Source organism: Drosophila ficusphila, unplaced genomic scaffold (genome assembly GCF_018152265.1).
Source record: "Drosophila ficusphila isolate 14025-0441.05 unplaced genomic scaffold, ASM1815226v1 contig_412, whole genome shotgun sequence".
NCBI classification, from domain to species: Eukaryota; Metazoa; Arthropoda; class Insecta; order Diptera; family Drosophilidae; genus Drosophila; species Drosophila ficusphila.
In genome coordinates, this window is record NW_025064326.1 from 2727651 (window position 1) to 2781045 (window position 53395).

Here is a 53395-nt window from a genome sequence, read left to right on the forward strand (position 1 = left end):
GTTTTTGTTCTGCCGAGGGTGCTGGGAGAAGGGGCACTTGAAAATTGTGCCACAGACCCGTTGAGTTCGAGTTGACCCTCATCAAAAGCTAACTAAAAACTTTTCGTTTTACTTTAGTTTTTATTCCGATTCCCCTTCCCATTGCCCTCCCGCATAGAGAGATATATCTATGGTACGATATGTACGGGTATCTCCGTGTGTGCTGGATTTTGTTGTTTTTGTCTCTCGGCCAAAGTGGAAAATAAATGGTTCCACAGGATGACCATTTGCGTGGAGTGCCTGCACGTATGTGTAAAGGTACAGTCAAGGTGAAAATATTACTATAATAATAGATCAAAATAATAATAACATTAACCGTAATAATATTGATATTAATACATTAATAAAAAGTTTGATGGTTAGGATTAAGTTTGATTGCAATTAGAACTGACTGCTAAAAAAGCGTATCTGCATCTAAATAAACTATAGCTTCAATTAGAACTTTCAAAAGTTAAAACTGACTTATACTAAGGGTTCGAAATATTTTATTTAGTATTATATTTATCAACTTAGATAACTACTAGTATCCTGGTCGCTTCTGTTTGTGTCCTGTGTTCGCATAAGCTTCTCTTCTATCCTCTATGGTCAAAAAGTTGAAAGCCGAGCGTCACTTTTTGTCCAATCCGAAACAACAACAATAACAACAACATCTGTGGCCAAAACAAAAGTCAAAAGGAAAGTCCAAACAAAAAATCCAATAGAAATTTAAACAGTTTGACGCATTAAATACTCATTGGGCAAGTTGCCGACTTGGATTTTGGCACCCGGGTGGCATTTTGGTTGGTTTTTCCGTTGGGTTGGGTGCCACTGTACCAGAACCCACTAACGACCAAGGGAAAATTGTGACAGCCATATGGAGCTGGTTATGCTTTTTGTGTACGGAATAGTCACGTCTGTAAGTTTTGCCATATTTGACTATAAAACTTAATTGCAACAGCATTGCCATGGCTATTGATGTGGATTTTTTGAGGCTTTTGGGTAAATACGAAATGTTTTTAATTAAAAGTTACATGACTGTTCGTCAGAACAAGTGTGCAACGCATGCCTTCCAACAATTTCATAAATATTTTATTGTTAGCCAGTTTTTGCTTAAATGAAGGTTTCAAATTGTAAAGCATACATTTTTTAATCTGTTTTAATTAGTTTTAAAGTTTTGCAAATCTTTGACCACCGTCACTTTGTAACCCTCTCCTTTTCCACCCAAAATAAGACGCACAAATCTGTTGAATGTCAAAGGGCTCAGGTGGTTAAGTTTGAATCTCTCGAATCCATATTTAATTATGGAATTGTGGACCCTCGCCCACTTCTCAGGGCGTTTAACCCCTTACCGGGCTGCTTAGACTTAATTAGGATTCCGTGCTCATCCCGATCATAGTCATAGTCATCGCAATCATCGGAGCTCTGTGTTTGGGGCACGGGGTGCTAGAAGTGCCACTTCATCAGTCGCTATTGAGGCTGCCGAGGCGCCACAGCCAGCGGCAACTTGTCCGCGCCAACTGTTTTCCAACTAACCGCCCATCGATACACTCGAAAGAACTTTTGATCTATTGCTATAAATTAATCCATTAACATATTTAATATGCCAAGAATTTTGGTAACTTGCTTGTAAATTAAGAATACTAAAATATCAAAATTATTATCACTGAAACTTGCAGATGAAAGTCGTTTAAATAATTGTTGATTATTGTATATTAACTATGATATATATATATGGTATGAGCTTGCATCATTCTCTGTTCTCAGTGCAGTTTATTGAAGGGCTGCCCAGCGATGGGGCGCAGTCGGTTATGTTTCTGGGATTGGGGGCGTGGCTGGAGTTTGTGTGTGTTTTGGGGCTATTCCCCATTGTTTGCACTCCCGACTGACGAGGGCCCAAAGGAGCTCCCCAGATTTAGCCGGCCGTGTGTGTGTTGGTGTGTGTGAGTGTGATGGTGTGTGTGTGTGGTTTTTGGTGGATTTACTCGAGGGGCATCTGCTCGGCTTAGCGCTAAAATGTGTGTCTACCTGGACCCCATACTCACCCGTACACCTGTCATATCTGGGAGCCATAGTCCTGTGTTTGCTGCTGATGGAATTTTAATTAAATACCCGGGTGTCTATGTTAATTTATATGCGCATATGCTTAGCCGGAAAGTCTGGGTCTGGCCAATTCCATTCCGCTTTTCCGTTCTGTGTTTTCCGTTCTGCGTTTTCCACATTGATATGACGAGAGGACTCACCTTTGAAGTGGCGGCGCATGTTTGTGATTAAGAGCTTTTTCGGGGCCCGCTGCTCCTCAACTCAGTTTCATTGTTTAAAATTTAATTATAATTTAATGCTTAGTAAGCACTATTTCTCGCATGAAGCCCCCAGCCTCCGAAGCCCCTTTCACCCCCTTCTCCCCTTTTTGGTTTCTGTGGTTTTCCTTTTGGCCCGAGCCACTTGATATTATCACTTTGTCGTCTGTCTGTCTGACTGACTCACCCACTCAACCACCCAACCACCCACAGGTTTTCACTCGGAGACCTTTGACTTTGTCTGCGCCCCTGTTTTCGATTCGCCCAAGTTCTTTGGTTTCGCCAGGCTTTTGTCTGCGTTTTGGCCCCGTCACCTGGCTCGGTTTCCCCAGATGAAACCCACAGCCACTTGATATGGAAATAATTTGCCGCGGGGGTTTGGCTTTCAGGAATTTGCCCCGGCAACAGATTGGCATTTTCACATAATGCTGGCTTAACTAATTGTGGTCGAGAGGAATGCACTTTGAAATGCTGCATTTAGTTCGAAATATTAGGGAATCTGGTGTGTAATTTGATAAACATGTAAGTAAGAATGCAAAAATCAATAAACTTGTTTTAATATTCTTCATTATTTATTATTAAAAATATATGTCAATCATTTGTATAGCGCTCTCTTCTATCTACAATTTATTTAAGCCTACGATTCCAACAGCTATATATTCTTTTCACCATTATTCATTGGTATCCTTGTGCAGATTCATCTTGGCCAGATTCGCCCTGCTGATGGCGTGTCCTGGCTGCAGTTCCAAGGCCCTTTGATAGCACTCCACTGCATCCTTTCGGAGTCCTCGCATCTGCAGGATGGCTCCCAGATTGGCATGGGCATGGGCAGCCATTGGTTGCAGGGTAACAGCCTTTCGGTACCACAACTCCGCTTCTGCCAGGCGATTCAGCAGACGCAGTGCATCCGCCACACAGGATTGCAGGGTGTAATCGTTGGGTGCCAAGGCGGCAGCTCGTAAACGAAGACTAAGAGCCTCCTGATGGCGCTCCTGCTGCTCCAGGAAGTCAGCTGGAATAGTATAAATGGTTAACTAATTATTAGTAAACAGATATAGAATACATTATTTTATTATTATTATAATTTTAGGAATTTCCCTAAATATTCATATTTTATTATTGCATATTTATGCCAAATAGTAACAGAAAAATATTAACTATTTTTTATCTTACCATAATGGTGATGAGAACTGGCCTCCAAAGGAGCCAGCTGCAGGGCCCTTTTGAACCAAGATTCTGCTTCAGCAAGTCGACTTCCCTGCGGGTTCAATAGAATATTATTACCTAATCACAATTGGATATCCTCAACTTACATTTCTGGCCAGAGTTTGGCCATAGGTGACGTAGGCCGCTCCCTTTTCCGGCTGAAGTTGCAGGGCCAATCTCTGCTGATGCTCAGCCTCATCCCAATCCTGCAGCTCCGCGAGGATTTCCCCGAGACGCAGGTGCAGCACGGCCCTCTGCTTCTGAGGCAGCAAAGCCAGAGCTTTTAGGGATTCCCTCAGCGAGGATGCAGCCTCCTGAAGTCTTCCTTCGGCGCGGAGAAGGACACTCAGTTGCAGGTAGCAGGTGCAGCGTGCCTCCTCGTGGGCTCCTCGGTCCCGAACCCCGTTGCCCTCCAGACGAGCTCCTGTCCGCAGCACCGAGATGGCTTCTCGCCGATGGTCGCCCAGGGAGATCAGGGAGATGCCCAGATTCAAGTACGCCACCGAAAGTTGGGGACGCAGTTCGATGGCCCTGCGAAAGCTTGGAACTGCCGAACTAAAGTTGAGCTGCTTCTGGTGAACCACGCCCCTAAAAAAATATTAAAAAATTATTATACATATTAAATTAGACTAAATAATTTTAAATAATATTATGCAGGTAACATTAAATATTTATTCTTCTTATAACTAACTTTAACTGCGAAGAAATGTTAAAGTTCTCTTCTCTTATTTAAGATTTTCCTTGCCACCCAAGAACGCACTTGAATATCTGAGGAATTGCACTTTTGGCAGCAACTTTCATAGTTTTTTGCCCTTTACTCAGTGGGAGGAATTGGAGGAAAAAATTGTTTAAAAAATATGCAAGAGAAAAGCATAAAAAAACCAAGAAAGCGAAGTTACTTAAGAACCGGACTGCAGCCTCTAAAGGAGTTGGGAGTAAATTAACTTTCAGTTTGCTTTGCTGCGGTTTCCACTGGTTAATTGGAGTTTGCTGACCTTCAAGCTGACTCTCGCCGGATTCATTTAATCAACGGGCAGCTCTTTAAGGCAGTTAAATAAATGTACAGCCGCTTGTCAAGCAAATATTCTGCATATATGCATACGTTTGTCAGTCGTCGCATGGTAGTTATCCATTCAAGCCCGGATGTCTGAGGCCCCCAATGTAAACAGAAACAGAAAGTTTCCCCGGATCGTATGCATGGGTAAGTGATTCTAAATAAAGGCAGCGTTTTGATTCCGGAGGAATGTAACGATACGATACGGAGCGGTGCAAAATAAACCCCAGCCCAGATTGCTCCTGCAAACCAGCCACATCTGCAGCGGCAACAAAACAACAAAATAATTCAAACAAAACTGCGCGCTCTGAAATTTGTGTTGAGTAGCGACAAGGCTATAAAACCAACAAGAGGGCGGATTGTGAAGAGTCTGGCTTTTGACAACAGGCTGCTTATATCTTTAAGTATATCAAATATATCTTTAAAATAAAAAAAAGTATATTTATATGTTTGAGAATGTAAAATCTGGAACAGGGATTTGTGTAATCATTATAAATTCAAAGTGTATCGGCAAATATTTGCATTGCTGCTCAGAAAAAGTATTTTTAGACTTTCCGCATTTATTGATATTTATATTATTCACTTATTTACCTTTCCAAAAAATAATCCCAAAAAGAAACAAGAGGCCTATAAATATTGCTCCCCTGAGATGACTTTTAATATATAAACATTTTTCCACAAGCTAAACCCTAAACCCTATTTTACTCAACAATTTGCATACCGGACCCCTCGGATTCACCGATTAGCTTTTCCAACAGACACTGGACTCTGGAGAGGGTGTGTGTAGTGTGTAAACTTTTCAATAAACACTCGCATATGCCGCCGCATGCAGAGCTGAATTTGTTTAAATTTTATTTTCGAATGAGCAGCCATTCGACGTTCCATGTTGAAAATCCCTCGTTGCCCACAATTTCACTCCCGAATCGTATCCCCCAGTACCGAATTTGTATGCTGCATTTGGGGGTGCAACCCAACAACCAAAAAAAAAAAAGAAGGAAAACCGAGAAAAAAGAGTGGAAAACAACCGAAAAAGGAGCCAAGTGAATGCATGCGAATTGCAACCGAACAACGCATGGATTTGCTCAACTGAATATTGAGTATTCTATTTTATACTATATTCCAGTCGGGCCAAAAGAAAAACAAACCATGTTGTTCTCTATTTATTCGGTTGTTCCACCCTATAGTATTTTTTCCCTTTTTCTTTGTGCAGGTAAGCAAACAGCAACAGAACGAAAATAAAACGAGCAGAAAGAGTGAAAACGAGAAATCGAATTATACAGCTCAGTGATTTTTTGGTTTTGGTGTTTGGCTGCCTGTTACTTTGACTTCCCGCCATCCACCCACCACTAAGCACCCACCATCTACCACCCACCACCCACTAGCCATCAGCCAGCACTCAACTTATCCTTTGCTGTGGCATTTTGCAGCTAAAAATCAGAGCAGCCTCGCCAGGCACAGCAACAAACACACGGCACAGCAAATCCCTGACAGTTGACTGGCGCAGCAAGGAGCGGCTGTGGCAGTGGCAGTGGCAAGGAGCAACAGGACCTGCTGCTGCTGCTACTGCTGCAGGACGGATAGATGGATGCTTTATGTTCCGGCAGGCGGCACGTGGCGGGATCTGGGCTCTGGGTTCTGGGGATCCGTTGCCGCAGGGCGCAAGGTGCCGGCTAGAGATATCCCGGCTATTGATGGCTTACGAGTAAATAATGTACAAACAGCTGCTTATCCGCGACGCACTGGCACCCCGGAGCTCCAATTTTGGCTTAAAGGGTGGTTGGGGGATTGCTAGATTGCTAGATTGGTGAATTGGGGGGTTAACTCAGGGGTCGAAGGGCACCTGCCATTGATTTTCGATTAGAAAACGGAAGGCTCTGGCTCCCCACGTAGCCATCAAAATTTCACAGCTTGGCAAACTCTTAAAGCTTTCATAATGTAAATGTTTCAATCTCCTCCTCTGACTTTTAGATTAGCAACTGTGCACTACGGGAAAATTAAGGCACTTATTTACATACAGAACTAATTATAAATAATACAAATAATGTAAAAGAGTTTACAATACTAATTGCATGCTTATAATAGTCTTTTACTTTATTTAATTATTTTAAGGGTACCATATAAAATTATTTGAGTATTCCAAACTCCATCTGATTCCGATTTTTGCATAGTGTAACTAAGTCGGAGGCCATGGAAAAGAGGCTGCCTCCGTTGCATTCTGCAAGTGGACAGGGCAAAAATTCAATCAGACAACTTTTCGATAAGCTGCAAAGGCAACTTGGGCTGCCAAAGTGGGTGAAAGTGGGTGGGAAAAGCGTTTTAAACTTTCAGAGCACTAAAATGAAATCTCCGCCTGGGCTTCCCGCCACTTTGGACTTGGTCAGAGGCCAATGTGCCAACGGCTAGGGATCCGGGTTCGGATCCGGAGCCATTCTCCATTCTCCATTCGCCATTCAACCACCCATTTTCCCAGCGGCTCGTGTATCGTTTTGAGCCAAGTTAATAACCTGCAGGCGAGCGAAGCCCTAGCAGTTATGAAGTTCGCGCTTTGCTTTTATGTCATTGACATTATTTGAAATTTTATCTAAGCCGTCAACAGTTGTATTTTCTTTCAGCTCCTTTCTTGGCTTTCTCTCGGTTTTTACAAGCGACTTTCCCGAGGATTATGAAAGATATTGCGGCGCGGCTGTATATTTTGCCCCAGGGACTTGTTACCCAATTAGAGTGGCTAAGTAAATGGAGAAAAGTCTGGTTAATAAATGCGATCAAGAAAGGCCGGGATACTTTGACATTATCTAATGATTGTTGGACAACCTATCATGTTTTTAGAATTTGTATTTATTAAAAATAATGTTAATGGTTCCGATTTAAGTTTAAAGCTTTTTAAATAATCTGTTGGATTTTAAAGAAGAATTTTTCGTATTTTCTTTTCCATTAGCAGTACATGTATTTTTCACGTTTCGTTGAGCAACAAATATAACATTTTTCAATATTTTTTTAAGCCACAGTCACTTATTATTAGAAATGCAAAAAGAGACCACGAAAATTCTTGTAAAAAATAATCGTCAATACGAGCATTAATGTAACAGTCTCCCATAAGCCGATAATCCGCTCATATATAAACACAGCCGCACAAATAAGCAGTTTAAAGAGGCTTTTTCATCGCAGAGTAACGAGTAAAACAAAACGCTCTGGCCGAGTATTTATTTAAATGAGGAAAACGGAATTACAGCATATTGGGCTTCCATGGAAACAGAGCGCTTAATACACTCACGGGGTTAAATGCCCCACTGCAGCGACGCTTTTCCCCTGCCAGTTTCCCGGTTTTCCATAGTTTTAGCCTTTACTTTTCCGGAGAAACGAAGGCAATTCGGCGTAGAACGATTACGCCATTCACGGATGAGGTGGAAGATTCCGTTCCGTTTCCCCAGCTGCTGCCATTGTCCGTAGCTCCCGGGAGTTCTCAGCAATTATTTGTATTGGGCTGCTCCTCGGAGAGCTTTTTTTTTTTCGTCTCCCCAGCGGGAAGCTGGAAAAATGACTTGGCAAGCGAGCGAAGGGGGATTTACCTACAATTTGCCAAGGAAGCAAAGCGAAAGGATTTATTCGGTGCGTCTTTTGCTCTCCTTTTTTGGAGCGTAAAGCCTATTATGTCAAACACAATAATCAACAACAAGCGGCAAGGCGACGGCAGCAGTGGCAGTAGCAGCAACGAGCGAAAGCAGCAACAATAGTGACAACTGGGCGTATGAGCAACGCTGCCAGCGAGTCCCTGCAAGGACATGCGGCGATTTGGGGCGACTATGGGTTGCTAGAGGAGCGGCCGGCAGTGGAAATGACGTCCTGCATATTCAAAGGGAGTGCTGCAGTCAGCACGGCAAATCAACAGTGGTTTAAAAAGAATATTTTTCAAAATATTTCACCAAAGATAACTATTTATGTAAACTATAATTTTTCTAATCCTTAGTGAATTGATTCAAAAATGGAATAAATATTAAGTTTTTTTCTCAGACAGCAAGCTACGTAAATATGTAAAGCTTTAAAAGTTATCTTACTATATTATTGATATATATTCAATATCGAATGATAATAAAATGTGTTTATTTGAGAGGAATGTTGAACAAAATAAGTAGAAAATGCTTTTGTTATCCCATCCATATTTATGTACGCAGAATCTCTGTCAACTAGATTGGTTGTCATAGTTCTCTCCTCATTGATTGCGAAATTAATTGAGTTCTCCATTAGCTCCCGTTTTTTGGACAGGCATTTCCGCTTTTCCGCTTTTCCACTTTTCCACCCAGGGTGCCTTTCCAAGGGGCGTCGAGTGCTATTCGTTAAGCGTTGGCATGTTTGCGCTTCTCTCGTAATGCATAGTAACTGCCCTGGGTTTTTCGTGCTCTCCTACAGGCAAACTGCTACCCAAATCCCCGGGGACACTGGGCCATTTTCCGGGATGGGAAAGTCTGCGCCCAGCGTTCTCAGTTGGCGGTCGCCGTTAGCGTCGATGCAACGAGTAAATTGCTCTACGACCATCCGAAGCTGGCTGCGAGTGTGCCTGCTATGCGATGTGTGTCCAAAGGAGCAGTGTCATTGGCCCCGGGAAATCGCTGGATGGAGAGGGAGAAGCGGGAAAAGCGGCTGGGAAAAGCGGGGGGATAAGCAGGATGCCGACGTCATGCGTCAGCAGTTTTATTTTCTCATATTGTTGCATCAAGTGCAGCTTGTAAGCAGAAATGCCAATTTCCCCTTTGTTGTTACTGTTTTTCATTCTGATTCCCATAACAATCGCAGATACTCGTATGTTATTGTTGATTTGCTTGTCTAGGACATTTTCTATGTATAGTATGTCGGGGCTTCTGTTTATTTATTGCGTTAGACAGCGAAATAGTTGCAGAATGCCGAAGAATGCAATTTCGCAGCTGATGCGTGATGTACGTGTGCGACTTTATGGGGAACGGATCGCAGACAAAATAGATTACATAAATCTGGATATAAACTGGGATGCTTAGGGACTTCTGAGTCTGCATTGCTTTATTGTGAGTTTTAAGGATTTACGAACGAAGGCTAAGCCGTTGTTTGTGCTCTGAAAACCCTTTGCTCTTCCCTAGAAATTCTAGTTCTAATGTTTGCGAATATTACGGCTAGCCACTCTGAACTTCCTCGGTTCCCATTTGTGTGGAGCACGAGCCCCCTTGCAAATTAGAACTCCATGTGTACTTAGCAACTGGCCAGTAATCCCGGCTATCTCGAAGAATCTGAGGCCCACTCGAAAACCCATTCAGTTTTGGCCTAATTAACAGCATATCTGCAGGGGATTAGGCTGCGCAATGGTTCTCGCATTCATTTCGCTCGTATTGTTTCAAAGGTTCCGCTGCCGTTGCCCCCACAAAGGTACAAAAGGAGTACAATAGAAGGGATAGAAGGGGGCGTGGCCGTGGGCGGTGGAGCGGGGAAAAAATGGAAACCAGCAGCTATTTGCTGTTGATGGCTGCCGAGTGCATGCAAATTGCCATCCAAAAGATGCAAAACATGTGCCCCCTGCGCCGGAGCTAAAGTTTCTGACCGAGTTGATTTGTATGCGCGATGCATCTGGACAGTCTTAACCACCCACCGAACCACCCATCCAAGCCACCCAAACGCCCACTTCCCCTCTTTTTGTCGCTTTTTTCTCAGATGTTGTCCGAACGTTTTTGCCGGCAAACGGAAGAGGCAACAGAGCAGCGACTACAGAGGCATCTGCCATTTGGAACTGAGAGCAAGCCACCCACTACCCACCCAACCACTGCACCACCCAATGCCCAAGGTCGCGACTGCCATTCACTTTGAGCTTTTGAATTTTGAAAGGGCCGCGCGGGCAAAAACTGACATCATTTTGTGTGTTCAGGCTTCGTGTTGCGCGAGCTCCGCTTCGAATTGCAAAGGGTTTTCGGGGGCCACCACATGGTCGCCTCCGTTTACTCACAGATTAAAGTGAGCATCCGCCATGGAGGGCCGGTGTCCAAGGGCCGTCCTCAGGGCCAATTCGGCCTCCTCGTATCTGCCTTGGGCGCTCAAAACGCTTCCCAGGTTGGCCAGAGCTGGAAAATAGAAGAAAATACAAAGTTGGAATAACTAACATGCACATACAATCCATAAGGTCATATAAAAATATATGATAGTATCAGGAATATTAAAAATAAGTATTCTTAACATCTATAATATATATATAATAGCAACTCATAGCAAATAAATATTGTCTCATGAATCTACTGAAAGAAAACCAATAAATATTAATCATACGACCTGTAGGCCAAACTCCGTGGCTGATAAAACGTAGCTGTTTACAGGAAAGAAATAAAGATGGAGCAGTATAAACTACACTCACCTTTTGGTGGATTAACCCTAATGGCACTTCGGAATAGCTGCTCCTCATCGCGCCAGTCCAAGTTGCGTCGAAAGGTGCGAAGTCCGTGGACTCCGAGGAGCAGCCCCAGGGCGCAGAGAAGCATCATCTTGGAGCGCCTGCAGCTATTGACCCTCTGCCAGAGATGGCCGAAACCGAGTCCGAAGAGCAGACAATAGCCCACACTCGGCAGATAGAGCACCCTTTCGGCCATAACCAATCCCACGTAGAAGAGCAGATTGCTGGCGGGCAGAAAGGGCAACACAATGAAGGCGACACCCATGAAGGATCCCGGCCAGAAGGAGCTTTTCGAGCAGGTGGCTGGCGCAGAACGATGGCTGGGAGCGGCCAGCTGGTGGTGGCACTCGCAGGTGAGTCCCAGCCAATTGTGGCAGCTGTTGCCGCCCAATCTCCTTAAAAGCGGCAGCGAAATGTGCGCCACTTCCGCAAAGTCCATCGACGCGGTAGATCGACTTAGTCCGGATCTCCTCCACAGCACGGTAAACAGGGATCCGTAGAAACCAACACTCAGGATATTTCGGGGATCCCAAAGTGTCCGGATCCGCGGAATAGCCTCCATTCCCCAGTCGAAACTCAGCTCCTGTGGCCACAAAAGCAGGCGAAAGTTGGCCACTGGCAGGTACAAAAAAGTGAGTGTCCGTGTCCAAAAGCAGGTTTCATGGGCCGCTGGATTGTCGGCCGCCGAAAAGGCGGTAGAGGGGCGTGGCAGCAGGCTTAATCGACAGTAGGCGGCACTCAATAGGGTTATGGTCAGAATGGAGAGCGATCGGAAGCGGTGCTAAAGATTAAAACAAGTATTGATTTATTAGGAACAAATAGTTAAGGATAATAATGCAGATAAATATTAGCTATTGAGTATTTATTATATATGTATTTAAATTAAATCTCACCTTATCACTACTTTCCCTGTTGACAGCGAAGAGGACATCGCAGAGTCCGCACAAAAGGAGCGCCGTGATGGCGGTCTCCTTGCAGAGAAGAGCAGCCAGCGCGAGGATAATGGTGAGGACCAGGGAACCCCACTCCCGATTCAGCATGTGCCGTCGATAGGAGAGGTAGGAGAGCAGGTAGCAGATGCAGGCAGCCAAATCGGCCCTGCCCACCAGTCCGGCCACCGCCTCCGAGTGGGCGGGATGGGCGGCGAAGAGGGCGCCGGCGGCCAGGACTCCGATTCGCGAGGGGAGCAGGGTGCGTCCCACCAGGAAGACCAGCCACGTGGCCACGCAGTGGAGCAGCACGTTGACCAGGTGATAGCCCGCGGGTGTCAGTCCGCCCGCCAGGAAGTTCAGCCGGAAGCTGAGCACGCACAGCGGTCGCCAGGAGCCGTGGGATCCGCTGTCCTGCAGAGGAGTGCCCCAGAAGTCGTTCCGCAGGAGATGAGCCAGCGGACGAAGTCCTGTCACGTCGCCGTTCGCCAAGATGGCGCGTCTGCAAGGAAAAATCACAAAAATGTACGATGATGCACAGAGATAAAAGTAATTGGGTTCTGGAAATTATTCCTTAACAATAATATAAGCTTTTTCTAATTATATTCCTTGAGATTGGTTAATTATAACTCAGGCGTAATTTTGGTTTTGTAAAAACAAGCCATATATTTAATGTTGATTTTATGGTTCTAAGTGTGTCGTTGTCCTCGGCTCACATTACCAACGAGTTGAAGTTGAGAACGGGCGACGACAACCTGTGGCACACCTGTCCAATTAATTAAAATGATTAATTGTTCAGGCAGGACCTTCTCTATCTTCCCACTGCTCACTCCTCCTTTTTGCAGTTACCCAAAGTGGCCGCTTCTCCTCAACTTGACTCCTTTCTTCTCGACTTTCCTGCAACACGAAATTGGAGAGCTGTGGATTCTATGGGACCACTTGTGCCTGCGCCTCTTGTCCTATTTATTTTGCTTTTACTTAGATTGGTAGTAAGTTTGGGGTAGGGTACATTGACTATGAAAGGAGCTTCGTTTTAAAAGGGTAAATATTAAAATGTTCTGCTAAAATATCAAATGATGAGTAAAAGATATCATTTTGATACTGAACCTTATTATTTCGCATTCTAGTTAGTTTATATTGTATTATAACTTATGCTTTAAGAAAGGGCATTGAATATTCTGTTTCATCTAGCACAATCGAGTTCATGCCTGCCTATTTTTATTGTCCTTTTGTTTTTGCACTCGGCATAAATATTGTTAAAGTGCCAAGCGACAGTTGACCCGCCAGCCCCGCCTCTTTTCAGCTGCCGCCCCCTCGTTCCCCCTTCTGCGCACTTGCGGCTTGATTAATTGCCGATTTGTTGGCGTATTTTGTGCCTTTGTTGTAAAACAGCACAGTGCGATACACTCATACACCCATATCTGTGTACCAACACGAACGCTGTCACTGTGTGTGTGGGAGGGGTCCTGCGTCCTTCGTCCCTCGTCCTTGGTAATTGGCTCGCCGTTGTAGCGCTCCTTGTTGTCCTAATCGATTTGGCCGGCACAGTGGCTCCGGGTCAGGTGGCCATATAATCAGGGTTAGTTTGTTATCGGCGTTGTTGCCGCCGTTTGTGGATATTTATAGAGGGCTTGCAATAATACCTTGGCCATTTTATGCATAATTAGTTTTTAGATGTCCCCAGTAAATGCCATTAATTAACTTTCCAACTTTGCGCAGGGCTTTGGGCAAAGTTTTCAGGTCATTTTGGCCCCTAACAATATTGCATCGATATATCTATCAATGTCACCTGATTTCATTACTCGAATAACTCAAGGGGGAAACAAATGGCTCTCTGTTAATATATTTGTTTATTAATTACTGGTTGTTAGCAAAGAAAAAAGTACTAGATATTTATTTAAAATATGTAGCTTGTAGTACTATTAATTACACAATTTTAATTTGATTACAGAAACATTTAAGACTGCTCTTAAAATTCTTTTAATAACATTTCTGTAAAGGAATAGCGTCTAAACTTGAATTGGAAATTAAGTTGCAGCTTGTTAAATAATCAAGTTGTGTGCAGAGATATTTATTTTGGCTTTTTCTGCCTCGGGCTGTAGTTTTAGGGTCTTTTGGGGTGCACAAAGTTCAAAGGTTGTGCAAACGAAGCCGAAGCCTGAAGGCAACTGTAGGGGGAAAGGTCCAAAGAAAAGTCATGTGCAAACACATAAGTTAGAAAGCATTTTGAATAAAAATTCGGTTTTCAATTTAATATTTTATTTATCATTCGAATTTGAAAGCCGTGGAACGGGTGACCGGAAATATGAATTGTGGCAGGGTTTATTGCACGTGTGTGTGGTGCGTGTGTGTGTGTGTGCAGCTCTTTCAATGCCGGAATATGGTAATAAAAAGGATGTGGCGCTGCAGGAAAGGTGGGTGGCGCCACAAATTGGGTTTACGAATTCGCCGGGGAGACGTGCCAAACTATAAAGCAGAGTTATTGGCAAGGACCTGCGTCGCTGGTGCCTTTTTCTGTGAGTGGTTTGCGGGTGTGGGAGCCCACTCATCTGCACTTCAATTTCAATTGGCATTCCGAAGCCCCGCCCCCAAGCCGATCCCTTTTAGTTCGGGCCAAAGCAGCCACAAAAATGTCCTTGAGAGCAAACAAATTCTTATCGGAAGAGCACAAAGCAAAAGCACAGAGCGCAGATGAAGGAGCTGCTAAGTTGGGAAGGACTCGCATGGCAAACGCACAGTGGGGGTTAAAAAAGATGGTATGTGTTTGTTATTACCTAAAATTATTTTAAATATAAATATTTAAAAAATAAAATATTTAATATATTTATGAACTTGACATCCAAAGCCAACTTATTTTCAATTTAATTAAAAAGAATTTAAAAATGTATTTTAAATATTATGTATTTCAATTTGTTTTGATAGCACATTCAATTAATGATAATATTTATTATTTTTCTTATGCGGTTCCTAAACTTGTGGCTGTTGCTGTATTGCGGATGTGCCTTGCGGCTAAATGCTGGGTAATGCCTGTTCTATTTCGGGGCCTCAAGCGTCTACCAGCTTCCCACGTCACATAAACGAACCGAAAATTGTTCTACGCCTCATTTGCAAGCCAGCCGATGCCAAGGTAACGTTCAAATATTGAAAAGAAATTTCATTGCATACCTCGAGGCGGATGCACACACAAAGTCCTCGACTTGCGGGCATTACGGGTGTGGGTGGGAGTACGGAATGGAAGTGGGAGTGAGGGCTTAATTCCCGACCCACCGAACATCGGCGAAGTCACCTCGAAGTCAGCGTCAACATTATCGTCATCAGCAGAATTTCCGCAGTTCCCTTTTTTTGTGCTTTATCATCGTAACTAGTAAATGAATAGCAATCGCAGGGCCAACAACCAAAACATCAACACCCACCGACAGCAGGGGCACCACAACCAACAACAACAACAACAACAGCAGCAGCAGCAGCGGGGGCACTTTGTCAGCGGCATAGCAGGCAACAGGAGGAGAGGGGAGGGGGGAGGGAGAAAAAGGGGGCGGTAAGTGGGCGGTGGGAAGGAGCAACAACAACAATGGCAGGCTTCAAGCAGCTTACAAGTGCGGCATGTTGCTGCCGTTATCGTTCGCTTTTCACTCTCAACTCGAGCAGGAGGCCAGGAACAGGATCAGGATCCTGAAAAGGAGGGGAGGGGGAGGCGTAGGAGGTGGACAAAGAGGGAGGTGGAGATGAAGGAGGTGGACGAAGAGGAGCAGGAACAGAGTCTCAGGCAATCGAATAGGAACAAGCCACAACACACATGCGATGCACAGTGAAACTCATGGGTTAAATTAGTTTTTAATATTAATAAATTTATATTCTCACATAATCTAATTCAAGTGATACATATGTATCTGAATGTATCTAACTTTCTATTTACTTGCTTATTTGTAATTTGTATTGTATTGTGATACAACCAAAAATAAATAGCAATATTCCTTACACTGCTTTCAAATAATAATCCGATTTATTTACAATATCAGTGAGTGACAAAATATTTTTCAAAATAATCTTTGCTGACAATAATTTGAATTTTCAACGCCAAAGTGCTCAAGCTTCCCAGTCCACTGTGAAACTCATATTACCCACACACAAAAGCCCGGACAGCCAAACAGGACTGTGGTTGGCTTTTGTTGAAGACAATATATCATAGCATCAGCACCGAATGTGGACACCATTCTTGCCTTCCGTTCCGAGCCGGCTCGCTCCGTTTCACCTCCCCCCTCCCCATTTTCCCCATTTTCCTGGCTACCCACAACATTTGTATTTGTTGCAGCCGTTGTGCTTATGTAAAGTGAAAATTTTCGATTTTATATAGGTACTACAAGAAAAAGAGCACAAAATTCTGTTACTCCGGTGGCAAACACACCTCTCTTCATCCACCCATCGTTTGTGAAGTGCGCCTAGCGTCCGGTGGTTGTGTGCCATCAAAATTACGTATACGTAACGTTGCCACTGCTGTTGTTGATTTTTTACTGCCGGAGCTGCTGCTGTTGTCGCTGTCCTTTTAATACGGCACATAAATTATTGTAAGACTGCAGATTGGGGATGTTTTTTGGGGAAAATGGAAATATATCAACTTGAAGGTGTGAATCGGATAAACAACAAGAAAGGAAGCTACCTTCGGCTCCCCGAAACTAATTTACCCTTACAGTCATCAAAAATGTCGAGCAAAGTACATAAAGGCTAAACAATATCGAAGCTATGACGATTTTTCTATACATTTTTTAATGCTACATTTAAATTCATACATATTTAATTTCACAAGGAAATTCGTCAGAAGGGTTTAAAGGTATGTAACTTTGGAATCAGATTAAAATTGACAAGGTTATAGGTTCTGGAAGTCTAGTTTTGGGTCACTACGATGAAAACCATTGAAAACTCAGAAAAATCTGACATGGACAGAAGTCAAAATTTCGACCATCTAAAAATAAAAACTTTTGAATATAGTTTTATCACGGATGCGCTAAAAATGTTAAGAGGTATGCCACTTTGAAATCTGATAAAAATTAACAAAGATATGGATTCTGGATGTCCAGTTTTAGGTCACTATGTTGAAAACAATTGAGAAATAAAAAAAAATCCGACATGGCTTGATCGGTTCAGATGTATGGTACTGATTAAGAATATATTTAATTTATGGGGTCTGAGATGTCTCCTTCACTACTTTGCAAACTTCTGGCTAAAATTATAATACCCCGCGGAGGGGTATTAAAAAGTCAGGGATCCCAAAGGTGCAAAGCACTCTTTAAAAAGTTTAAATACGTTTTATACAAGTTTCTAAGTTATAGAGCTGCCACCGATCACACATAATTACATCCCATTAGCTCAATTATTGGCAAACTTCTTGAGCAGAACACTTTGTCAAAAAGTTCCCAAGCATTACTTATTAAAATCTCATATCTCTCTTTAACAATTGCCAACAGCAGAGCTTTCCTAATGCCAAAAACATTTTCCTTGCCCTCAGCAAGCCGAGCCATTGCTCTTTTTCCAGTTGATAGGAAACAAATTGAAGGGAATTCTGCCATTTAATAAATCATGTTTTGTCTGGCCGGGCTTGACAATAATAACTTGTGCTCGTGTGGTCACAGTGGCCATGTTGTGGGATGACCGCCGAGCATGCGAAACAACCAGTCGATAGGTGGAACTACACAGAGATTAAAGTCTGAAAGGTTCCGCAAAAACTTGAAAGCTTAAAAACTTGAAAAAATTTATTTGGGGATGTTATGTTTTCAATTTAAAAGGCCTTTGGGTAACAAAAAATGTCTTATAAAATATTAAGAAATATTCTATTATGACTCTCAATAATTTTTTTCTCTGCTAGGACCAAAGTCCAACTTCAACTGGTGTTGGCAACTGCGTGAAAGTGACCGCAGGACCTTCCGCCCGAGCAAAAAACATAAACTCGTACACAACTTTTCGTGTGGCCAAAAGGGGAAGCTGAGTTACATAAGTTGCGTTTATTATTCGCTCGAGTGTGTGTGTTTGCGAGTGTGTGTGTAAGGGTGTCTGCTAGTGTGTGAGTGGGGCGGTAAGTTTTGCGCTTGTTTTCTGGACAGCACAAAATAACGAGCTACAGCGAAGGCATCGAGCTGAGCACTCAGTGCATAACTCGCCACTCGGCCCACTCGATGGCCCCCCGGCTCCTGCAGGACAATTGTTCGCCGGCATTGTAGTATTGTAGTTGAACCTGGAGCAGAACAGCAGTCACTTGTTTGCCGGGTTGACTCCTGAATCCTGAAGGCAAAGCTAGACCATTGTATCGAGGAGGCCAGGGGGAGGTAAACGAGGAGGAGCTGGGCGAGTCCCTGGGGAAATTCCTGTCCATTGTACATGACTTTTGATATTTATGGGTAATTTCGTTTGCGTTTGCAGCATTTCAATGCGGCCAGGTGAGTGCGAGAAGCGAAGGAGACGTCGTCCCAGCTCGGGGGGCATAAATCAACATTTTGTTTTTTAATTTGCTCCATCGCCACAGCTATAGCTGTAGCCATAGCCGTCTGACTCTGACAATGGCACTGGATCGGCCGCATATATATCAACAATTCCCCAGCGATAAGCCAGCAACTGGTCTGCTTCAAGTTTTACAATTAGGCGGGCCGACAATTTATGATGGTGATTTTATCAAATAAATGGCGGCACTTGGCGCACAATTAATAATAAACTTTTGTATTTTTCGCCGGCCTTTTTTTCTGCGTTTTTCTGGCGACAAAACGTTGCTTCTGGCCATCCCCAAAAAATGGAGTAGAAAGGCCAAAGGACCCAGGACACCCAAAAGCAAACCATTTACCTTCGTCAACCTGCTGACATATGGAATTTTTAATTCGGTTAAATTTTTCTCACCTGTCATCGTAGACAAATCCAGCGTTAAGTGTGTTTAGGTACAGGACGAAAGCGAGTGCCGAGCAGCCGGCGAGTCCTGCGTAGTCCTTGTGGCACAGCGGCACCGGCATGCTGCAAAAGAGAGAGAGTGAGAGAGAGGATCAGACAGACAGTCAGACAGTCAGAATATAAATATAAAAGTCGAGTGTCATAAAATATATGCTGAAATTCATTCTCGAAGCCTCCTGCAGCAACGGCAAGAACAAAGCACTTAATCCTGACGGAGGCAGGTCCTTCGACTCGTCCAGATGGGCCATTCTCTGCGGCATTTTCGTTATGACAACATTTACATATTTTCCTTTTTTATCCTGCTCTTGTTGCCGTACTGTTGTTTTTGTTGTTGCTGCTGCCGTTGCTGATGGCCTTAAGCACGATTTAATTACTTAATTTTTTGTTAGCATACTCGTATTCAAGGTAAGGCGGGTGGCAAGGCATTTGAAATTGTGTAAGCACATTTAAAAGGGAATTTTGAGCTTTAATTATTTTGCCAAGAATCCCAAGAATTTGTTGCTTACTGCTTCGCATTTCTCAGGCTCATGTAAGGAATGTTTTTCTTTAAATACCTCTGTACTTAAATTCTAAAGAGCAGTTATTTAATTAGTACCACAATATATCAAAGCACTTAATCAAACATAAATTGATTATTCGTTTCTGTTGATGATGCCTGGATGTGTGGGGAAAAAGCAGAAATAATACATTTCGATGGGCGGGAGTGATACCAGATTATTAGGGAATAATTGCCCTTATTGGAAATCACTTTCCCCGAAAAGCCACCATTTTCGGCCATCGAACCACCCGAATTATCCGACTACCTCTGCACAATCAGCAATCAAAACTGTTGCATGCAAACAAACCCGACGCACGTGCCTAATGATTATGGCCGCAGTGGAGCGAAATGTCCTGAATGGAATGGTCTATGGTATATGGTATCTGGTATATGGACTGGAATGGAAAAGCCTCGCCTGGACAAATGTCGCCATCATCGTCCTCGTCATCATTGTTGTAGCTCTGGCTCTCTGGCTCTCTAGATGTCATTGTGGTCAGCGTGTCTGTTCTGGCTCAACTCGTTTGTCATGGCATTCTTCGCTTTATATTAGCCGCAGACATGTTGTGTCTACGTGGAGCCCATCTATAAACCGCTTTCCCCCCTCCAAACCCCCCATTCACCCCTCTGTCCCCTTCCCAATCTCCGACGAGCGTTGACGGAAATTAAATGTTACGAGGACATTCTGGATCGTCCTGCCAAGCGAAACCGGGAACATGCAGCACGGGTACACAAGCTCTGAAATGCAGAATACGGCAATGGCATTCCCATTGTAATACCTCCATCCCGGATTCCTTATCCCGTCCATTCCCATCCCCATCCGCATCTCCACTCTCCATTCTCCCGTTTTTGGTGGCGGCGTTGTTGTCATCATCACCATCAGCGCCATTACGAGTAATGAGTGTGGTTGGTGGGTCGGTTGGTTGGTTGTTCGGTGGGTGGACTTTCGGACCAACTCCAGCGGCTGCTGAACAGTCATGGCTGTTGGCCAGGACACGAAAATTGTTATCTCGCACACTGCAGACGATTTCCGGCAGGCATTTGGTCCACGTATGTGCACTGCGATTGCGATTCTGATTCTGATTCCGATGGCGATGGCGATGGAGAGGGCTACTGCGACTCTGATCCTGATTCGGACTCAGATTCAGACACAGATTCAGCTATGGATTGAGGTAAAGGAAGGCGAGCGGATAACAGGAATTAAGTTCGCACCGTTTGCAAATGACAATGGTTCCCACAAAGGGGAACTGCATTCCACTGGGGTAAATCAATTGCAAATGGATCAGTGCATTTATAAGATGACTAATTTACAAAGAAATTAGGAAACCAACCTTTAAAGAGTTTTTGACTTAAGAAGCTTTTGTTTTTCTCCCAGTGATTTCCCATCAGAACTTCGCGGCGGGTTTCCTTGGTTTTTCTGTTGGTGATAGCGGATTTGGCAAAACTCTTGTTCATATCTTCGCCAGGTTCAATTTGCGGTTGTGTTCATCAGGTCTTACGCTAATTAAAAGCGGATTTAAAGCCAGGGAAAGCTATACAATCCGTAATCCCTTTTCCACATCCCAAGTAGCCCCTGCGAATCGAATTTACTTGGATTACCAAATAGGCCGGGCATGATAATAGCTTTCCATTCAATCAAGACCCCGATTTGCCAGAACCAAATTAGCTCGCATTCAATCCCAGCTTTTTGCCATACCCAAATCTTATATGGTTTGAGCTATTCACATCACACACATACACACATCAAACCTCCTTTGAAGGAAGAGGAGAACCCATACAAGTGCCCTCGCAATGACGCTGCTAATGAGCTCTAATAACGATAATGACGCCCCCGCAAATAGTATATATGAATACACAGAGACGGAATATGTTTATATATACATACATCGGCGGGAGGGTCGATGAATGGCCATCATTTGCCGGGGGGATAATGGGCTCTCTGGCCCAGGGGATGCAACTGATTGGCAATGTCGAGGACGAAAGCGATAGTTTGCCGGAATATGCCTCTTAAATATAATGATTTCCCCAAAAATACCAAAGTGATTTTCGATTAAAATAGCCGAGTATCTATGCAAACTCATCTGTGTTAATATTTTTGGGAACCTGTGCGTGGTGTCATAAATAGAAATGGAGCAAATAGAGTAAAATATGGATGCTAATATTTGTACTATATTTAGTGTAAGCCCAGAAGAATTGTGCTAAATTATCGAAGCATATTTGAACATAATTTTCAGTTTTCCCTAAGGGACTTTAAATGAATTTATGATACGCATTATTTTGGAAGTATGATTTGAAATGCCTAAAATATTTGGTCTTGCCTTTATCAATATCAGTCCAAACATTTATTTAAAAAATCTACGTACCCGAGTACATAACGTAACACCCAAAGGAACAATTTAATCGATTTAATTTAAGCATAATTTAAATCAAATTAAACATATATCCGCTCCCCAGTCGTCGGCTCTAATGACATCCCTTAAGTCGCGCAATTCCCTCCCGATACTTTAAATAACCGCTTTAATTAAATTTATTGATTTTCGCATTTTGAGCTTTGCGTTCGTTGTCCCTGCAGACGAAGCCCCGGGCTTTGTGGGTCCTTTTTCAGATTCCGCGGCAAAGTTAACCCTGACAGACGCCGCCAGGTGTTGGACGAAAGTTGAGAACAAAGCGCAGACAGGACCTCCTCAAGCAGTCCAATTAATTTCGATTGTCGAAAATAAAGCGAGACAATCACAGGACGTCGAGCGGCAAGTAGATATTAATCAAATGGCGCCAAAGACGAAGACAGCCGGAAGGCAGCGGGAAAGTCTCGGGGAAAAGGGAAAGCAAGCGGGGAAAGCAGGAGGGAAAGCGAGGAAAGCGCGCAAAGCGAGGACATCGAGCACCCTACAGACGTGTCCTGTCTGCTGACATGAAGAGGCCTCAAGGTCCTGACGAAAGGCTCCTCAGCTGGCGTCGTGAATTACTTTGCTAATTTTCCTGCGCCAGACGCGAGCCATCTGTCCTTGTATCTACGAAAAAGTGAGCGGTATTCGAAAGATATATAAGGGTATATCAGGAGGGAATATATAGAGGAATATATATGCAATATGTAAATGGTACAGATAGGCATTTAAATGCTTCAGAGATTACCTATTCCACAGTTAATCAAACAAACTGCCAAGCAAACTAATTACTTTTAATTTTAAAGACTCCTTATATTACTATCTCACCCAGTTATATAAACTAATTTCTCTACAACCATGCAACGAGTGCAAGATATCTCTCAGTCGAATCTCTTTCGCTGCTTTTACATGGCGAAAGGACGCGCTCGAGAAGTCAAAGTGCAATTAGCGAGCGCTCCCTGTGCCGTCGCTCGCTTTCTTTCTTTTTATTTATCAGTGCAAATATTTATTTTCAATTTCGTATGCAAATGTCGCAGTGGAGCTGCTTTCTCCATTAATCACAGCTGCACAGTCTGCGGTGCCGAGTGCCGAGTGGGTGGAATGGAAAAAATAATTAGGTTGTCATGTTTACGGCGCTGAAATTAGCTGGCAGTATCGGAATGGCACATCTTTGATGTTGATCTCGTGCGGGGAATGGCAAAGGCAACGGCATTTGCAAAGGGCGGAAATTTCCATGACTTTTCACTTTTTCCCGCTGACTCTCCTTACCGCTTTTTTCCCTCCCCCTTTTTTCCACCCCCCCCAGCTTAAGAGCTGACCTTATTTCTGGCCCAGCTGGAGAGAGAGACGGAAATTGCAGCAAATACGAGAAGGCGAGTTCACAGGCGCAGCGCACCTTAAACCGGAAGCGGAAACATTATTCCCAAAATGTCAAAAAACATAACAGAAACCCATTAGACACACTTTGTTTCTGGGTCAGCCGGCAGACGTCCAACTTCCAAAAAGTGAAAACCCAGAGCGAAATTGTCTGAACGGGGCGAGCTGAAACAAAACGAGTTGCAAGTGGACGGTTGGACGGGTGGGCGGATGTACGGATGTACGGAAACTGACCAGGCCACTCTCTCTTTTTCCCCATTTTCCACTCCCCATTTACCATTCCACTGCCAGCCGGAAAAGCCCGGTCGCACGGAAATCAAGTTGTGTCAACAGCTTAAAAGCCAAAATGTAATAAGCCAGGGAAATGTAACGTAATAAAATATCAAATATAAAATGGCGTTGGTCCTGGCGGGGCAGCATTTGTTGCCATTAAAGTTTTACTTTGAAATTGGAAACAGAGGACCGTTGGAAAGGGCGACGTCGCAGCCAGCTGAGCATAAAGAACTAAGGAAAGGAGCAGGGAGCACAAACCTCTAAGGCAACACCGACTGGAATACCCTACCTTAACTTTAGAGGCTCTAAAAGATTTCAAAGTATCATATTTACGAAAAAGCCTCTAAGATTATTTCTATTAAATTCATAAATATATAAACCCCAAGTCGATTCAAATCTGTGCCAAGGCTGTGCGATAAATAATATTGTTGCAGGCTTAAGGATTAAGTAAATATGCTCGAGCCAAGTGCCATAAAACGGATTGCTCGCCTTGGATTTTGCTTGGCCGCAAAATATGCAATATTTTATTATTGTTGCCCCGAACAGTATGCAACACTTTATTTCAGCGCTATGCGCTTCCGTTCTCGGCTTGGATTTCCTTTCGTCCTTCGTCCTTTCCCCTTGCAAGCACCCGGCTTTCGGCAGATCTGGAACAGTTCCAAGCCTTGACTCCTTGGTGTTTGCACTTGTGTGAGTGCCAAAAAGTATCCTGGATAGTTTTTGCATGCGATTTGAATGAGCACAAACGGATATCGCGCTGGCTTGAAATTTTTTATGTTCCTTTGAAGCAGCACTCATGTGCCACTCGAAATCATTTTAAAACACTCGAAAGCTGTTTTCCGTAGAAGATTATTCCGGCTTGATAGTTTTTCTTGGCCAACTCTTTGCGGGCCTGCACTTTATTAAGGAATAAATCGAATGCTTGAATTCGAATGGAAAGTGGTTAAATCTGATGATTTTAAACCAAACACGTTTATTGCCTGAGAAATCCTTTCTTAGGGTATTATGAAATTACTTGAAATTTGCGTAGAAAATGGGAAAACTTTTTCGAATTGATTTGCCACATAATTGAGTGCACAAACGGAAGTCAGGCGGCGTTCTCAGACCTCCCATCAATTGGACATTGAACCAAACAACGAATAAATGTTTGCAAACTTTTCTCACCAGGTTTCTGTATTGTTCGGCGGCGGAGAGCTGCTTTATTTTTTCGTCGAATAAAGAGTTCAATCAACCCTTTGAAAGTTGGCCAGAACAAAAAGTTGTGAATAGCCGGGCTCTGTTGGCCACTCAGACTTTTTAATGACTATCCGAGGAGTACTTTCCGTGGAGTTGCTTGCCCAAAATTCAAATTAAAGGCTGCGAATCAATTCAATGGGGCGGAAACGAAGGACGGAACAGGACACTTCGATGTGGCGTTAATTTTATGTCTTGCAGTATGTTGCACGCAATGTAAATGCTAATTAGGAAGGGGAAGTGCCTGCGGATGGGGATATTTGCTTCTTAATTGCGTAAGCCAAGCGTTTGATTGCTATTTGCACAGCAATTGACATTAAACAGTTGAATCAATAAAAAATTAAAACGGAAGTCCCAACACAATGGCCATCAAGTGCGAGTTTCGGCAAATATTTAATGTGTTGCGGGTCGGAGTGTGGGTCCTTTGTCCTAACCCCCGGCCTAATGACTAACTAAACAAGCTGTTGGTGTTGTTCTTCCCCCAGCTGCCCCGATATTAAAACAACAATATTATTATTAGCACAAACAGAACAGAAACCGGTCATTGGCCTACCCCCGCCGATTGAAGAAGTCAAGAAACCTCAATTAGGCTGTCAATCAACACATCGAATGGAGTCGAGTCGCTTTCAGGCGCTGACTTGAGTTGAGTCGCCTCGTTTCGGCCGTCGACATTCTGCCAAATAATAGAGCTATTGATTTTCCACCCCCTTTAATGGCGCTCATGGCTTGGGGGGCGTGGCGGACAGCCCCCGGCGGTCCTTGATCGCCTAATTAGCTGCCTGTCCGCGAAATGGATTGCTCCCGATTTTCCCCCCACTTCGAGTTGCGTTTGCCCAAAAAAACAGGCAGGCAAATAATGCAAATATTATTTCGCCATGACTACGAGCCGCCTTTTCGAGAGCTCACAAAATACTCAGAAGCGGGATAATCACTTTTAAGAGCAGGCTACGCTGGGATTTCTCTAATAAGTTACACAAATAAATTTAGCAATTTGGCTGAGATTTCTTATTCTTCAGCTGAACCTAAGTAATGAATTTTAATATCTCCGTTAGTTACATAATCCCCGTTGCATTTAAATTCTGGTTTGAACTATCTTATTGATTGCATTTGTAACTTTTAAAATGGCATATGATTTTTAAGCCCCTCTGGAAATTTAATACCACGAAGTCGGCTTATCCCTTTGTTTATGTCTATTAATTGCAAGAAGAAAACCACTCGAGCCTTTAAGAAAATCAGGGAAATGGAGGGCGGAGAAGCATTCGCCATTTGATAAACGAGCGGAACTGCAAGGGAATGTCAAATCTGAGCCTTTGTTCGATTTAATTATCGGTTGTTGAAAGAGCTGGACGGGAGAAATCTTGCCAGGCTTCGAGGGCATATCCTTGTGGCATGTGGCAGGGATGTAACAAAAAACCAATAATGAAAGTGGAGTTGCACTGCCGGTGATGTCAGTTGCATGCAGCTTCCCCCTTTCGGTTCCCCCATTCCCCATCCGGCAAAGAATTCTCTCCCCTTTATCGATTAGCGCTTGTAACAGCTTTTACCTATGCGGATGTGTGTGCACTGGAAAAAATAATTGCAGTTTTGCTAGGCAAAATTGTATATTAGAAAATAATATTTAATTTACTTGAAAAGTCTGCTAGTTGGTATCTTGAAAACTAAAACCAATGTGATATAAACAAGTAACATTTGGGTCTGTAAATATTTTGTGTTCTTTAATTTTTTAGGAGTGCACTCACAGCATACACAAACAAACATGTTACTAAAACTGCTGTAGCCGATGACCTCTCACCCCGCACTTGATGGCCAAGGAGGCGGGGGAAGGGGGGCGGGGTCGGCTACCAGAGCAAATGACGCTGCAAATGAAAGCAGGAAACGTTGCCGCATTCATTCATTTTACACACAAAAGCCATTAACCGCTTTGATTCCATTGTTTTGTTTGTCATCATCATCATCAACGGCAGCAGCAGCAGCAGCAGCAGGAGCGCCAACAGCGAAATCACTCCCAAAACCCCATTTCCCGGTAGAAATGCCCCTCCCCCTCACCCTCTGCCTCCCTTGACTTCTCCGCTTTCCATTGCCAGTTTCCCATTCCCGTCAAGAGGTCACGGGTCACCAGAGGACAAGGGTATGGGGCGAAGTCAAGGCTGTGATTTACACGATTTGCCATTTGATTTTTAATGGACTCGCTGTCGAAGAACCTGTCACCAAGCCAAAGGGTAGTAAATTCAGCTTAAATGTCATCAATGTAGTGAACAAACTTAACTCTATTCTTGGTAATGCATTTAATCAATTTTTGGATCTTAAAGAAAATTCAATAATTTAAACCAGAATATATCACAACCTCTTTGGCAAATTATGAGTTTCGAGTTCAATTTATTGTTCCATAGCTCTTGGCAAGCCACAAATGTGTAATTGGCAATTGGCAAAATACACAGTATTTATTAATTGCCAAATTATTTATAACTGAGAGATAGTTTGTCTACTTCCACTTAATTTACTAATAGCCGAATTTAAAACCCCATTCGTTTAATTTTTTATCTAAGAATTATGACTGCAATAAAGCTTAGTTGCACATAATCTATAATTTGTGTTTGTTTTTGTTGTACCGCTTTGTTTTCACCTATGACCCGAGGATATGTGCTTGTGGGAGAGTTTTAAGCCGGGCACTTTCACCCATTTGCCTTTGTTGTCCCTCTTGCGCCCCAATATTATTATTATTGAAAGACTTTTGCTGAGCTGCGGGTTTTATAAAGTGCCTGCGGCATGGCTTCCGTTCTATTCCGTTCGGCTTAAACCGTAGACTCCAGACCGTAGACCATCATCGACCGTGGACCCCGTAGACCGTCTCCATCCGTCCGTCCGTTCGCTTGTCCGTCCGTTTGTCCGTACGTCCGTCTGGTGCTGGCAAAAAACGACTCTTGCGGAAAAATCAACATTGCACAAAAGTTTTCAGCGCTCCCAGTACCGCCAACCCCCAATCTCCAAACTCCAACCTCCAGTCTCCTTCTACAGCAGCACCCACCATTTGCAAGCCACCCACCACTTGCACCACTTGCACCACCCGTTCATCGTTCATTTCGCTCCCTTTGCATTGCTTTTTTGTTTTGGCTTAGCGTTGATGATGTATGCACTTTGAAAAGAGTTGAGCAAAGTGGTTTTTCGGGTTTGATGAGCTAACGTCAAGTCCTTCAGCCCACCGCCCGAATCACCCGGCCCGGCCCGCCCACTTTTCCACCCTTCTTTTCCCGCCTTTTCCCGACTGAGAAATATGAGTACGTGTTGGTTGGGCTGTTTGATTTTATCGCAGTGTCTGTGTGTTTGACTTGCACTGCTGCATAAAGTTATTAATGGACTTCAATGGGTTTCAATTATGCAGCTTCTGCGATTTGAATTTGAATGATATTTCTGATTGTTTGCCTGCGTTTGTTAGGATTTGATGCAATGAAATGCGTTATTTTAATTTAATCAGTCGGCTAATGGGTTTGTTCTGGAATTTAGTCGAGCGCAAATAGATTGACAAATAATTATTTGTGCAAAAGTCAAATTTCAACAAAGATTTTAAAGCTGTTTTACTAAAACATCATTAACGGTTTCGAATTCATTTAAGCAAGAGCTAATCTTTCGATTCATAAAGTTAATAACTCAAAAGTGCGCCTCCAATGGCGATCAGAGTTGCATTTTCAGCTTTTTATCAAAGTGGCAGCACCATTCTTTTGTTAATCTGGTCACTCTAAGGGTCAATCACGTTTTAAGTCACTTAAAAGCTTCGTCATTGAATCGAACTAAAATGGATTGGTCAAAGTAAGTCACTGAAAAGTCATTAATTTTCTATGTATTAATATTAATTTAATTCGTCCAACAGGAACTGTTTCAACAAGCGGTTCAAACCTATTCCTGTGCTGATTCCGAAGAAACCAAAACTGTCAAAGGAATTGAGGGTACAGGAAACTTTATTCGGAGATGTGGAAGCGCTGACTTGGGCCCAAACTCTAACTGAATTGAATGCCAGAATGTCAAAGATGCAGACCACAGATTCGAAAATGGATGAGGGTCAGATGAAATCCTTGGGCATTTCTGCTCCAAGAACGCCGACAAAGGAAGAAATACTGGAGATATACCAGGACGTATCCAAACTGGGGGACATCGAGCGCTATCTGAATATATTATACACGTGAGTAGGGTTTTTCTATTCCATATTCTAATATTATAATGGTGAATAACCACGCTTGCTTTGTAGACCCTTTTATTGCACTGGCATCACTTCATGCAAGTTCGATCTCTTGGACCTTCAGCTTCTTATGAATAATTCCGCGTACGATCCGGAAAGGCAGTTGTGTGTGCTTGTCAAACGCATAAACCCGGTGAGCAATCTGAAGATCTATCCCAATGGCAACATATATTGCCAGGGATATAGCCGCGATTCTGCCCGAAAAGGTATGATCAACATGCTGCGCGAACTGAGGGACATGGGCTACAATCCTCGTCTTCGCCGGATGAAGTACAACGTGATTAACGCCAGTTTCAGTGTACACTTCAGTGTGAACTTGCAGCAGCTGCACTCGCAATATCCCCAGATCTCAGAATACGATCCCTTCAACCTGCCGTATTTGAGTTACATCATGGCGGGAACTCAGGTCAAGCTCGTCATCTTTCCCACGGGCTTTGTGTTCGTGATGGCGGCCACCAGTCGGGGAACCGCCAAGCTGGCCATATCCCACATCCTGCCGATATTGTATACCTTCAAGGACTCGGAGCTGGAGAGTTGCAAAAGGAACCTGAGTCGGGGAGATATCGATTACAAGGTTCTGTGGGAGAGATTTTTTCAGATGGAGAACGACCTCAGGGTTCAGTGGTGAACCTCGCAGAAAACGAATGCTTCTCAAGATAATGAAAACGAAAGAGATTGAGTGAATGCCAAATATAAACTTGAATTTTTCATGACCACAAACTTTTCCCCTTTACACGCAGAGCAGGCTAAATGAGCCATAAATGTCGGAAAAGCGCCCGGAGAATTTTACGCCTGCCTTAAATTGGGCTCAAAACTTTGTCTTAAAATAAAGCCTGCTCGCCACAAGTCATTGCCTTTAAATGGTGAATGGTAAATGGTAATCCCCGCAAGAGGAGTCAGTCGGAATCACTCGCAAATTTACAATGTAGATTTGCAATTGCACTTCGCTCCGGCGGGAAATCGAATGTTTGCAGTGCCCAACCAGCTGGGGGATATGGTTTCGAATGGCCATTGTGGTGGTGGCGGTGGTGACTGCAACCCACCCACTGGCATAATAAAAATGACAGCCAGCACGACAAAACCGAGCGAAATCGAGTCGCTGGCGAAAATGTGTCAAATGGAATTCGAAACCGGTGGCTCCGTCATTCTTGGCACCACCACCGTGGATCACCCACTCCCCAGCCAGGTGGCTACGATTTGTGCTGGCCACCGACATGAAAAACAATTCAGTGTCATATTTGTGTGCTCGCTTCTGTGTTTGTTTTGTAAACGCAGCTCATCGGAATCACCTCGGTGGGCTGGCTCCTGTTTGGGAACCTGTTTGGTAACTGGTTGGTAACTGGTTGAGTCCTGTTGCCATTCGTCCTGTAACGTGCGGATAATTTGCAGTGCTTTTCGCTTGTCATCTCGGCCACAGGACAGCCGAGTTACTTTCCCGTGTTTGCATTTGAATATTGGACAATATTGATGACCCATTTCGGGGGTGCTCATTAGGGAAATCGAATTTCACGTTTTCTGATTGATGGTTACCGTTTGCTAATCGCTAATGTGCCGTTCACTAGGTTATAACTCACGATAAAACCGACAATTATAGTTTATATACCCTTGTTCCCTTTTAAATACTAAGCGTAATGATTGCACAAGTTTGTTTGCTGTATGCTCAAATATTTTAGCTGGCAGCTTAGTTCCTTTTTGGGAGAGGCTCTTTCGAAAACTAAATCCACATAAGTAGCTTGCAGTTTTCGGTGGGTTTACGAGCTTAGTGTGCTTAATGGGAGAACAAATAACCGAAACTTGGCAGCGGATTAAGAGCTTGAAACGAAAAAATAAATATTCTCGCTGAAAAACAAATTAACTAAAATCTGCTCATTTGAATTCCAGCCGCAGAGCTAAAAATGCAGAAAGTAATTAATATTCTCGTGTTCGTGTGTCCGAAGGATCCCGCAGGACTATGCGGTGGAGTGGAGTGGAGTGAGCTGCGGACTGCATTTTCATAATTCCAGGACAACAGCGAACAAAACGCCGGGGAGAGCTGGCCAAAAAAGTGGAGAGCGAAACGAAGCGCAGTAAATTCCGACGCACTGGAATTTATGCAGCAAATATTAACTTACCGCACACACACACACACACTCGCCATTCGACGCTCGCACACTCACACACTCATGCAGAGTCCTGCCGCATAAATTCAAGCAAAAGAAAGGCAGTGGAAAGGACATGGTGCGGCCAAATGATCCCCGACCATCCGATTTGTGCTTGGCCAGCAAGAAGTGACAACAAAACTCATTAGCAGAACCGGCGACCGTGACCGTCGCGTGAATGGGCGTGCCACTTCGCCCCCTTCCCCCGCCCCGCTGGCCACGCCCCTTTCACGGCCCCAAGTGGGCGTTGGCCACCGGTCAGCCGCAGCGCCGGGAAATCGGTGGACTTGGAAAACTCAGAGCGAACGGGTCTCGAACCCACAGAAAAACGCAGCGTGCACTTCCGTTTGGCGAAAAGTTCTCGTTATTTTATTCATATTTTCGCAGGCTGCACTTTATCTCACTGCGGCGGTCTTAGTTGGCGAAATTGTGTGCAACCACGAAAATCTAATAAGCGCGCAAATTTGTTGACATTGCGCAAATGTTTTTTACGGGCCGAGCAGGAGCAACTTTCGCCAGTTCGCCAGTTCGGACTGAACCCCAAAAAAGAAGGCAGCTCCTTCGTTAAAGATGACTGCGGTCTGGCCTTGGGCCTTAACCCATTTCGACGCAGTGCCAGATTATTTTTTTTGCGGTCCTGGCAAATGAAAAGTTGCGCTACACGCCAATTTTCCGATGGTAATGAAGAGCAGAAGCAGTCCTTGGTCGGGAAAATCCCATTTAGACACCATTTCTTGCAACGGAAAGGAAAGGAAAAGCTGTCTAATTTGTACGTAATTATGTTGTATTTATCGGAATGATAGTAGTGATGATATTTTGTGGGAAAAAGAATAAGTTCATAAAAGGACTACCAAAAGATTAATATTTGTGTCTAACAACAATCTACCTAAAGCTTTCAGAATCTTTCTATGCCAATATAATTTACCTTTATTATGCAGATTTTCCTTTTGATCTAAGGGAGTTCGGAGGTAAAAATGGGTTAACAGGACGAAGGAAAAAACGGAAGCTCGATGAAAACAGGACTCGAGATCGCCACAACCGCAAAGGGAAACTTTTTCGAGTTTTTTCTACCTTTGACAAGTCGCGCGCGATGGTGCGTGAACCTTTTGGCTTTTGAACTTTTCCGAGCAGGTGAGGAAAACGGAAAAACCTCCAACGAAACGGAGGAGACAGAAAGCGACTTTGCATCGGCGGGATGTTCTTCTTCTTCTCCTTACTCTTCTTCTTTTTCTTCATCTTCTTGTTGTTGTTGTTGGCTATAAAGAAGTGGTTCCTATCGACCGGGATCGGCCGTCAGAGGCGGCGAGACAATTTCATTAACCGCTGCGCCGTTTAAAGGCCAAGACTTCGGCTCCTTTGATTTTTATCGGTTGACCTCGACACGAGGCGGGAGTCCTGTCCCAGGACAACCGTCTGACAGGATTAAAAGAGCGGCGGAGCAGAGCCCAGGGCGTAAAGTTTTTAATTATTTTTGTGGTTTGAAAATGCATTTCAGTCCAGACAACCTCCCAGAAACCCAGCAACCCTCCTCCCTCCAACCTCGCTGCTCCTGTCAAGGCAAAGGACGTGCTGGGCGCTCTGAAGGATAAAGGAGCGACCGCAAACAGCCCGACTTTTATCAGCGCCTTGCCATTGTCATGTGTTACCCGGTGGCGAGCTTACTGCGTTCATTTAAAAGAAAAGTGCAATAACATGTTATTTCGTCCCGGACAGGACTTTTCCACCCACCACCCACTTCGCCCCCGCTACGATTGTTAACGGTAAGCGGCTTTAAAACATTCCCTGCCTTATTACGTAATTACAAGCGGATGACAGGGACGGAGGCATTCGCTGCATTGAATTATTCGAAATACGCGAATAATTGAAAACGAACGAAAACGGGGAAAAATTGGAAAATCGAAGGATCGAGGAGGGGGGCGGGCGTTCCGTCTGAAATCAATGAAAAATTCAGTGATTTACATTTTCATTCAGACATTTTTCGCTCATTATGGAAATTTATTTATTATACCCCCTCCACGCTTTGAATAAAATCGTTTTTCCCCTCGCTTCAAAGGAAAACTATGCGAACGACGTGAAAATGGTCAAGCTTACACTAAATAATTGCAGATTCAACGGATTATTTGCCAATTTGATTGATTGAAAATTTGTTAAATAGCAAACAGAAAGCAATTATGTGGTTTAAAGGGTAGAGTTTCTGTTTGCAAAATGTTCAAGAAGAACTTTATTTTATTTGCGGAGTGTCTTAAAGTCACATTTTTGTTTTGAGCTCCCGGCGGCAAACAACAAACTATTATTATTATATGTGCAGCTGCTCTTATCAAAACATTATATGAACTCTTGTTGGCTTTTTGTGCACTTTCAGAGCTCGCTCCTTATGCAATTTCCAAGGAATTCCAGCTAATGCCATACTTTTCGGTGCAAGCCATGGATTTGGACGACTAAAAGCCAATATGAAAGGAGGGCAGCTATTTTTCGAGGAAATATCCGCACAAATTTTCACAATTAATATGCACTTCCTGTGCAGACGACTTGCAACCAATTCAGAGTGCAACAACAACAACAAAAATAACAACAAGTTGTGTGGGTGGTTGGAGTGGGGTGACCATTTCTCAAGGAACCTCAAACTGCCGCCGAGTTCACATGTGAGTTCAGTGCTGCCATTAATGAATACGTGTGCAGCAATAAAGCCAATTTTTATGGGCAAAAGTCACGTGAGAAACTATTTAGTACATCTACGAACGAGCCAGGTGGAAAGTGGGTGCAAAGTCGGTGCAACTTTGTGCCTGACACAGCCGGCAGAAGAAGAAAGGCAACTTTCTTTCTTTGCCCCGAAGGAATCACAGCAAAAAAGTGAAAATATTTTCTAGCCACTCACATGCATATTTATACGTATGTGTATCTGTATCTGTATGTGTGTGAGTGTGTGTATGTGCATTTCCAGCCAGAACCAAAAACTGAGGCATTTTGTGTGCTGGCTGAATTAATTTTTGGCATTTATCAACTAAGCAAATTGAAATCGTGTCGGTCGAGTCTGGCATTCTTAACCCAGTTTATTGTTGCTCCATGATATGTGCACTCGAGCATTTTTTGTGTCCATACTTTCGGGGTTCAACTGGCTCGAGGGCCTCTGTGCTGTTGAGCAAGTGAATCAACGAGTTTTTGATACTTCCCCAACTTGTTTTGGCACATCAGATAATTGATTTGCAGGTGGAGCAAACGGGGCGTTAATGAGTGACGCTTGCCAAAGTTTTTCAAATAGTACGGCTTTCTATTTCCCTCAAAAAAACAACTGAAATTTCGATCAAACATTCAGGGGAATTTAAAGGCTGTCGGTTGAACTTATTCCTGAAATGGATTTTTTATTTCATTTTTAAATGTTGTTCTTTTTTCCCCGATGTATACTACTAAAATCGTATTGTATTTTAACCCAGCTTAGTCACTTCTTCTGCTCTTAAGAGCCAAAGAAATAAAAGTATTTCAATGAATCCTCATTCTGGCCGACACCCGACCATAAAAGCAGCAGAACTTGTGCACTTTATGGATCTCTTACCGCAGAGAACTAGCATTACGACCTCGTGGGTGGGCAATATGGGAATGGGGCACTACGGCAATACGGGAATACGGCAATGCACCCATTAGGCCGACCGGTAAATGAGCATTGAAGCAATTCATAAAACTGCCCAAACAAAAAGCCAATTTTATTCGCCCCAGGCACGCGTAAGTGGCGGCTTTCCTTTCTTTTCTCCCTGGCGCCATTGTAATGGGTCGGAGTCCGGAGTCCTGAGTCCTTGGTTCGAAGTCCCGGAGTCCGGCGATGGTGAAAACGTGTTTACGCTTTTATTATGTAAAGAACCGGACAGCAGGCAGCTCGGTGGCCGTAAAAAGAGCAGACGCACACACTCGAACTCCACAAATCTGAGTGGAGTGTTTTAGGCGCGAGCACTCGCCCAGGAGGTCCTACAAGTCCTGGAAGTCCTGCCCCGTAACGTATGCAAAGTAATTGCGCGCATTAAATATGTTCTGTTTTTATTAACTGCGGCGGTGGCGGTAGCGGTTGCTTCACTCTCTTAACGAGAAACAATTAAGAAAAACAGGCGCGTATCATAAAAATTAAAATTATGCAAATGCAAATTTAGCGAGCGACGAGGCAACGCAACGCCAGCAAAAACTGAAAAGCGAAAACGAAATCCCCTAAAAAGGTGGCGAATTTCGTAATGCGGCAGACTGCAGGCACTTTTCGTCTTGTTTACATTCATTCTGCTATTCAGCGTATGCAAATCCCATAAAAACTCATTTCGAGCCAATTGACTGCATTGTTGTTGATATTGTTTTCCGGAGCCTTTTAGTTTTTTGCGCTCTGCAATGCCGAGAGTTGTGCTCTGCTATTTTTTGTGCAGTCTCCGCTAAGCTTTAGTTGGGGCTTCAAAGGGGATGCAGAGGATGTCCCTCCATCATCGTCTGCTCCATTCAGCGGTAATTAACTAAAATCGTGCTTTTATTTGCCAGACAACAGGAGAGGAAAGCGAGAACAATGAAAAAATCCGTTCATTTGCGAAAATTGTTTAGCTCTGGAGGAATAACAACGAAAATCGCAAATGGAAATCTAAAAATCTACTGCTGGGAAATGTAACCGTAAACGAGTGCTAATACAACTGGTTTTCTTTCCACCGACGGCACTGGGAGAAACTAGGTTATAATTTCAAATTACTCAGCTCCTAATTAAGGGAATACATTTTAAAACCCATCAATAACCTCGATTGGAATGGTATTAACTTCGATTTTCTATTTTTATCAGAATTTCCAATCAATTTAATTGCCATTATTTTGTTCTTAGTGTTTAGTTTTTTTTTCAGAACTTTCGCGAAACGAAACTCGCCATTCTATATACAGAAAGGAGCGCTTGTTGGTTTTTAATTTTATAGCCAAACAATATGCTTACAGATTTCGTTTGCAGTTTTTATTAAAAATCGATTGGCAACCGCTCGCAGATGCGGAACATCGGAATAGAAAAAATACACGCTCTTCAAGCATCCATCGGTGTGCAGCGGGTTAGCAATAATACCAGTTTGGCTTGTGGCTTTGCAACTTCCACACACACACCGTCCGATATATATACACGCATACTCGCATACATATACATATTGAAAGGATCCCTGGGCCAACGATAAACTATTGCAATTCGAGTCCGTAAGAGTAGCAATAGGGTAATACTATTGCCCAGCCCGCATGTGTGTTCGAGTATATTGACATGTTCGTGCTCAAATTAATCATGGAGTCTCCCTGGATGGGGATTTCCCAGATACGAGTATATATGGCAACGGAACAGTAATTAAAATTGTAGAAGTCTGGCAGGACGAAGGTTGTTTGTTACGTTTAACTTGGCTGAGTGCATTGCATAGTGCTTCCCTGTGATTTTAACTTATGTTTAACTTATTATTAGCATTGCCTATTAAATATCTTTTGGGCTCATTTACAATTTAATGATGATCAACACTTTGCTGAATTGATTCAGACTCGATTATTGCAGATATATTCTTTAAACACCAATGAATCTGTTGTTTTAAGGATGGGATGCTTTGTAGTGATGTATCTACCAACTTACGCCTTGAGATACTCTGCTGTTGCTTAAACATCTTGCACTTCACTGTGCACGCATTTCCCCACCATTATCTATTTTTCTTCTTACACATATATATATATTTATACATATATAAACGGATATGCAGCACCCACTGCAGATTACCAAAGTCGCAGCTAACATATTTCTTAAAAAGGGAAGAAAGAAAAATAAGGAATAGGAAAAGGAGCGAGGAGGGACGGGAAACTGTTGCAAGTGTGCTAAAGTTTCATGCTTCATTGGATGCCGACGCCCGTGGCCCTTTTCCCATTTCCCATTTCCAGCTTCCCGGGATCCCTGGATCCTGGAGCCCAGTTTTCTTGGCGGCAACACGAGGCATGAGGCACGAGGCACGCGCTCTCCAAGAACAATCAAATTTGCAACGAGCTTCTCCGGGTGTAATATTCCGGCGAGCCAGTCAGACATGTGGCCGTGCTCCTGGGGCTCCTACTCCTCCTCCTCCGGCCCATCCTGCTGCACCACATGCAATAATGCGGTTCGGTCGGGGTGGCACTTTCATAATCGAAACCCTCAAGCCAGCCGAAAGAAGGCCAAAAAGCGATGCAGTCCTGGGACTGGGACCCGAAATTCTCCCCCGGGCTTGAGGGCCATTAAAGCCGTAAACGAGGCATTGGAAATTTAAAAGGCAAACTCCCCCGACCGAAAGTGAAGCACACATATGCTTACCGCTTACTCGAGGGACTCTACTTTACTTGTATATGCCGTATGGATCCCCTTTATAGTTTGGGGGAAAGAAGGAGCTAAACGCTCCTCTCTTATTTTTTTATTTGCATATTTTAATGCAAATTGTGCAGAATTAATTTAGTGCTGTTTAGTCTCGAACTCAGGCCCGACCCTCGATCCATATCCTTCCGCTGTAGCCTCCCTTCATCCCTTCAATCCTCTCTCCTTCCTTCCCAGAATTTACCACATTCTTCCCTGTTTTGTGTCTGTCGTGTCGAGCGGGTGGATTTCCTTTCCCTGCCTTTCCTTTCGTTTCGTTTCGTTTCATATGTAAATATCCAAGTTTCAAGTTATTTTGCCCTCAAGTTTGTCGTCGTCTCCATTGTCGTTTTACTTTATTGTTTATGCCCGAATTGTGTTCGAGGGCCACTGGAGTGTGGCCTAGTTTTGGGCCAAGGGGCAATGAATGTGCGAAAAATATTTTATGAGCTATATTATGTAAACTGAATTTAGTTTTCCCTTTTTTTCCCCCCCCGCTTTGACATTATTTGCTCTCTCTTATTTGGGCGCTCATTGTACAAGTTTGTTGGCCTTTGTTTGCCTGTGAATAAACCAATCCGGACGCGATTTGGGTTTCCAAAATTTTCAAATTCCATAAAAATTCTCATTAGCCAGGGGGACTCGGAATATGGAGCTCTGAATATGAAGCTCGAAACTTGAAGCTTGAATATTCATGCGTGAAGAGGCGACAACCAAGAGAATTATTACAGGGAATTGCATAAAAAATGTTGCTCACGTACAAAGGAAATGAAATGAAATGAATTTCTGAGCCGTCCTTCACTTTGTTCGCTAGTTATCTCGCCTTTCCGCCTTTTTTTTTTGCGCTCTGTCCTCGTTGGAGTATCTGCAGCTGGGCCTTGGAGCGCGAGAGCTCAGGGAAATTTATGCTGATCATTCATAATGTCAAAGACGCGCCAAAGGATACGGGCCACTGTCCCAGGACCCAGGACCTCGGACTAGGCTCGGCTCCGCCGCCAGAATGAATGGCCCAGGTCAGGTCGCCACCACTGATAGCCTGGCCCAGAAACGCTGAGCGAGTGGCAGCTCCGAATTCGGTTAACCCCTTGGCGGCCAACGTTGCGTATGAGCAACGTAATATTCTTTACCTCAGCCACGATGACACTTTAAAAGTGCTTTACCAATCTAAACGAATGTAATGCCTCTTTAAAATCGATAAATATTGTGGAAGTAATTTTTGGCTTCCAAAGGAGTGAATTTACGAAATAAGAACATCTGCTAAATATTCGGAATATTCAGAATAAGGGCTTCAATCCGCATAGGGTTAAAATCCACTTCAGCCGAAGTACTTTCCGCACTGAGCTCTTCGGGGCTTCTAATCATCGCCACATTATCATCGCAATGGCGCCAAATGAGGCGCTGCAAGGGGAAAATCCGAGAGCGAGTGAAGGGAAAGTGAGTTTCCATTTATGGCTAAACAAATACCGGGAGCTGCTGTCCCCCGGCTCCTGGCCGAATTATTTATATGTAAAGCGAGCCTTGTCGCCGAGTCGGGGGAAATCAGGATGTTAGAGAAGGGAAGGTAAGGGAAGGGAAAAGCAACAGAAACAGAATCAGAATCAGAAACACGAAAAAGCGTGCACAATAAGAAAGGAAAATCAATTTCCGCTTTCGAAATAATTCCAAAGCCATACAAAAGCGGGGATCCAAAGCCGAGCTGAGCTCCAGCTAAAGCCAAAAGGAGCAGAGATGAACGCAAAGCAAAGTAGAGCGGCGGCGAGAAAAAGTTGCCATTATCCTGCGCGGCGGCAGCGAGATAAGATATTTGCACAAGAATGGCATTCAGTTGATAAAATCCGATTTGAAAATGAGCGAATGCCTGGCAATGAGCAAGACGCGCGGCCGAAGGACCAAATCGAAGGGCTCCCACGGAATCGGAAGGACTCGGAAGGAATCGAAAGGAGCAGGAACAGCAAGAGCAAAAGCAAAAGCAACAGAAACAAAAACCGAAACAGAGGACTGCCGCCCGGTTGGGATAACAATTTTATAAATAAATATTTGTGCGGGCGAGTCCTTGCCGGCTTTCTCTTTGCGCTTCGCTTTTGAACTTAACTATCGGGCGATAAATCATTTGAAGTCCCCAACACCATTGGCCCGGTGACAATCTCCGTCCGGACAAGCGGACCAACGGACGGACGGACGGACGGAACTCCTTCCTCCGCAGCCTCCTTTTTACGCACTTTTGGCCCCGTAAATCTGTGCCGGAGAGGCAACCAGCAACCGGAGAAAAAAAACGGAATGAAAAGAAGAAGGAACTGTTCAAGTAGAGAAACGGAAGCGTGTCTCCGTCTGATAGCCTCAATGACTTCCGTTCCTGGCGTTTAATGCTTTTTAATGAGTTGCTGCTGCAAAATGTTTAAGGACATCGACATGGCCAGGATGCGAATGTGTACATGTACATCGACAAGGACATGGACATGGGACAGCGACAGCTTAATCGATTTCATTGTCGGCTAGCCGAGGTCTCAGGTCTCAGGAAATTGCTCAAGTTCCCCGAAACTCTTAAACTTTAATTTGCTCCCACAATTTATAGCTTACCTTTCGGGGCAGTTTATGGCATTCGAAGGGGTTTTTGAAAAGCATGAGATAAGCCAAGGAACTTTTTTGACATATTGCTAGATCTCGTTTTAAATAGAACGTTGTAAATTAAAGGTGGGTAAGCCTCACCACTTTTCTCTATTTATGGGGAATGTGATTATGAAAAGGCTATCTGTTGAATTGATTTTATAAATCTCAAATTTTATTGTTTTTTGGGACTCTCCAACTCGGAGTTCTTCCAATGAAACTATTTTCGGGAACACTCGTTTCCCTTCAGCAGATTGATGGCCTTGTGTCCTTGCCCTTTGATGCCCGATTTGAGTATTGTGTCCAAATCGTTTTCGGACGACAGTTTAGAATTCGATTGGCTCCGACTGGACGAAGGACGAAGGCCCAAGGACCCTGTGCGATTACTTATGCCGGTCAGGTAAATCTTGTAAAAATTGTCTCCTGCGTGTCGTTTTCGGTGCCAGGACGAGTTTGCAGGAAGGACGGAAGGTTGGAAGACTGGAAGGCTCCGCTTTTCGCTTTCGGTTGGCCAGAGGACTTGATTTGTTGGCCGGGCCTTAAAGCGGGGCTTTAATTTGTTTTGGTCACGGGGAGCGGCGCGATTTGCTCGGAGCGCGGCCATATGTCTTGGTTGCCAGGGAGCGGGTCCAAGATGGATGCCCCGGGAGCTGGGAGCTGGGCTTCCTTCCCGGACTCCTCCTTTGACAAATGAGTGGCCCAAAGGTCGTTGCCAGGGTCGCGATTCTCGCCGCCGCTGCGTTGTTTTTTATTATTTGCTTATGCGTTGGCCGTCCGACGTTCTGGTCTATTGAAAAATCTTTCTTCCTGTCGTCTTTCCACGGGGAAAGTGGGCGGCGAGCGGGAAAGCGGGCAAGTAATGCAGAAAGATAAACAAGTGGCCGCAAATGGCCGGGACAAGGAGAAGGAGAAGGAGATCGAAAAGGAGAAGGAGTCCTGGCCAGTTCCACTTCCGGGAGACCACGTTCTCGGGCAGGACCTAACAAATTGTGGGCAATATTTTCATTTCATCAGGAGTGTCCTTGGACGTCGTTGCCAGCGCCCTGGGGGCCCCAAGTTGGCAACTTTATTGCATTATTGAAAAACTTGTCAAAATATTTTGAATGTGTAGAAAAGCTCTTGGCTCTTGGCTCTTATTAAATTTGCTCCCCGCCCGCCGCTCTCGTAATTGTATGAAAATATTGTATTTCAGGAATGGGAATCCGAGACGTGGGCAATATATCTTATTATGTTTGTATTCAGAACTCACCTCGGACTTCGGCACTTGGGAGTATGCATTTTTAAGCGAGTGGCTCTGTCTTTATCTGACTCCGATTCATGGTTTAATTAACGCAAATGGCAGTATTAAAATTGTATGAATTTCATATTTTATGCAAGTAAGGAATTTTAACAGCAACAACAGCATCGTTTGTTGATGTTTTTTTGCGAATTCATGCTCTGCATTCAAGTGAATCCGTTGTGGTTTAATTAAATTGCTGTTGATCCTTGCTAGTTTCATTGGCCATGTTTTTTTTGGGCAGCTGCAAGAAAAATGTGAAATATTTATTTATTAAATATTATGCTTCTGATGCATAGAAGTTTTTTATGATGTGTGGCTTTGAAGCGAACCGAAAATGAGAACGTGTGAGTCAAATGCAGAATGTCGAATTGTTAAATTTTAATTTTATTGCGGAAGCCACAGAAATCCATAGTGATTTTAAACCAAAGTCATGTTGAACGAATTAAACGCTTTTTAAGGCAGTTTCTGGCCAAAATTTTGCATAGATTAAATTGCAGTTTTCATTATTCGGAGATTTGTGAGCACCTATTGTTCTAGTCGGTTCCACAATCCATTTCCATTCGAATTTCCGAAATGTATTGCTGTTCCAGGTCATGACAAAGAACACCTTCGGTGTTCGGTGGTTGCCCTTTCTGCCTGCCACAAAAAGTCCGGATTCGATGGCAGGACTGTCCGGAACAGCAACTAATTGATGGCAAAACCGGATAGATTCTTGCTGGCTGCCCTTCCTATTATTTTCACTGCCCTGTAAAACAATCCAGGAAAGCGAACTTGCTGTCGGGGCCACGTTTTATTTTCAGAAATAATGAAGCTCGTTCTGAAAATAATAGGTACACATTGATGGAATTTAATACGTTGAGAAAAGCTCAATTTGCTCGCCGGCTAAGCGGGAGGCGATGGGGCGGTCGGTCGGCCATTCGCATCAAATTTCCAATTAAACAACAAATTCTAATTTATATTGCGCAAGTTGTCCGCTTTTGTGCTGCTTGTTTGCCTTTGTATCTAATTCATAGTAAATTATTTCGGGGTAATTATTTTGCGGCTCGCTATTAAATATCTCTGACATGCCGCCGTTCGTTTGATGTAGGACAATTATTTTCAATTCATTAGTATTTTTTTTTTCTAGTTTATTGAAGAATGTGGAGTGCCGTGAATGGTTTTGTGTGCTGCTGCAACTGCAGCGCGTAATTGGAAATGGACTGACTAATTATTGAAAGGCTTTCGGCCACGTTCTCTGTTTGAATAAATAGCGGCTGCTGCTGCTGTCAAGTTTGTCGGGATGTCAACCGCAGAAATGTATCTGCAACCGAGTGTCTATTATGTGAAAACGCGCATGTGGCATATAAATGTCGCAGTCAATGGCACAAAGGACCCCAGAGAGCCCATTTTAAAATCTAAATCGAAGCAGCGATCGAATAGTCGACTGGGTGGCACCCTGTTTTCGCTATAAGCCATTTAATTACTGAAAGTCCCGGCTTATTTATATGCTCTTGTTTATCCAGGGTGCTGTGATGTCGCTTTCGAATCAGTTGGTTTCCTTGCGGAGTGAACAAAGCCCACGAGTTGAGCGAGTGTCACGCACATTTTCCCCTCCTCGGATTCATTCCCCCTTTCCATTTTGCACCCATCCGAATGCCAATTTCTATGCGCATTTTTCTATTATTTATTATTTTTATTGAGCTTTGGGGTGCGGCGGCATGGCGTGTTGACAGTTGCCATTGATTTCGTTTAGGGGCGAAAAGAAAATTAGCCACGTTTTCATTTCATTTGCATGCAGTGCGGAATTAGAATTATATTCATATATACTATATGACTATGCTAGAGTATCGGGAGTGCAATAATATTTCCTCTGATTTGCGATAATAACATTACCGCCCGCTGCATAAATTATATATTGAATAAGCCACAGAAGGATAATTTTCAAATATACATTTTTTGATTTGCTTATCCGACTTTTTCATGGATCATGGCTATTTGCAAGTCTCTTTAAAACTATTATCCGAGCTAAAAATATGTTTGATTTTTTGTGCACCGAAAGAAATCCGTTCTTGTTTTGGTCATCTAAAAAGCAAGAAATAAATGTTATTTATATTTTATGTATTATTTTTCAAAGTGCTTGTCGGTAAGTGGATTCCTCGAAGCAGCTTAAAATTGCCCAACAATTGAAATCCAATTTGCCGCCACCCCTAACATTTTGCAGGGGAGACAAGTCAATTTGTGTATCGATTCGATCGAAAGAAAAGCAATTAAGCGGCCTGTGCTGTGCGAAAATGTTCTTTAAATTGAAAATCATAATTATTCATGACGAGACTGGTGAATTGAGGGGAGAGGCGAGTAGAAAAATGGTTATAGTCGTCGGTCACTCACTCACACATCGCCTGTTTGGCGAGCTCTTAAATATAAAACATTTAACGCGCTCCTTTGTTGAATGCCCCGCCTCATTCGCTTCATTTGTGGGATGCACAAAGCGGGTCCGCCTTTCAGGATCCAGAATTCGCGATTCACGATTCAGGATTCAGGGGCCCTCGTATCCGTCGAGCCCATTGTGAGCGGTTTTTCCATCATATTCGCTCTTTTTGTTTTCCCCGATTTCCCTGCTGCTTTTTTTTTTTTTTGCACTTTCCCCATTCATTCAAACAAGTAATGAAGTTCTCCTCTGCGAAGCGGATCGCTGCCGCTTTGTTGTTGTTGTTTTTATTCGGTTTGATATTCTTTTTATCGATGCACGTTAAATTTTATTGCAATTGTTATGCGCTCGCATCTTCGCTGCGCTGCGCTGTGGTGGCGTTTTATATTTAATAAATTTAAATCACTTTATATGCGAGTTTTATGTGCGTTAATAATGCGAGCGGGCGAGCGTTCCCCCTTTTTTTTATGGACAAAGAGCAGAAATTTCAAAAGCAATTTATTCCGCACAGTATACCCGATACAATATGGACATAAACTAACCAACGTTTATATGCCATGTGCAGGATATTAATGATGAGCTCGGTATCCTTTTTAAATAAGTGCAATAATCGGAACTCGAGCGCCGTTTGATGGAAGAGCCGGGCCATCAACAATTTAAACGACACAATGGTTAAGTTTCTGATTAAACATTTATTAATTATAATAATTGGGCGGCCATTGATTTCGCTCGGTTGAATTTAAATGCGAACTGCGGCAAGGCATAGAAACATTTAATAGTCTTTTCGATTTATTTTTTTTGATTTCCGCACAGAGAAGAGGGAATTTATTTTCGCAAAATACATATATTCTTGTGGCCCGATGTCGGAGTTGGTTTAAAGTGTTGAAGGATGGGAAGGGGGGTGCAAGAATACTGTAGTAACTGCATAACTTTGTCTGTTTTGACCGCACCATCCAACGGCTGCTCTTGAAGCCGGCCAACTTGGGCAAAAGTTCCGGGTTCTGTGCAGTTGCGGCACTTTTTTGTAGCTTTTTAGCTCGTTCTTGTGCACTTTGGATGTCAACACATCGACATAACGACACATTCGTCCAATTTACACACACAGGCGGAGGCGGAGGTCCTCGAGAAAGGACTTGGGCGGCAGACAAGCAGCAAACTTGAACTTTTGCGGCCAGCCAGATGTTGAGACACAGCTGCTGTAGCCGGGAAGCTGCAGCTTCAGTTGGAAAACGGGTGCTTACATTTACATTTTCCACAGATATCCCCGCACATACATATATATATATACCCTGCCTTGTACATATATACATCAAAGCACCCACGGCCACAACATTTTTGGCAACCGCGCGCATTCCTCGCACTCTAATTACATGTAGAACCGGGGGAAAGCCGGAAAACGGCGGGGGCATTGCGGGGCAGCTGCGGAAAACTCAAACTGAAAACTCGGCTTGAGCATGCGTTGTGGTTTTTCATTTGCATTCGCTCGGAGGAACTTCGCCCCGGAGTTTTAAGTGAATGAAATTTCTTGGCCTGGCCACTTCTTTCGGCTTTCGCCGGGGATAATTAAATTGGGCACCGAGTACGGAGCACCGAGCACCGAGCACCAGCTCCCTGTACTATATATCCACTTCTATATTTTATTTATGATTCCATCGGCCTCTGCCTTTTGGCTCTTGTCACTGGCTCTCGAGAATGCCGAGCTGCGATAATTCCAGCAGGCGGATTCTCCCACCCACTTGGCTTTCTCCTTTCTCCATTCTCCATTCTCGGTTCTCGGTTTTCGGTTCACGGTTTAGTGAGCAACAACAATTTTGCTGCCATGAATGCATTTTGCAACCGGCATTTTCCCTCCACCCACCCGCTTGTTTTGGCTTTTCTTCTGCTAAACTTTCGGGGGAAAATCATTTATCAATGTCAGGGAATGCAGAACATTCTCTCTCCGCACGAGAGAACTTGTGTATGGCGGCAGATTGCGACGGCCTAGCCTCTGATATTTCGGTTGAGGGGGGAATTTTCCGGGGGGGCGGTGCAGTGCCTGCAAGTGCGTGAAACAAGTTGGCGAAACTTTCGACTTTGTTTCGCAAAACACTCAAGTGATTTTGAAAATTATGCACACGCATAAATGCATCGACCCGGCAGACATGTTCGAAACTTTTTATCAAAATTGCAGGCCACCGAAAACAAGGCAAAAGCGGCAAGAAGCGAGCATAAAAGTTGATCGCACCAGATAAGTTTGCCACTCTATGTGGCATAGTTTCCATGTCTCGAAACTATAAATATTTCACTCGACGAAGCTCGCAAGCCTGACCTAGACAATCCGCACCAAACTAGACCTTAGTACTTCATAGTTATACTTGTGTTTCAATTAGTTATCAGGAATGTAAAACCCCATAAAAGTGCGCTATGAATACGGACAATCAAATAATGGAATGCCATTGGAGATTCGTTGCGCAATTCAAACCATTTCCTGCCGACCATTTCCGAATGAGGCGTGGCTTTGTCTTTGGCTTATGGCAGAAACTTTAGCACTTAGTGCCAGGACTCCCCCATTGCCACTCCGATCCCCCATCCCCCAATGGAACCCATCCTGCCTGCAAAGCGGTCGAGCGAGTGTTCTAATCCTCTGGCCGCCACTTGTTTGCTGGCGAAACAAGTTTGCACTCAAAACTCGTAAATAATGGATGGAAAAAAGCGCAACCGCACCATTCATAATGGAAAAAGTTGCCCGGCCACTTGAAACTATTGCACAAGCACCGAGCTGGTCGAGCTGGGAAGGATTCAGGATTCAATGGGCTTGGGCCAGAGGTTCGGTTGTGCCTCCTTCGAGGATGCAACACGTTCCGGGGATAAAGGAGGTGCAGGAGCAGCCGCCGGCGTTATTGTCATGTGTACAGTAAAAACAGCAAATAATAAACAGCAGCGGGAGGAGGGCACACAGCAAAACGCCAAGACGGATGTTACCCGTCAGTGCTGCACTCTACTCTCCTCTTTTCACTATGCAATTGGTTAAGTCATAATATCTATATAAAATTCGAGAGCTCTATAGCTATTAACATATCCTATTTATTTCGAAAGATTCGATGCACTAATTAAATTGTAGATAATATAACAAATGTTGTCAAGAGAAACTATACTGAGTTATGTTAATATAAATGAAAATTCTGATGCTAATATGGCTTGAATAAGGTCCTTCTAAATGGGAAATATCAGAAACAAGTGAAATGCATTCCTGACCTCTTAAACCAGAAATGGAATTCCCTCGCCGCAATATCATCACCTCAGCTTTAAACGGAACTCCCAACTCAGATCCTTTCTGGCATCGATTTCGGGCACCACTGGCTGTTGATATTGCACTGGCCGTGGTTGCTGTGGCCTTGGTGCGGTTTCCAGGACTCGGGAGCGGAACCGGAAGGCGGAATGGATGCCGTGCTCCTCGACAGCCAGCAACCAACAACCAACAACCGACACACAACACCCAACACCCAACACCGAATCACCCAACCCGCCCACCGCTCGTTTGGAAGCCAAGGTTATAGTCACATTTTTAATATGCTGTCTGTTCCGGTGCTGGACGTTGTTTATGATGCGCATATCCAATGGCACTCTGCTCTTCTCCATACGTGTGCAGGCCGGGGCATTTGTGCAATAAATTTAAAATTGCGTTCGACTTTAAAATCCGCAGGATGTGCCAAGCGAAAGTCGACGGCGAGCTTTAACTTTAAATGTCTGCCTTATGGGCCGCATGAAATATGTTTCGCTTCCCCGAGAGCAGGCAATAAATTGGGATATTTATGAACTCATCTGGTATAATTTAATTACGCTTTTAGTTGTCGTGGAGAGCAGGACATTTTCCAGGAATTGTGTTGCGAACAGAGGGAAAATCTTATTAAGCGATTTGGGCCTTACCTTTAGCTGATTTATTTCCAGAGCTTCGGCAACTGAACTTGAAAAATCGGCGTAATTAAAATTCCGGGCGGCGGAGGAAAGGCCGGAAAAACCGATGAAAGCGGAAATTGGATTTACACACACACACACGGGTTCAGTTGAACAACAGATGACACACACACATACAAACACACATTCGCCAGCCCAATTATTGTAATATTTTGACTTTAGTTTGAATCTTGTGTGGATTTAATTCGATTTAATTTATGTTGCAGCATGTATGCACACATTTGCATAGGCTCTTTTTTCGGGAGGCGGGGGGCGGTGCGCTGGGGAGATGGCCACCCACTAAGCTCGTAAGCTCGTAAACTCGTGACTTGGGGCAGCCGGCGAAAACCGAGAACCGAACGACGACGACGTGGCGTCCACCACGCGATTCGAGTGCAGCAGGCAGACTGAGGTCCGCTCATCGCCAGAAGCGGCGGCAGAGGCGGCGGCAGCGGCGGTCCCGCCGGCAGCAGCGAGTGCCCGAGCGGTATCTGCTCCGCCGCCAATGAGAGCGCCACTCGCTCTTCCCGTTCGGCAGCTCCAACCCACCACTCGTGACTGGGGAGCCCACTGCGCAGACGCACGCTCTTTCACTGTTATTCGGATGTTAACTAACAGAGTGGTGGGTTCTGAAAGGACTTAACAGGAGGGATTGCCAATGGAAGCAACAGTTTGGTATGGTTTTAAAATATTAAACAAAATTATATGTGGTCTGAAATTTATTTTATACTTAGTCAAGCAATTAACCTTCTTTTTTATTCTATTCAAATGTTTCATTTCTATGGCCTCTAGCTTTAGCTGTAATAACTCTTCTTCTTAGTTGCATTACAGTGCATGCCAAAAGTTTCCCCTCTTGCTATAATTCTGTTAATAACAGTACTGGTGATAAACCCATGTTACTTTTGGTTTTTTATTATTTTAATTAATCTTGATGGGAGTTACTTTTAATTTTTTTCATTGACCAGCAATCATAGCATTCCACATTTTTTTCTTATTAAAAGGAAGTCTCGCCGGAACCACTGCATTATAATAAGCTTAAAAGTCTCGGATTAAGGTTTATTCGTTTTAGGACCGCACATTTGCATAAATTTATAAATCCGGATTACAAAATAGTTTCCACTGTGTGGTTAATCCCACTCCTCCCACAAATGCTCCAGCACACTTTCTCTGTCTCCCAGGCAATTGTGGAATTAAGGGAACAATGAAAAAGATAATGCGAATGCCAAATTGGATTCAATTAAATTAATTTGCATTTGTGGCATTTTAATGGGCACACTCGCATGTATGCAACTCTCAGCGTCAAGACAACGGAAATGAAGTTTGATAAGTAAGTGCCTTAAATTATATAAAACCCAATTAGCCCCATAAAAAAAGGCGAGGAGGAACTACTACCCATTTCAGATGCCGTCAGTCAGTCAGTCAGTAAGTGAGTAAGCGGGTGTGTTTTTCGACTTTTCCCGTCTGCTGTTCGCCTGGCATTTGGAGTCTACGATTTTCCCACATTCCCAGATCTATTACGCCGGGGGTTTTACATAATGCAACAGCTGGCTGAACCACCGAAACCACCCATCGCATCGAGGAGAGTCCTCGGTCCTCATCCGACTAACCCAAAGCGCTGGCTCTTATGAAGTTCAACAAATTATTGTGAATGGGATTCGCTTTTTTTCTTGCTGTTTTTGTTTTTCGGGGTTGATTTGTATGCAGCGCTAAAAGCTTGAAAAATGTTTTACCCGCACGTGTTTCCTGCGCTTTGATAGAAAAACTCCCACACACCCGCAGACACACATTCGAGACACATTATATAAATAAAATGGGAAAGAAAAGCACAACAATGAAATGCCAGCTCGGGTGCTTCGCTGGGTGGTTATTTGTGGGTGGTAATGGTGGGTGGGTGGTGGGTGGTGGTTGCCTGCCAGCGACAGTCACATTACAATCTCGGGCGTGGTGGGTTAACGCTGGCGGACCGAAGGACCCTCGCTCCCGGAAAGTGACATTTTTAGAGCGAAAACAAAAAATCGTTGCAATTTTCTTGCAATGCTTGTGGGTTAGAAAGGGTATTTGCAAGGTGAGAACTGAAATTGGAATCAAGATAGCGAGTGTCCCAGGTCAAGTGACCTTAATATCCTTTGAAAATAATACGATAATGAAATTCAAATAAAATGTAAAGGGGATTGTTCCGCATACAGATAATGATTTAATAGTTTAATCTTGTTCTTTATAATATTTTTAAGTGGGTAAGCAACCTCCTATAGAGTAATAAAGAAATTGCTTTGTCAAGTCAACCGATAAAATCGTTATATCCCTATTGAGGAGAAGATTTGCTCGGCTTGAAGGGACATTACAACTCTAATGAATGACTGGGCCAGGACTCAGCCGACAGATTTTTATGTAAGCAGTCGAAGCCATTGCCATTTTCCATGTGGAGTGTGGAGTTTGGAGTGAGGGAGCCATTCCCAGATCTATTTTCTCTTACCGGCTTACTGTTAACTTTGCAGATTTCCCCGGCTGGCTGACGGGCTGCATTTGCTCCAAATTGAATCCTGCGAGAATGCGCGAGACAAACATCTAAATTGTCAACGTAATGCGACAAAATATTGAAGTCAGCAGGTAAAGCCACCTGACACATCCTGGTCGACTGGGATCCCCATATTCCCCCGCTCCCTGTATCCCTGTATCCCAGTGTTTCCCAGTGCGACTCCATCCAGTTGTGCGGGAAAAGGCAACTGCCAGGCACGAATTCAATTTCGCGTCCACAGATGCCATTCACCTTCGGCACGTACGACTATCAACGTCAACAAGTTACCAGTGGGCGGTTGAAGGTTGAAGGTGCTGGGTGGTTCAGAGTGGGTGGTGGGGTGCCGCCTCGCATTGGGGCGTGGCAAACTAAAGTGGAAAACAGCAGTCAGACAATACAATTGCTTCCTTGAATGCATCTGAGAGGCGACGACGACGACAACGACAACGACGACGGGGAGGACTTCCCGTGACATCTTCGTTGTCCTGGCCAACGCTCCCAGTGCTCCTGACATTTTATACTGAATTATTTATTTAGTTTTTCCTCCTTTTTCCACGCGACCCCGGCGCAGTGCTCATTATGCTCCTTTGTCCGTAGACTTTTCCATTTTTACTGCTCCGTGACGAGTCAACAAGCTTGAAATTTAAGCCGGATCGGTTCCCGGTCCTCCAGCGAGTCCTGCAATTAGGTGCATGTATCCCTTTAACCCTCTAACCCTCGTTGATTACCTCTGAGATTTTGTGCGGCGGCGGTCCGAGGGCTGCCAAAATTAAATATGACTCTGGAATATTTTCAATTTGTGGACACGAAAAAGTTTGGCTCGCCAAGACGCCCGGCTGCTGGCTACATATACATTTTGTTACTTCTTCGGTTTACCCGTGGGAAATTTGCTAACAGAAAATAAAAGTTTCTGGTCAAGTGAGTGCAAAAGTTTTAAGTGACGCACTTTTTCACCCCACTCGCCGCCGCCGCCTTCTCCTTGAGGTCCTGCCAGAGTTTGGAAATTACTTTTGTCGTTCGAATTTGGCAGAGTGGAATTTTATTAGGCTTGACTTATGGGCCATGTGTACTACATTTATCCGTGCATGTTGCCCCGAACAAACGCCACTGGTTCTTGATTAAATTCTTTATCTGGGAAATGGAACTTGAAAAGAACATTAAGCTGGGAAATGATTGCATGTGGGACATAAATTCTGGATTGCCTCGGAACTTTGAAATTAGTGTGACAAATAGGGAATCATTAACTCCCGAAAAATTACACAAATCTTTTTTAAAGTGTTTAAGCTTTTTTTTTCTTTTAAAAATTCAAAGAGAAACAAGCTGAGATTTTTATTGGCTTTTCTAATGATGCTTGCCATAGGCAATTGCAAGCTGAAAACCAGAATTTCCTTTCAAATTGAATCTGATTTCGGTTTATTTTTTCCTGGCTGTCCGTTTTCCTGCTCTACCTTTTGCCTTTGCAAAGATGGATCTTCGAGTGTTGTTCACAAGTGGCGAAACGAGGAGACGACTCCGAGCCATAAACAAATTCGTAATTGCCTTGTAATGCCTTGTGTTGACAGGACTCGACAACTAGATAAGGTCCTGTGCTCCGTCCGAAGAGTGAGGGAGACGGGAACACTGGCAAAGCGAGGGATGAGGGAGATGGAAGGCTGGAATTAGCATAAAACTTCAATTTCGCCTTCACACACTGCGTCCGATGCAAAAGGGGGAAAAACCATATTTTCCAGGAAGCCTGCAAATCGCAATAGATTGCCAACTATAAAACGGAGGCCTGACTTATGGGATGTGGCTCGAATGGGGCACACATGACCCTATAAATGGGGTACGCCCGCATTAATTAGTAATTTATTCCAACTTTTGGGGCTCGGCTCTGCCGCACACAGTGAATTCCGTAAGTATGGACATCCGACTCTCGTACGTGGAGTGTAAATGAACTTTTGTTCATTTGACTAATTTAATTTCGAAAGTTCTGTCTGTTCAAATTTTATGAATATTTAAAAAGTTCCCCCACTCTGGCCGAAAAACGAAGACAAAGCCTCCTTCAAAATTGGGAATTCATCAAAAAAGTTGAGCCGTTCGTAAAGTGGATAAAATATTCATGCATGCAAGTTTCTATTAGTCGAAAAAGTTGGAATGGCTAATAATTCACTAAAAAGCAATTAGCCTCCTTTCAACACCCCGAACCCCCGAAAACTCAAATGGCAATTGCGTAAGCGCTTAGGGCTGAGTTGCAAAGTAGTTTATAAGATTTTAATTGTTCCAGAGTGCCTCGAACATACTCGTAAAGCATTAGGCTCCATTACTGAATCGCAGGGACCAAGTGACTACAATGTACTTGAGTATTTGCCATAAACTGAATACAATTATTAATAACATTAAATAAATTCCACTTATCCTTTAGTTAGTTGATGAAAACATACATGGAAAAACATATATGGAGTTAGTTGACAATATTTGTAGAAACCACTCTATTTGTAGTGGTTTTTCGGTTGTAATAAGGCCAAAAAGTGACTTAAAGCGAAACCATACAATCACCCTACGACCAAAGATAATGACCACTATCACTTTTTAAACAATACAAAAACAAATGATTTTTTGCCTATTTTTCGCATTTTTGGTAATGGGTAACATCATCATTATTTGCGAAAAATGGCCAAATCACAACATTTTTAGGTATGAATGCCATCGGATAGGAAATTTTATTACGAATTTAACGATGTATGCCATTCCACATTTGAAAGATTACTTCCTCAGATATTGCAAAAAAACTGGGTTTTGTTTTAATAATTTTACGTAATTTTATGCACAACCAAACATTTTTCAATGGTAATTTGTCTGTTGTTTAGGCAAGAAAGTATAGTTTTGAAAAAGAGAAGCCCAACCATCTATTCGAAAACTGCGTTGCAAACTTCTGACTAAAATTATAATTCCCTTTGCTCTTCAAGGGTATAAAAATGATCTGAAGAGGCGTGTAAATTAATTCAGGTAAGCGACTTAAATATTCTACAGTACTTCCAGTACCCCTCCCCCTTCGTTATTAGATCTGGCCAACTGCATTTACAAGCCCCGTTTTAGTATCTCAGCCAGGAGAGTACATAGAAAGTAGTGCTAATCCAGGCGGCTCATAAATATTTATAAGCGACTGGCACAGTTGTTATATGCTAATTTCGGCCAGAAGTGGCGGCACAGTTACATCTTGAGCATCTGCCAGTGCGGTAAATAATATTTACATGGCTTGGCATTTGCATAGCTAACGACAAAAACTGCTCCTCGAACACATGCCGATCCTGGGATCCTTGGATCCCTGGGCAAAGC

At 43.6% G+C, this 53395-nt stretch overlaps 2 protein-coding genes across 3 annotated transcripts; one reads left to right on the forward strand and one right to left on the reverse strand.

Annotated features, from left to right (window-relative positions):
* Window positions 1-2865: 2865 nt before the first annotated feature.
* LOC108092507 (protein O-mannosyl-transferase TMTC1) lies at window positions 2866-47955 on the reverse strand. Of its 2 annotated transcripts, XM_017192125.1 has the most exons (9): window positions 47536-47955; window positions 41193-41463; window positions 18781-18891; window positions 11866-12403; window positions 10937-11753; window positions 10535-10649; window positions 3629-4109; window positions 3489-3573; window positions 2866-3327 (listed from the first exon to the last, which is right to left on the reverse strand). In XM_017192125.1, the coding sequence occupies exons 2-9, from the start codon at window positions 41219-41221 to the stop codon at window positions 2987-2989; spliced, it is 2517 nt and encodes an 838-aa protein (XP_017047614.1). In that variant the 5' UTR covers window positions 41222-41463; window positions 47536-47955; the 3' UTR covers window positions 2866-2986. The 2 variants fall into 2 exon arrangements, with proteins under 2 accessions (XP_017047614.1, XP_017047615.1); XM_017192126.1 differs by lacking the exon at window positions 41193-41463.
* Window positions 28269-29692, forward strand: LOC108092509 (TATA-box-binding protein). Its single transcript, XM_017192127.1, has 3 exons — window positions 28269-28434; window positions 28496-28804; window positions 28871-29692. Exons 1-3 carry the CDS (start codon window positions 28421-28423, stop codon window positions 29487-29489), a joined length of 942 nt encoding a protein of 313 aa, XP_017047616.1. The 5' UTR covers window positions 28269-28420; the 3' UTR covers window positions 29490-29692.
* Window positions 47956-53395: the final 5440 nt, after the last annotated feature.

Bases quoted from the DNA above. Each gene is read 5' to 3' on its own strand.
- LOC108092509 (XM_017192127.1), top strand. The intron at 28,805-28,870 runs GTGAGTAGGGTT...CTTGCTTTGTAG, and splicing joins TATCTGAATATATTATACAC to ACCCTTTTATTGCACTGGCA.
- LOC108092507 (XM_017192125.1), bottom strand. From the start codon at position 41,221: ATGCATACTCCCAAGTGCCGAAGTCCGAG. The intron at 4,110-10,534 runs GTGAGTAAACGG...ATATTTTTTTAG, and splicing joins GCGGATGCTCACTTTAATCT to GGGCGTGGTTCACCAGAAGC. The intron at 3,328-3,488 runs GTAAGATAAAAA...ATACTATTCCAG, and splicing joins CAGTTCTCATCACCATTATG to CTGACTTCCTGGAGCAGCAG.